The 72,089-nt window shown below is 40.4% G+C and overlaps 2 protein-coding genes and 1 long non-coding RNA gene across 10 annotated transcripts in view; all 3 read right to left on the minus strand.

Moving 5' to 3' along the window:
• Window positions 1-25,631, minus strand: part of tle2b (TLE family member 2, transcriptional corepressor b) — a 67,540-nt gene extending 41,909 nt beyond the window's left edge. For 2 of the 7 annotated variants that reach the window (XM_017042498.2, XM_017042469.2), the window contains exons 1-6: window positions 25,476-25,631; window positions 25,333-25,398; window positions 23,744-23,820; window positions 18,198-18,690; window positions 10,362-10,459; window positions 8,953-9,016 (exon numbers count right to left, since the gene is read on the minus strand). In XM_017042498.2, coding sequence (XP_016897987.1) covers window positions 8,953-9,016; window positions 10,362-10,459; window positions 18,198-18,221 — 186 coding nt within the window. In that variant the 5' untranslated portion in view covers window positions 18,222-18,690; window positions 23,744-23,820; window positions 25,333-25,398; window positions 25,476-25,631. Of the gene's footprint in view, window positions 1-8,952; window positions 9,017-10,361; window positions 10,460-18,197; window positions 18,691-19,646; window positions 19,741-23,743; window positions 23,821-23,889; window positions 24,311-25,332; window positions 25,399-25,475 lie in introns of those variants that run through there. The other 5 variants (XM_017042479.2, XM_025054262.1, XM_025054263.1 and 2 more) reach the window with 5 other exon arrangements.
• Window positions 25,632-27,421: 1,790 nt separating this feature from the next.
• Window positions 27,422-44,559, minus strand: LOC103398142 (uncharacterized). Of its 2 annotated transcripts, XR_003049272.1 has the most exons (6): window positions 44,003-44,559; window positions 42,836-42,985; window positions 31,833-31,921; window positions 31,497-31,703; window positions 29,299-29,361; window positions 27,422-29,149 (listed from the first exon to the last, which is right to left on the minus strand). It is a non-coding gene; the product is annotated as an uncharacterized LOC103398142 (long non-coding RNA). The 2 variants fall into 2 exon arrangements; XR_523478.3 differs by having other exon boundaries at window positions 31,497-31,921.
• Window positions 44,560-44,834: 275 nt separating this feature from the next.
• tle5 (TLE family member 5, transcriptional modulator) lies at window positions 44,835-60,061 on the minus strand. The gene is made up of 6 exons (XM_025053258.1): window positions 59,954-60,061; window positions 56,540-56,603; window positions 54,086-54,130; window positions 49,716-49,778; window positions 48,837-48,911; window positions 44,835-48,042 (listed from the first exon to the last, which is right to left on the minus strand). Exons 2-6 carry the CDS (start codon window positions 56,558-56,560, stop codon window positions 47,815-47,817), a joined length of 432 nt encoding a protein of 143 aa, XP_024909026.1. The 5' UTR covers window positions 56,561-56,603; window positions 59,954-60,061; the 3' UTR covers window positions 44,835-47,814.
• Between the last annotated feature and the right edge of the window lie 12,028 nt (window positions 60,062-72,089).

The following is a 72,089-nucleotide window of genomic DNA, read 5'->3' on the forward strand; positions in this document are numbered from 1 at the left end:
AAAAATCCCTCCCGTTCTCTACACAACTTTTTAATTTGTCTCTTTGGTTCCAGCAGGACTTACTTGGAGGATTTGTCTCCTCAGTCTCACTACAATCACTTATATCATTCATCCTCTGTCGGGATCAGATATAATTGTACTGTGAGTTTTCAGTAATGTAGTACACAATTATAATGCACAGATAAATATAGGTAAAAAAAACATGTTTGCTTGTGAAGTTCACATTTACGTCTCTTCCTTGATTACGGTCAAACAAAAATGTTTGTGACAATTAGTTCTATTCAAATACTTGTTTTTTGGGTTATAAATTCAAATGGAGTTCACACAAGCTCACACACACCTAAATTGCACAGATGCAAGCGCACATACATATACAAATACACACACATATATACATACATATAAACACACACACACATTATTAGAAGCACACATCCACAAACAAGCTAAAGCTGGCTCTTTGTGTTACCATGTCTGCCTCTCAACATGAAAGACCTGGCTCTTTGTTCTCCACCTTTCTCCCCTCCTGGGTCCATCCCTCAGCAGCCCCTCTCTTCACCTTTCCATCATTATTACCCTCCTCGGCCCTCCCCTACTTTTCTACTCTATTCCTGTGTGCCTCTCTTTATTAATTCTCCCTCCATCTCTCCCATCAACTGCTCCATCTCTCGGTCCTTATTCCATTTTGCTTATTCACTACCTCCTCTTACACTTCCCTTTTTCCAACATGTCCTTTTCAGTTAGTGCCACACACTTTTCCCCACCACAGTAGTAGCACGGTGCTCTGACATTTGAATAGAGACTTTGCGAGAACATATTTCACTTTAGCTGCAGCTCACTCTAAAGCAAAATGAAGCCGCTGACTGCATTTTACCACGAAGACAGGAATTTAATAAAGAAATGATGGGATGGGTCAGGGGGAATCAGGGGGCTGCTGTGGGTTCACGTGGACAACGCTAAAGTTAAACAGACTCATTTCTGCCACTAATGCATTACTGAGAGTCAGTGGACTGAGTGCAGGGTCGGATGGTCGACTTCCATCAAGTCCCATTGACTGTTTAATTAAAAATTCCATTCATGGCAGTGCCTTCAACAATCCTGTGGTAGAACGGGTTTTTTTTAACTCTGCTACACGTTTTTTTCAAGTCGAAATTTAAATGATATTTAAAAAATAAAAGATGCTGCACAATCAAACATGACATGTTATTCACCTGTTCTTTTTAAAAAAAAAAAAAAAAAAGGGCCAGTGGTGTCTTAGTGGTTAAGGAAGTGGACTTGGGTCCAGAAGGCTTCACGTTTGAGTCCACCAGCTGCCAAGTTACCACTGAGGTGCTCTGAGCAGGGCACTTAAAGCTGCCCACTGTTCACTTTGTTCACTAATACCAGGCTAATTAGCTGTGTATTATGTGTAAATGTGTTTCAGTTACCTGACACCTATAGCACAGCTGCCGAGAAGTTGCTACATTTTCTGTTCATTGGATTCTTATCTATTGTCTCTGAGTATTTCTATCCAAACATGCAGTTTTAATTTGAACAGACTGTAATTACAGTATTTAAACCAACTCACTCAGGCAGAGCGTTTCAACAGTTGTCCTGTGGGTGTAGGCCAGACATCACTGTAGAAGAGACTGTACTGAGTCGCAGTCTGTACAGTATGTAGCCACAAGAGTCTGTTGATAACAATTGTATGTGATTGTGTAACTACTGCAGAGTGAGGTAGCAGATCCTGCTAATGAATTCCAATGAGTCAGAGTTCACAGTGAAAACCATTTTCTGTCGTAAATACAATGAAAGGACCCTTAAGTTGAGTTGAGTTCAGTTATGTATAAGTTGTTGGCACGTCGCAAGCCCTGCCCAGTACTGTGTGTCATGCCAAGTCTGAAACACATCCTAGGACATACACAGACGTCATCCAAGGTTCCAAGATGGTATTTTCTAACATAACTCTATAACATTGACGCTTAATTTTGTCTTGAACTTTAGGAACAGACTCATGCTTTTTCATTCCATTAAACAGCTGTTTTTGAGCAGCAAACCATTCCCTCTTCTGTCTTCTGTACATTCATTTAATAGGAGAGATGTAAGAAATTAATGTAGCCATCTGGATGCAAACTACGGTTACAAAGTCCCTCAACACACGCTGGTTTCTTGGTCCCTGCACTTTATTTTTGATACATTCACACCCTCATACATCTGCGGTTTTGCCCTAAACCCTTGGTGTCCACCATGCAGTTTTATTCAGTGTCGTCAGTAGGGCTTCCAGTAAGGGAGTTGCTCTGCCTGTGTGAGTAACAGTTTGCAAATCATGTGCCGTATGAGTGTGTCAGAGTGTGTTGTGTGTTATGCCTGATTTTCCCAACAACACACTGTGGCTTTAGAGTTGGGTCCAGAAGGCTTCACGTTTGAGTCCACCAGCTGCCAAGTTACCACTGAGGTGCTCTGAGCAGGGCACTTAAAGCTGCCCACTGTTCACTTTGTTCACTAATACCAGGCTAATTAGCTGTGTATTATGTGTAAATGTGTTTCAGTTACCTGACACCTATAGCACAGCTGCCGAGAAGTTGCTACATTTTCTGTTCATTGGATTCTTATCTATTGTCTCTGAGTATTTCTATCCAAACATGCAGTTTTAATTTGAACAGACTGTAATTACAGTATTTAAACCAACTCACTCAGGCAGAGCGTTTCAACAGTTGTCCTGTGGGTGTAGGCCAGACATCACTGTAGAAGAGACTGTACTGAGTCGCAGTCTGTACAGTATGTAGCCACAAGAGTCTGTTGATAACAATTGTATGTGATTGTGTAACTACTGCAGAGTGAGGTAGCAGATCCTGCTAATGAATTCCAATGAGTCAGAGTTCACAGTGAAAACCATTTTCTGTCGTAAATACAATGAAAGGACCCTTAAGTTGAGTTGAGTTCAGTTATGTATAAGTTGTTGGCACGTCGCAAGCCCTGCCCAGTACTGTGTGTCATGCCAAGTCTGAAACACATCCTAGGACATACACAGACGTCATCCAAGGTTCCAAGATGGTATTTTCTAACATAACTCTATAACATTGACGCTTAATTTTGTCTTGAACTTTAGGAACAGACTCATGCTTTTTCATTCCATTAAACAGCTGTTTTTGAGCAGCAAACCATTCCCTCTTCTGTCTTCTGTACATTCATTTAATAGGAGAGATGTAAGAAATTAATGTAGCCATCTGGATGCAAACTACGGTTACAAAGTCCCTCAACACACGCTGGTTTCTTGGTCCCTGCACTTTATTTTTGATACATTCACACCCTCATACATCTGCGGTTTTGCCCTAAACCCTTGGTGTCCACCATGCAGTTTTATTCAGTGTCGTCAGTAGGGCTTCCAGTAAGGGAGTTGCTCTGCCTGTGTGAGTAACAGTTTGCAAATCATGTGCCGTATGAGTGTGTCAGAGTGTGTTGTGTGTTATGCCTGATTTTCCCAACAACACACTGTGGCTTTAGAGTTACAGCTGATAGTTGTAGTGTAACAACAGTAATTCACTGTCTTTATTCTTTTCTTAGTCTTCTGTCTATTAAATAAAATTGTTGTTGGACTGTGTGAGTTCACACATACTGTATGTACAGTTAGTAAGTCAACTGATTAGCGGACTATAGAAGGTGAATATGTCATGCATGTCATCTAATTGACTGTATGGTAATTCATTCATTAGCCTGCTTTATTCTGTTAAAACAAAGCAGCTTTATTTTATTAAACAAACAAAGGTTAAAAAACAGAATAATCTTATCTTTTGGAGAAGAGAAAATGTGTTAACTACGAAACATTCAGTAACAAATTGTGTTAAATTGCTGAATCATTTAACAGGTTTTATGTCCTCAGTGCAAAAACAAAAAACAAACACCCTGATGGATGCCTTCATAATTTTAAATTGTTACCTTTTCAACATACAGTTACTTTAAATGTTTATCTTACTGCAGTACCATCCACACTGTCGTCTTCAGGACAGGAGAGACAAATAAATTCCTGCATTTCTCTCATCAAGCTGCTTGGCCTCTCTTCCTCTGTCTCTGTCCTCCAACCTAACTCCCTCACTGCACCCCCTGGTGCTGGGAGAGTGCGAGATGATAGTGCTACACAATGTGGCTCTCTCTCTCTCTCTCTCTCTCTCGCTCTCTCTCCTTGCCTATAAATTGCATTCTGTGAAATCTGCTGGCAGACTTTTAAATGAGCTTTAGAAAGTAGGTCTAATCATGTGTATCAATCTGGGACAGTCGTGTGTGTGTGTGTGTGTGCGTGTGTGTGTTTCTGTAGAAGTGGATGAAAGCCTGTGTGTCTTTCTAGGATGTCTGAGCGTCTTTCTTGTTGCAACCACGGCCCGTATGTGTGTGAGTGTTGTCTGTGTGTGTGTGAAAACACACGCACAACAATGTGTGTGTCTAGGTGTGGATGTAAAAACCACGGTCGAAGCCGTGTTCATCAGTGTCTCCTGGGTGAGCTTGTCTCTTTCTTTCTCCCCTGCCCACACACTTAAAGACACACATCTCTGATGTTGAAACATTTATTAGCGCGCCGTTCTAGCCCACATCAGAGCTCGGGTTCAAAGGCACTGACTTCTCCATTGTGTCCAGTCAGTAAGAGACGACTAAATCAGTCACGGCAGACAGTCAGCCTTTCTGCAGTTTCTCTTGCACTCTGTTTCATCAGAGGCGGAGACAACAGGAAAGAACCAACCTTGAACTGAAGGCGTTCACATCTATAAACGCACGAGTTCAGTCTGAATATCCGAGCAGACCCACCACTATCCTCGTGGCTAACATAGCTCTCTGCTTTGTTTGTTCAGATAGAATTAAGAGTCTTAAAACGAACTCATCCTTCCCTGCATCTGGCCTGGATTAAATCCCTTGACTGACTGCCACCATCAGGGGAAAAAACATTTAGTTTAGTGAGGAGTGTCCAATGAAATTGTACAATCTTTCCTCCCAAACCTCTCCTTCTCTTATTCCCAAACTTCCAAAAAAATGTTCTTCTTCTTCTTCCTTGTCCCTCTTCCTAATGTCTCATACCTACATCTCTCCCTCTTTTTGTCAATTCACTGCCTTTCATCCTTTATTCTCTGTCAGCAGCCTGGTTCTCTTCTCCCTTTTAAACACTTTTCTGGTCTGCAGTGTCCTTGTAACACCACCCAGTGTACTCTGTCTCTTTCCTCACCTGCCTTATTACTCTCACTCCCTCTTTAATTTTTTTTTTGCCTTCCCTTCCCGTCTTTTCCCTAACCTTCTCGCCTCTCTCCTCTTTCTGAGGCGATCTGTGACTATAATGTTGCTAAAGAGAACACAGTGTGTCAGCCTGAATCAGACAGATGAGCTTGCGATGAAATAAGAGGCTGAGCGCACAACATTAATCTACACACACACACACACTAACACACACACAGAGCATGCACATATCTGTGCCTGAGGGTATCTACTGAGCAGACACAGATGTATTCAAAAACACACGCATGCACAAAGGTGCAGTATTTTATACATGACCACACAACAGACATGAGACAACACAGTGAAACTGGGAAGCACAGTCTGAACTACGTATTTTTTCACCCACATTTATTTACGTCCTCATCAATAATATTCTCATCTGATTTCTCAGCCACCAGGCAGTAATCTCAAATAAAGTGATAAGATAGAAAAATAATGGATGAACAAATTGATTTGTCATAAGGCACGAGCATTAAAATGGCTTCAAAGTCAGCTGAAGTTGTGGAGTTTCATACGTTTAACACGTAGACAAAGATCTGCAGGTGCTGACAGCAAGCTGTGCAAACACTGAATATCCAGTACACACAGTAAGGGTAAGCAAGTCTGTCTCTGTTAAATACCCAAATCTCCGAATCACAGCTCAAATGTCTGATTTATTCTACGCCTTACTGTGAAATTCAGTCTGATTACTAGTTTCCAAATGGGAGACTTCCGATTTTCTTTTCTATAGCAGCTCTCACTGAAGGTAAAAGTGTTTTCAAAAAGCAGGGCAGCGTAGGTGAACGGAGCTCTGCAAATGGTATTCATACTTGTACTTTGTGCAAGGAGATGACCGACATGTCTACACCCTCTGATTAGCTGGGCTACAATGCAACCTTATTTAAAAATACACAGAGGGATTCTAGAAGGAGGAGAGGAGTGAAACCTGAGAGCCATGAATTATAAATGCAAAAGCAGGAGCAAACGTGACGCCCACAGACACTCTCTTACGTATTTGACTCGATGTTTGTGTTTGCACCTAAAGTACTACCGGCATCATACATATCAAGTCCTCTTGGTAACAAAGATATCAGGTTAGCCAATTCAAAACATGTATTCTATCCAAAATGGTCAAAACCCTTTGCCAGCCACCTACATCAAAACATATCAATACCAATTAACCAAACTACAAAAGTGACTGGGCAGGAGTGAAGAAATATTACGAAGTTGGGTTTTGTTATCGTTTTCAGAAAATGGAAAACTGACTCATGACCAGCTTCAAGATTCAGCTTGTATATGTGAGGACAATGTTCAAAGTTAGTCGGTATTTTTCTGTTCAAACACAAAGACCTTTAGAAAGGACAGCTATTAGCTCACTTCAGGAAAGACTTTTAGAGCCTGAGTACTGATAGAGAATGACAAAGACTAAAGATCACAGCAAGGTCGAAAAAGAACACAAACAACAAAGGCATTGCTGAGTCCTTTCTTCTTCTTCTTACAAAACAATCCTATTTGGAACGTCTAAACATCGGTGAAAGTCAATACGCTTTAGAAAGAAAAGAGAACTATGTTAAAACTACAGCTGTTTAAAACTACTACACTCTTAGTGATGTATATTATCAGTTTATTCAAATGTTCTAGATATGGTATTGTCTAAGGATGAAATAAGCTATACTAAATATTTTTCCTTGGTTCAGTGTAACTGGGATCTAATGTTGTTTATAAAGGTTCCTAAAGTGAGATCAGAACTTGGGTTAAGATTTACATACATATCGTTAGCCACATGGTGCCATTTCCTTATTTTTAATAACTTTTAACACGGCTCATTCACTGTTCCTTTAAAAAAAAACATATCTGGTGTTTGAACTTTTCAGAAAAAAATGTGCCAAATATTTTTCTGAAAACCTTAAGCTAAAGAAATGCTAAATAGATTATTCAACAATAATTGTCGTTAATAATAATAAACAATAATCTTTTTTTCAGATACGTGTTGTGTATGCTGGCGGTTGAACTTTATTTACGTGTTGCTGTGCTGCCTTCTTGGCCCGTTCACTCTTGGGAAATAGATTTTAATCTCAATGAGGTTGTTACCTGGTTAAATAAATAAAGGACGTTCAACTGATGAACAGCAGTAAAGGCAGGAGCAGTGCAGCGTGATGAGCAGAGCCCCAGCCTGTGGAAACAGGCCTCAGTGTGGATGACAGGACTAACCAGCTAAATATAGCCTTCTGGGTTATCTCCTCTGTGGGCACAGCCAGTCCGTTGTTGCTTCACATTATTTACGTGTCTGTGCATGCACCCTCTCTCTCCCTCTCTCCTTCTTTTCCTACACCTTCCTCTCTTTTCACACATAAACACATCTTTTCCTCACTAATCCTTTCACATCATCCCTTTTTCCAAACCACAACCCTTCCTCACTGCATTTCTGTCCCCCTGGAACCTCCTTCTTGTTCCTCTTCATCATTTTTCTCACTCTCTCTCTCTCTCCCTCTGTACTTCGCTGCTGCCTCCATCACACACTGTCTCTCGTTCCTCTTTTATTCACTTTATCTCTGCCTCCCTTTTTATCCTTCCCTCCCTCCCTTCAGCAGCTCCCTGTTATTTTTCTGTATGACACAGTCTGAGCTCTTTTCCTCTAAAGCCATTTTTCCCTTTGAGCCTCTCTTTCTCTTCCCTCCCTCTCATTTTTTTTCCCGATCTGTGCCTGTGAAGTAGCACAGCACTGTGCATGCATCACTACTCACCATGCTCTACACCGCAGCGTGTGCCATTTCAGATGATAAAGCCGAGGGAGATAACCATCTGCAATGCTAACGTGTGTGCGCATGTCATCTGCATGTGACATCCTGCCATAGAGATCAGTTAAGGCTGAACCTAAATGTAATGCGGACAGTTTTTGGAGCTTTCACTGCCACTTTAGTCTGACAACAATAGAGCTGTAATCAACTAAACAACGTCTTGGTCCACTCAAGCTGTGAAATCAATACATAGAATGTATTAATGTATATTTAGAAACAAACAACAAAAATTGACCAATCAGAATTTTGGTCGTCTGGGAGATTTCAGCCCTAAACAACAATTTAAAGATCAAAAATCTATCCGGAATAAAATAGAAAGTTCTATCTATTGACACCCAGTAGTCTATGGACAGACACGGCAGTGTATCCCCTGCTGTCAAAGGACCACTTCTGTTGTATCAGCTTGATTGCTGGAGAAGGTGGATGATTGCTTTGACTACTTGCACACAGTAATTCTGTGAAACCACAGCTAAAACCAGAAGCGCCAAAGATGAAGGAAGCATTTTTGAGGAGCTCTGTGATTTTCTTTGTGTGTGTCCTGCCCTGCACAATATTTACTGTATACCAGCGTATATCATTTGATGTTCTTCCACCCAGGAGAACTTTATGAAAAGAAAAGGCTCTTTTTTTTTTAAATAAAAGAGAATAGTGAATGGCTTCTTCAGCTGAGGAAAACACCAAGGCTTTAAAGTAGCTTGAAATAATAAAAGAAAAAAGGTCAGAAAAAAAAGCCTAGAGGAGCTCTTTACTGTTAGATTTCTAACTGGTGAATGAATATTTCAGTTTTTAGATTAGAGTACATTAAGAAAATCAATGTGGCTGATCTAAGGCATGGATTCTACTTTCAGGCAACAACACAGATAATTCTTTCAAAGTGTAAGTGGATCAGTCAGGGTAACATTTGGCATTGCGGCACTGGTAAAGGTCTGATTGGACTCACCATGATGTAGTGCCTTTGCATCTCAGTCTTCTCACTGGCCAGCTTCTCACACTCCAGCTTCAGACTGGAAGGGACACACAAAAACAACATTAATAGAATGCTAAAGAAAACTAATATGAGAGGTACCATGGTGAGCATGTGACTGCTCACCAACACCTACTGCAGGTGTGTGATGTAGTTCAACAACACTGTTAACCAGCTCAAAGGGTCTTTAAAATGTACAGTTTGACCAGGTCTTCTTCTTGTTTGTTTTTTTAAGAGGCACTATTTTGACCTCACATAAGTTGACACTGAATGAAATTATGCAAACTCAATTTGGATACTTACAAAATGCCTTTCGTTTTTTATACTAATATGTATGTATTTTAAAAGTTGACTGTGTAATATCCAAGAAAGCAGAGCTAATGAATGCCTGCCCCCCCTCCTTTCTTTCCTTTGTTCATCAGGGGAAGATTGATGATATGATTGTACCAGTGGAAATTAGCCACAATCACAAGACATTTCTTCCCTCTCATAGTCATTGTTTCATGTATTGGGTATTCTCTAGACAAATGATCAAAATCTGCTTTGTCCCTTTTGTACAGACATGGCATCATGCCTTTGCAGCCTCCATGTCATCATGCAACTGCAAAGTTCCACAAGTCAAAGGTCAATAGTTAGGTTGAGTTCTTGTGGAAGAGCAGGTAGCCAACCATAGCTGCTCAATATTATAAACTACGGAGGCTAATCAAGTATGGTTATCCATATAATGGCCAGATCATTCATGGTCTCTGGTTGTAAATGTATAAAAAAAAGTATGTTTCTTAAAACATATTCTGTAGGTGAAAGAAATGGTGAAATGTTGATCAGTACTGGCTTGGATGTTGTTTCCCTGAAATCTCCAGCTCCAGACGATGGATAAAGATGTTTTAAATTGATTGCAAATTCCAACTAACAAAAATGTTATATTTGCTTAACATTTTATAAATCTATAAGTCATCGTAATAAACTTGAGATGAAATATACAAAGGTAAGTGCTGTATCATTTCCCCTTTTACTGTAAATTTATACCTGTTAAAAATGTGATGTATTGATTTTGGCAAAGATGTTGAATCAGTGTGTAAAGCTTTGAGGGAGGATTTTATGTGAAGGGCTGCAACTCGCTATCAATCTTCGATATTTTGTACACTCTGGATAGCCATAAAGAATAGAGAACAGCAGTAACATGCTGCCATGTTATCTTTATTGGTCCTCTTCTTCAAGAATTCAACAGCTTTTACGACTCTACTATGTTACACTGTGTTTCTTTAATTATTACATTTACAGTTAAGAATAAATTAGACAAAGATTGTAGATGACACTGTGATTTTTTTAATGCCAGTGTACCAGTATATTTTGTTTTTAAGAAGCAGAGTACTTCTGTTGTGTACCTGTGATACTGAGCTTGGAGGAACTGGAATTCTTCTTTGATGCGGTCCAGTGTTTCCAGAACTGTGAACTTAAAAGACTGGCCCGGCTGCAAAGGGACCTAAAAAAGAAAAGTGGAGAGAATGAGAGCATGAAAAACTGAGAGCGGTGTGTGTATGTGTATGTGTGTGTTGGTGTGTGTCCAAGAGCAAGTTAAGGGGAGAAAAAAGCCAAGATGAAAGAAAGAGGGAAGGTCAGTTTTCTTCCTTCACATCATAAAGCCTCATGTCTGTCTCTCTCTAATGACTCGGCCTCCCTTATTTTACCTCTCGTTCTCTTCCCCACCTCTCCTCCTCTTACACATAAGCATCCTTTCTACTCTGCCAGTTTGCTAATGTATTCCAGCCTACAAAGAGCCGAGAAGGGAGGAAACGTCAAATGAATAACTTATAGGGAATCCCAACATTGTCTCTCACCTGCTAAAAGCTAAAGGCGGCTCGACAAAACAAGCAGACCCTAAGGGCCCCCCAGATCTCCTCATCTCTTTAGAGTGCTTTTGACAGCCTTCCTTGGGATTTTCATTAAATTTGCGAAACAAGGACAGTGTGGATATTTTTGTAGCACTTTCAAAGAAAGAAGAAAAGATGCCACTTTTATTTTACATCCTTTCACCGTCGTCTACATTTGTAGTTTGTGTTTATTCCTGCGCTGTGGGGCTCCAAAATGCCAGCCTGGGGACCCGGTGTCATCACCACTCGTTCTTTATAGATATCACATCATCACATCCCTTTCTTATCAGTCAGTGTCAGTGAGAGGTCACACTGACAGAAGCACATTAAGGCTCAGACTGCTAAGTCTGGGCACTGTTGTAAAGATGCCTTATGGCTTTGACAAGTCATGTGACCATAGTATTCTCCATTGTGATCAGGTTATTCATATGATTTTGAAATAATTATTTGACCAGTTTAACAAGTCATCTGTAGCTGTGGTCAGATGTAAGGAGCAAAGTTTTATTCGAACAATTTTCAGAAAAATATTTTTTTTCTGAATTGCTCTATTGGCCAATATGGCTCATCTGTATCATCCCATGTATCAGCTGTATTTATGGACCAGGGACAAACATCAGACAGAAAACACAACAGAAATTAGTTTGAAGGTTTGTTTTTCTACATTCTGTGGGGGTGCTTCTGTTGACATTTACCCATTGCCCTTGTTTTTAGACATAGTCTATGTATTTACAGGTAATTTAAAATTATAATAACTTAGATCAGATGTGCTGATCCAGTCTATTTTGAGTACAATGGAAGTCCACTGTAAATATTTGTAAGCAAAAATGACAAGCAGTAACCAACAGAACAGTTGCAAGTCAAAGTAGCTTCCAAACTCAGCACAGCTGTTGGTGACTGCAGGGTTTGAGTCAGGTTCATATAAATACATCTAAATGCCAGCCAGAGTCAGTTTGTGCTCATCTGGTGTTTTCTTGGGGAACTAGACAGAATTAGATCAGTGAAAACGTAAGACAAATCCATCAACTTGAATGAGGACGTCCGTAACATTTGTCCTCTGGGTCGTTGAGGCCTTCTTTAAAGAGGATCAGATATGTGTTTGACAATAAAGGATTCTTCCATTCTAGGTTATAAACCTCGCTTTAAATTAAAAAGTTCTACAACCAGTCTACCAACTTTATGATCACCACTATACAGGGAAGTCATTCCTCTATTTCCAAAATTTGCCCTTGGCATCACCTAAAGACACATCGTTTTTTAACCATGGCATAATAATGTTAGGACCAAACCCACAGTACAGCACCAAAGAAAGGCCAAAAAAGTATATAAAATGGCATATAATAATGTTTAGTTAAACACACACCTTATAGACTCATTGGAATTGAAGAAAGACACACACAAAGAACAGAGTCTCTTTATTTGTATGTTTCTATAACCATGTGCTGCCACTTAGAAGTGTACTTGTTGTTGTAATTGTTCTGCCTCTTATTGTAACATTAACAAACAAAGACCAATAATTTACTGTAAATAAGTAGTGGTTTCAATTAGCTGAAATTTGATGCAGCTCACCGACTGATCGCTACTACACACTAATGTGCCACAGCATAATGGTTGGGAAACGCTGCTCTATTTACAAGACACAATTCTGTATGCTGCGGTTTTAGGTACTGATGTTTTTTCATATTGTTGATTTTATTTAATACAAACATTTACCATTTACCACATTTTTTGAGCATCATAATACCAACAGCTAAGGTATCACAACAAACCTAACTCTAAATGTGTTTGTTTCATTTAATAGAAATTACTTTAACACTATTTGAGCTGAGAACACCGTACTAAATAAAAAATAAAATTGTGTGTGATTTTTAAAAAAAGCTTAACTTTGTTAAGTCCAGATTAAATTAATTCTAATTACAGAGAAATCTCTTTTACCTGTGATTATGATGACACATTTAAAATTGTTACACCCCAGAGACAGCTCCACAATTTCATAGATTATCTTCTTTTAACCCACCCACCCCATATATACCAATCTACTTATTTATCAAAAGAGAGTATCATAGTGCAGCAAAAAGACTTGCGGTTGCAGTGGCAGAGCTTCATTAGTCTAGACAAGCACTATTCAATTAGATTTCAATTAGTCCGACAGTGGAGGTCAAAGACGTGGTGGCTTCTCCAGTAATTAATCCGGAACCGCATTGAGCTGAGCTAAACTGAGTTGAGGCAGGCGTAGCAGGGACATCTAGATGGCTGGATGGGCACAAACACACACACACACACACACACACACACACCCTCAGGGTGTATGTGAGGGAGTGGCAAAGGGGGAGGTTGGCATGGGAATGCACGTCTGCCAACAGATCTCCCCTGACCTTGATTTACGCCACACAGTGAGTGGGGGAAGGAAGGAGGAGAGCTGAAGGAGGAGTGAGGCGTGGATAGCGATCTGCTCTGGAACACTAATGACAAACACACACACATGCACACACATGAAATTATGCATACAAAACAGTTCTTGGAAGTATCATTTAAAGCTTGTTACGTCACCTGAACTGGGCTGCAGTAACAGATTATTACTATGAGGGAGACTCGTCAGTGACACTGTCATTATTGTGGTCACTCTTTACTCTGTGACACTGTCATTATTGTGGTCACTCTTTACTCTGTTGTTAGGAATTATTTTTGACAAATAATTTGTGTCGCGGGTGTGAATGAGTTAAGAAAATTAAGTAGGACACATGTTGGGCCCTGTCAGTTGGTGAGGACAAACAGAGCTGCTGTCAAATAATTCACACTTACTACAGGTCGTAATAGAAGACTTTGTTTTGCTCAAGGACACTTCAGTAGGGATAACTCGATAGGATGAATGATCATCTGTCAACAATGTCTACAGAGACAGAGCCATCAGCAAGTCATACCCTATGAACAAAATAACAAACATTCGCTGTGTGTGTGTGTGTGTGTCTTGTTTCCTGTACTGTGACAGATGGCAGTCCAGACTCTATGGGGTCTAACATCACGTCACAAAGGGCCAAAAACAGCCTACCGTCTCCTGTGTTTTCATGTGTGTTTATATTACTGTGTGTGTGAGGTCAGTGTAGGGGATCTTGAAACCCAAAACTGATCCTGTTAATCTGGGAGGTGGGAATAGCGGAGGGTATTTAAGCCTGTTTCGAAAACCCATACACACTTACGCACAAATACACACTTACACACACCATGTGGGACGGCAATCAATCACAAATTGAGGAGCTGGCACAAGTAAGCAGAGAATTAGAAAGGATTACCTATGGGGAGAGGAGGGGAGGGAGGAGGGAGAGAAGGAGCGGCGTAGTGTGCGAAGACTATTTGACTGTATCACATAACAGAGTGGAGACTGGACACTATGGTCTGAAACGACACGGCTGTCAGTGTATGGCTAACAGTGAAGCCTGCCAGTCTGTAAGTCGTAGTTAGATTCTTCATTTGACTGTGAGTGACTCTTCCCCTGATAGTGTTAACATGTAAACATAAATAATGACACCTGACAGTACACACTTAATACAACAGAGAAGCAGCTGAAAAAGTCTATGTTAACACTGCAGAACTTAACGCTCAATTCAAATTTCTTTTGATTCCTACACAAGTGCCTTTAACGAAACAAAAATGAAGCTTCCACTGTATGTCAGTCCTTTTATAATTCTCATTTTATTTTTTCCAGTCGCTGATTTCATTTATTTGGGTTTTTTTTTTCTTTTGCATCTGATGGAGGAAGCTAATAAAATTCTTATTGGCTTGTGGAATTCAAAAGTCATTAATCAATAAGTAATAAAAAAACATGGCTGTGTGTGTTCAAGCAAACTCCAATCAAACACACAGCCCTTTAGTCTGCCAATCATTAAAGAAAATACCCTCAAATGGTCCGTCAGCTGGTCCACCCACTTGACAGTCAGTCAGTCAGTCAGTCAGTCAGTCAGTCAGTCAACTGTTCAGTTACCACTGCAGCTCACTAGTCACTGGGGTGCATTACAAATCAGTGAAAGATTGGCAGCTTAAAGGGTCCCTGGACTCCATCCAAACCTCAGTTTGATTTAATGACAAAGAAAAGACGTAACATTTATAGAAATATCCTGTATGTTAATAAGAGTGCAGACCTGATCTTGACATCTGCTGATGTGTAAAAGTTGTTGGCTGCTGGTACAGCGTTCTGCTTTTTGTCATGGTTCGACTCGATGCAGCTGTACAGCTGTCGTTTGACTTTTTACCATTTTACTGGGTTGCATTGAAATGCAGAAGGGAATTAAATGTAAACAAGTACAGGACGAAGAAAGTCGGTGGAGAATGTCATCGACCGAAGGTGACAGAGATCCACTTGGCATGTTTACAGTACGTGGCTTTCATTACTCCCACAAATGTTGGGGGACAAACAAACCGGCCGAGCCGAATGCCAAAAGCATAACAGGTTCGCTTTGAGCACAACCAAACAAAAGTACGCAGTGTAAAAATTTAAAAAAGGAGCACCAAACAAAAGTACGCAGTGTAAAAATTTTAAAAAAATCACAGTGTTGGCAGCTAGATATATTATGACTACATTAAAATACATACCTGTTCTGTGCCCACCTTTTAGAACCTGAATCAGACATGTTTGATTTCTATGCCTGACTGTAACAACAACAACTATGCAAATGAGTAAAAAAGAAAATCATTAGAAAAAGTTCACCCTGATAATTGCATAATTCATTGCAATGTTTTTTTCTTCACTCTTTTTTCAAATTGTCCTTCATTATGTCGTCATGTGGGAAAATGTCATAGACAGATTTTAATGAGGGCAGCAACAACAGAGCCTGTTTCTCCTCAGTTTCTCCGCGTTGACTTTTTCTCCTTTTATTGTAGGATTGTTTAATAAACTCCATCTGATCTTTATCCTGCAGACTACTGCCGCCACAACTTGTACAGAGAAGGAAATATTTGTAGTACACATACACACACCCACAGCACTTCATGTGGACAGGCACAAATCTTTCCTTCTTCTCTGCAGCTTCAAATGAATGTGCAGAGAGAACAACCTGGCATGAGCAAGAGATGTGTGTGCGCGTGTGTATACAGAGGAAAGGATATGTGTGTTTGCATGGTCAAATCTAATCAGAGGTCAGTGTCCAGTTATTGACATCTTTCCTTACCCTGAGAAAATAGTAAATCTTCTCCCCCTCTCCCTCCCTCCGTCTGCCCCCCTGTGTGTGTGTGTGTGTTTGCCAATCAAGGACTTGTACGTCTACAGCAACTGTGGAGGTCAGAGTGGGGACATTATTTACTGTTATTGTTGTTGGCTCAGTCTGTCGACTCACACAAACACACAACACTCCTTTTTCCACTATTTTCGGAACCACACATACACAGGCACGCTTTGGCAGCACAAGTTCTTTTACAGCAGGACAAGGACAAACATGGTCGCCTGCAAGACACGCACACATCAATGTTTACACCTGCACATAAAGTCATTTAACACTGAAACCAAACCTGCACAAACAGCTCTGATAGAAGAGAACACACACCCACACGTGACTCAATAAACAACAAACAATGTCCATACAAATGTACACAGTACTGTCCATGCTGTTAGAGACAGTATAATTTGATGAATGAACATCTTAGATTTTTACTTTATCCATTTATGCAAAGGCAGTTTTGTTTTTTTTCAAAACCACCCACAGAAAATTAAAGTCACAGCATCTAAAGCAGCTGTCCAAACTGGCATCACTCAAGTGATGCTGTGGGCAGTCATACATTCACTGTAGACAGTACTGTTTGTCAGTTTGCATGATAAGCCTATATTTTATGTGATAATTTACCAACAAAAGAAATGCACCGTCTTAGTGCTAGTTGTAGATCATGTCCTGTATGACAGCTGAGGTGGAACCAGTCCAGTCCAGCTCCACTATATCTATAATCAACCCATTTCTGATCCATGGTCTGCTTCATATAACACGTTCAGCATCTTCAGTGGTGATTAATAATTTAAAATATGTCACATTTGCTTGTCTTGGGCATGCATATTTAATCAACACACTTTTAAACCTGATTTAAAGCCCAATTAAAAATGCTAATGTTTACATTCCGGTCAGTTAGTAATAAAAATATTTAACAAAAATTACGATAGTGTCAATTAGACAAATGTAAATGTGTGCTTTATGAAGCACCTTGACAAAGGTGCATAGTTAAAGGCTCATACTTCACAGAGACATTTAAACATCATGTTGTGTTGGTGTCATGCATCATGGCACGTCTTACAGATGAAAAAAGAAAGAAAGAAAGAACATACCACAAACACAGAGCATCGCAGCAGCAACTCTCTAACAGACTTCTAAAGAATTTTTTTTCCTTTGCATTTCTTTTACTGGTCTTTCACTTCCTCCCTTTGTTTTTCATTTCTCCTTTGCTTCTCTCTGCACTGCTTTTTCTCCAGCGGCTGACTTGTTAGCATTCTCTCTGTACACATAATTGATTCCTTATGCCTTCCGCTTGTGAAAATGTCATTCATAATTCTGTGTGATAGCGAGCTAGCAGGCTCGCCGGCCAGTTGTCAGTTGTGGTACATGACCAATTTATAGCAGAAACACACCCTCACACCCAAACATGATGTTACCAACCAGGCATGGGTTGCTGCGTGCGGCCAGAGGCAAACATTAGCCAAACTGTTAGTCATTTTTATTGATTTATATTTTAATCAAGAATATTGAGGGTTGGATTAGGCATTTTAGAGGTACGTTTAGGAGTAATACTTTTTAAAAAATGTGATGCAACAAGTAGTATTTAAAACCAAAATATGCCTATAATTTATAATTTCCTCTGTGACTGTGTCAGAGACACACACACTGTGTATCTGTGCCTGTATAAAAGCTACATCTACACACCTGCACACAGATAAATGCACATACACACAGGCACATGCATCAACACTTACACATAAGGACACAAGGTACGTATGTAACCAAGTCCTCAACAAGATCTTTGACACACTTCACTTCAGTTGACTGAGCCAAAGGTAGTCACTGTGTATGTGTGTGTGCTTCAAATCACACAGTCCAAACACTAACACTTTTTCACCTGAATTCATCCTATTAAAGTATGTTCTCTTTATCTTACCGAGAGAGAGTGAAGAGCAGAGAAAAAGAAGCAGGACAGACAGAGGAAGTAGAAGACCAATCACAGGAAACATAAAGAGGAGGAAAAGAGAAAAATTATATTTGGGAATAGATGTAAATCTAAGAGGAACAGTGTCAGAGAGATATTTGGAGGAAGAAGGTGAGATGGAATAAAAATAGAAGAAGAAGAAAAAAAAGAAGAGTAAAACAAACATCAGGAGTCTCTTACCGGATGTCTGCCCTGAGGGTACATGATCCCAGGAGAGGAGACGCTGCCAGTCCGTTTGATGGCCAGGTTAGTCCCCTGGCCCTCCAGTCTTTTGCCCTCCACCGGGTATGCACTCAACACACACACAAACTCACACTAACACTAAGTCCACTCGCTGCCCTGGAGCTGGGCTGAGGACAGTAGTCTTCCTAGATTGCTTTCTCCTCGTCTTGTTAGGTGAACTCCAGCCAACAAAACTCTGCAGTTCTGTGTTCGTTAGTTCATCTGTCCAAAGTCATAATTAAACACAGCACCAGACTTCACCTCCTTCTTCTCCTCTCTGTTACAGCTCTGTTCTTCTCTATGTCTGAGTCTTTCTATCTCTCTGGTCTTCTTCCTCTGATCAGTCAAGGTCCACACTGTAGTGACATGACAGAGGATTTCATCAAGGCAGTCACCCCTTTTCCTCTCCTCCTCTTCTTCCTCCTCTTCAGCTGATGGCTCCTTCACCTGGCTGTCCAAAAACAAAACATAAACATACTCTTAGCCCCTTTTAAATATTCGTCCTCTCTGCTTTTTACTCCTGTCCAACCTCTCTGTTACACTAAAGCCTCTCCGCTGACTACTGCCGCAGAAAAGGGAAAGAAGGAGAGAGCAGGGGAAGGAGGGAGGGGAGTAGAGACAGGGAGAGGAAGAGAGGGTGAGCTTTGTTTTTAATCTAAATGTGGAAAAAATGCAAGAGGAAAGCAGGAAAGAACAGCAGGTCAGTGGAGGATCCAGCGGGCTTTTCAGCAGCAAGCCCTAGACTGTAATATATTGTGCCTGTTGGCTTCAACACAAACATGACAGGCTGCTAAAGCTCCTCTTAAGGTGGAACTGAGCAGATAGAGACACCCAGTAACAGTGAGAGAGAGAGCGAGAGAATGAACCTAGGAGAGAGATGGATCCCTTTCAATTGTGGTCAGACAGAGAAAGCAATCAGTCATGCACAAAGACTTCCACTCAGGCTGATATGAATCAGAGTCCACACAGAAATGTTACAATACTTATATACATGGTGATTACAGTCATGCCAGAGACACGTGTTGTCATAGGCTACTTTTGTACACATCACTGAGATATACTGTAAGTCAATTGCAAGTCGAGAAGTGCTCAGACACACAGAGAGTAATTTCAAAACTTGTTTGATTTTAATGTAACTGAAAAATATGTGTACTAAAACAGCTGTGACAAGTTTCATTGTTGTAGCTTTCTAAGGAAATAAGCCATGTTGAAGTGAAGCTGATCATTTTTAACCCTTTAAATGCGCCAAAATGTAGCTTAACCCAAACTTTAATGAAAAACTTCATCCCATTATATTTTTCTGTTTCCTAAAACTGAATTATAACAATACACATTAATTCCCCATCATATATTTGAGAATAAAATGTTCACATATTGTAAGGCATGGCAGATGAATAATACACACACTGCGGGAGAAGGTTTTTCAATGAAGCGCCTCCAGTGTGAAATACCATCTGAACGTCCAGTATTTGTTTTTCAAGGCTTCAAATTCAGGTCCGACACCCAGCCTGTGTCCAGACCAGCTTGTCTCTCAGTTCCAGAAATATGAAAAGGAAAACAAAACACTCATATTTAAAGAATGTTGACTTATCTCAATTAATCATGATTTTTCCACAGCGCCCCTGTGAGTAATGGGACAGTCTTAGACAGTCTAAAAACATTAAGGAGAAGCCCAACAGCCCTCGAACAAGGCAATGAAAACACAACCTGCGTGAGACCCAGTGAGTAAGACATCAGGAAGAAGAAATCCTCTGATGTAAACACTGCGTGCAGAAAGTTTTAGTCCTAATTACAGGATGTGTAGAGAAATATGGATTTTCCATATTATTTTTTTGGCCTGTATTATGAACACTCACTGTACGTAACCATCTATCCTCCAACATCAACGTAATGTATACCCAGAGGAATAACAGTTGTGTAAAGTGAGATGTATTTAGTCAAATAAAACCTCGGGAAATCTTAAAATCACTGTAAGAATCAAGGACCAAAAACCTCCCTGAGAAGGGGTCACCAAGAAGCCAAATATACTGTATGTCCACTGCACCGACCAGTACAATACCTGGTACTGACTACTATGTTATTCTTTCACAAGAAGACACTGTCCTTGCCAGACACAGCTTTCCTCTCTGTCCAGCAGCTTCCAGCTCCAGGCATCAGGGATGTCTGTTATCAAGTGTTAAAGCCAGACAAACTTGTGACTATTGGGTAACACAGGATTAGTAACAGTTACTCCAGGTTTAGCAGATGAAATCAGGCCAACGCTGACAGAACACATAACACAGAGCAAACTGAGACACTTAGGTTCTGTTACACTTTTTTGTTACATATAAAGCATAAAGTATTACTATTTTTTATGTGATCAACTACTAAAAATCCCAATACAATTGATGGCCACACAAGAGCAATCCAGATCAACTTATATCTGATAAAAAGCAAAAAAAAAATAAAATAAAATAAAAAAAATCTCATTATACAATTCTACAGAGGTTGTGGATTGTCTCTAAGATCTGAATTTACTTAAGTTAATTTTAGCTAACTAACACTGCTCCTTCTCTACCAAGGAATAAGTAAGGTTATATGATTTTTGGTTTGGTTCCAACACTTACAGGTTCACCTGACGGGTGTGCATAAAGGTTCAAAAGGTTATATTCACACTTGCCATTTTCAACATGGTTTTGGTTCATAACAATATTTGAAAATGACAGCAGTAAGAAAATATGCTTTTACTAGACTAAAATAGGTTTTAAAAAAATCTTATCTTAAGAAAGAAAATTCTTGTTGACAAGTTTGGGAATGACAAAAGATGGTGAATGGGAGATGGTGAAAAAAAAGTACACAAGCATTACCAAACTAATGTAATGTAGTCCATTTAAGCTATAATTAATGATGTTGGGCAGTGGAAGTTTGATTTTACCCTACAGGTAGGTGCATAAGCTAAGAAATATCAAGATTAAAATAGAACTGCTGCAGGATTGATTCACAAAAACTATTTATTTATACAAAGAGAACAATCTGCATCTGTTTCATGATTTCTGCTTAAATTGTGACCAGACTTCAACCAGTACAGAGATATTCAACCACTCAGTGGCATCTATACTTTGGTCTCATTGGAGTCAAGTATGTAGCATCCATAACAGTTATCTTTCCAGATATATAGACATGGACCTTTAAATATACATCTATATGCATTGCCTGTTGTTAATCCATTTACATTTGCCCACAGGTCACATGTTGTAATGATGTCTGTCTTTGATGTTTTCAATTTTCCAGTGAATCACAGTGTTTGGTTCCATCTAATCACACCGATCTAAAATTGTTTAGTTGGCAGACATGTTTAAATGCCCTACAACCAACAGATCCGTGTAGATGGAAATCAAAACTTCAACATGAACTGGCTCTCAACCAAAGACTTTTCTTAATTTAACCGAGACCTTGAGAAAGAACATGTTGTACAGGTTTAAAAAAAAAAAACCTAAGATGTGTACAACATAAAATTAACCAGTAAGAGTACAGAGAAAAGGAACCCCAGGCCCACACTGCGATACCTGGCAAAAGAACAAAACAGAAACACCACTTAATGCCCAAGATGTCATCAAAATCAATACGTGGAATATCTGAGGGATTACCAGTGTAACACCCGACACGTATCCCTGCTACGGGGAGATAAAAATGTCTACCTCCCTACCTTGGCTCCAGAGCCAGAGTTTTTTTTCAGGTTGCCCAGAATACACCAGGATCAAATAAGACCTGGCATTCACAGCTCTTCTACATACGGTGCACTAGTTTGACCAGGCGGTGTTTTGGCACTCCCTTTAATGAGTTTAACCGAGGACTCGCTGCCTTTGAACTGAATCAAACAGCCAATAATCTGACACTGTGGAATCTGACACACTCTGTCCTCCTGGCATCTGTGGACAGTTTCCAGTAGGACAAACTGTTTGTTAACAAGCAAGTTAGCCAGAGGACAGCTCCAAAGACTCACTGAAGTTCATGCTCAGACACCTTATTTACTTAAAACTTTCTCATTTGTCACACACACAATTTCGATAATAAGCCAACACAACTTTATTTCTTCTAAATACATTTTACACCCTTTAACTCCATTTGTTCCACACTTCACTATTTTCAATAAATACAGTTCAAATGAAAAGTTGCCAAATCACAGCATCTATTATGTCACAGCTCCTCAAAGAGAAAGGTCAACTTCTCACTATTTTAAATTGGGAAACCCAACAGAGCAACAACAGCAGCTTTGAGTATTATTTTTAGTATCTAAACCTGCGGGTAATCTCCTACTATGAATGCTCCACAACTTTAGCTTGGCAACCTTTCTACACTTGAAAATGGAGTATGGAGTCAAAAGGTAACAGCTGCCAGAAACTGTGCAAAATCAACTACCACCATCTGACTGAGGTTTCCAGTAGTACTTTTCAGCAATCCAAATTATTTTTCACCTAAGGCCTTTTCAACTAAGACTAACTGGACTCCACAGGACAACAGATACACATCAAGAAACACATTTTAAATCTCTTTGTTGTCATGTTATCCCTTTTCAAAACAGTATTGATTGATCATAGTCATAGACTGTATAGTGAAACAGCCATCACATTAGAGCTAATAGAACAACAGTACGAGTCAGTTTACAGCTCTGTGTCCTTCGTTTTTCCTACTTGGAAAAAAAATTGAAGTCCCTTGTTCGTTCCACAATGGGGAAATTCATTTTGAGTCTTTGCAACCCACACAGGCTGCCACGGGAGGCACCATTACATATATGGTTCCTCTTGAATCCCACTACCGTGCTCTGTGTGATTTTCTCTTAGCACTAGTCAACTTTTTATCTCTATTTCAGTGTATAAAAAAAGAGACAAAATAAATAGCAGAAGGTGAAACAATCACAAGTCGACATCTGCAAAGACTGCGAGCAGGAAGACTTTCCACTGAACAACATCCTTTCCATATCCAACTCTCTAAAAGCATTCTGAATGTACCTCTCCACCTTCACTTCTTAACCACTCAAAATCACTCCAATGGCCTTTTCCTATTTCTTTGCACTTTCTCTTTCCCGCTCAGAGACATAAAGTTCACAGAAACATCCGACACAAACATTCTCATCAAATCCAGCACCACGTTTCCCCATGTAGCCCATCGGACTAATCAGCATTATCTAATTGTCTAGAATGGATTATGCAGGTAATTATTCCCACAACTCCTCACACTAGGTTTCAGTGAGACAGATGGGCAAACAGACATAGGAACACAGTCAGGGCCCAGGCATCGCAGTTCAGACATGACAAGAAATCATTGATAAACCCGTGGCCTAAGGAAGAAAGAGATGAGTTTGGGATGTGAGTGTGATTTATTGCAATTGCTTTCTAAGCAGTGCTGTAGGATAAGCAGCTACCACAGTACAGTACCCTCCCTCCCCCCGTTGCTGAAAACCAGCAAACAGACTGGAAATAGTACATATACATTCTGCAAGAATAGTAAAAACTACTTTGCCTTACCTCAGCGTTGGCTGGGTGAAAAAAGCAGGGCATGAATGCAAGCTAGTGCCGTGTCAGCACCTACAAAGAGATGGTCACTGTTTAAAAGACAGAGGTGCAGTGTGGGTAAATAGTGCTGTACAGTAAACATGGCTCCAGTTACCTACTTTAAAGATAACACTGAGAATAAAGCCAGTGTTACTCCTCACTGACTTAAAATCCAGAGAGTGGAGAACTTCAAATACAGGAGTATGGATGTGAGGTCTGCCCTGTCTCCCTTTCCTTCTGTGTGTGTATGTGTGTATGTGTATGTGTGTGTGTGTGGCCTAATCAGTGTCATCATACTCACCTGTCTCTGTCAGTAGTCACGTCACCTGGTGCCCTCTCTCCCTCACTCTGTCTTTGTGGGATTGTTGTGTTCAGTGGCCATGTTAGTAGTGTTCTGTTCAAGCTGCCTGCTCTTTGTTCCTTGTTCTTGCAGCCTACTGAGTTTTGTGACTTGGCACTTTAGAAATACATTACCTACACCTGAAGAGAGTCCTCCTACTGCTTTTAGGTCCTGCCTGCTTCCTGCCATGGCTTAACCTAATAAGGGAGGGTTTTTGTGGCACTGTACCTAGCTGCCTGCTTCCTGCCATGGCTTAACCTGATTGAGGGTTTTTGTGGCACTGTACCTATGTTTGATTTAGTTTATCTGTTAAAGACACTGTAAAATGTAGTCTTTCGCTGCACTGTAATCAGATTAATTTAACTAAGTCATTAGAAATTACTTTGACACAGACATTTTTTGTATATAAAGATATATTTATTTCATCCTATTAGCTGCATTTATGGTATTATTATTAACATAAATCATAATAACATGATTATCAGAGTCTCAATTTATATATCTAATCCCACACAGATTTATCCAATAGTAGTGAGATTACTTTTACAGAATAGTACTATAAACAAGTCACTTGTTTATACTGTAGTTGAAAAGGAATGAACTACCACCTTAATTAGAAAGTCTTGTGCCACAGTTGGGTCAATAAGTGACACCCAGCCTTGGCTTGATGACAGCATATTTGTGCCACTGCTTTTAACTGACCAGTGCGGAAACACAAATGAAGATCCTGGACTGGAAGTGCCAACCCAGTGTCATGTCAACACCTCAATCAGACACCACCGACTTGTAGCCAAGATAAGTGAGGTCACTTTAAGTTCACACTTTAACTCCTTCGCCTACAGTAACTGCCCCAGCTCTTACTAATGCTTGGATATACAATATCTGGTTTCCAAATGACATTTATTTTTGTTATTATTAGAAACACTGTTCTTTAATCTGGCGACTGTGGCAATGTTCTACAGGTCCACTATAATGTACGTAATGTCAAAGTCCTCATACCTGTGGGAATACTTCAGTGTGAGGATTGGCAAGCATGAAACCCTGTGCTAATGATACATCTTAGGGCACATATCCCTGTAGAACAGGCTAAACTAAACGGGTACACCATGATTAAGACAAGACAAAACTGTTCTACAGTCCACCTGCACAGTATACATCCCTACCAACAAAAAATAAACATAAAATACATGAAAAAGCGTATTTTATAGTACAGTGTACGTACCTGTGGGGGTTAGTTCTTTATGAGTCTTTTGAGTCTTGTTTGGTAAGAAGTTCCAGAATGTTCCACCTGTAAACAGCACAAAAAGCTGTTAGTTAATTACTCAATCATTAGAGTAGACGTCACTATGATTAAATCCACCTCACCCATCATTTAAGTAACGACGAGTCTCTCGTGTTCTGGGTTCTTGCATCAATAACGGACTGTAACGACGAGCCAAGCTCGGGTTTCACGATAACACGTCTCAATTTAGATTGGACTAAATGTCAGACTTAAATCCACAGTTCCACCTTAAAAGCTCGTCCTCGTCTTAGGGCTTCCATACCTTCTAATTGGACAAAAATACCCCGCTTAGCCAATCCTCGTTAAGATGACCCACGTGGGGATCATGTTGTCGCACAGTAGTCAGACCAATCATGAGCAGACGAGGCTGATAAATGGGCGTGTCTACTGGCGATGGTAGATATTGTGGCGGGGCTGAAGGGGGAAACGACGGAGTCTGTGGGGATTATGGGCATTGGAGTTCCAATTATTCCGCGCGACCGCGCTGTGCACACGCACAAACACAGACGCACGCTGTCAGTCATGCTACATAAAGGCTCAGTGAATTCCACCGTTAATTTCAAACCTGTTAATCTATTTTTTTTTAAACAAAGACATACTCACACGTACATACACTATTGAGTCAAATTGGGTAAAAAAAGGATTTCTGTCCTTTTTCTCTGCGTTAAAACAATAGACTCAAATGATGATTCTTTCTTCTTTCCTTTCTTTATTTCCCTTTTTTCTTTCTTGTCCATCTGCATCTCACAGGTGTTAAATCAAGTTGTATTTTTGAAATTTAAGCATTGATTTATTTATTTGGAATCCATACAGTTATCAGTCAATTTCAATCCAAGACTCAATGAATCAAGTGTGCACTGATACTCAACGACTGGATGGATGGATTTATATTGATTGAATTTACAGTAATAGTACATTGCACTTTTTTTAATGTACACAGATTGATCATTTTAATTAAAATGCACAGATAAATACAGATTAAAAACAAAATTAACAATTTCTGTTCAATAATCATGCGTATGTCTTTTAATTGATTCAGTTATGAACCATTTAATTGAAAATCATAGCTTGTTGGTCAGATATTGTTATTTGCAATAAATTGCCATCAATTACTTTTAAATCACCACACTATTAATTTCCACACATATTGCCCTCATCTATACAATTATGAGGGCAATATAATTTAAGGAGATATAATTACATACGCACATATCATGTTATTATACACATTTTTCCATGTTCTATGCATAAAGTAAAGTAAACATATACCACACAAACACATGAATAATTGCTCTGTTTATTCTGTTGTACCTTTTCAATGGTCCCTGAAGTGAGTGTTTCCTTTTCAAGCATCTTATTGTCTTTCTGTGCTCGCTACATTTTCTAACATTCCTACAGAAGACATAAAAAAAAAACTCTGCTGACCCTCACTTTACTCACTGTCAGGTCTTCATCAGTGCAGAAGGCCGATCTGAGGCTTTATGGATATGGTACATGCTTCTCCTCCCAGAGGATACTCTCATATTTATGAACGTACGCATGTCTGTGGAATTCAATATGCATAGTTTAGATAGAGGTCTGTGACTGTGCTAGCTGTTATAGAAGGAAGCCTCCAGTCTGTGTTCAGACTATGATGCCCAACATACACATTAACAGGTATTCTGCAGTACACGCTTGTCTTCTTATTCTGTTGATCCATGTTGACCTGATCCATATAGTGTTTTTTCTAGTGATTTCTATTTTTCTGTAGGCCCACGTGTGATTTTTGTCTTTATGACATTTGAAAAAAACAGCAGTAATATATTGAGGACACTTCCAAAGAAACATGACGATCAGATACAAACCTTTTTTGACTGAACAGACCCAATTAGATTTGGAAATACATATTTCCAAAGAATAAACAGAGCAATATATATATATACATATATATATACACAGTATATGACAAAAAAGACTATTCTATATATTTTTTAATTACTTTTCTTAATTAATTCTTCATATGAATTAATTCACTTTTATTGTTGGAGGGGCTTGATTTGTGGTGGCTGCCATATGTGTGTGCAAAAGCCTCCATAATTCTACTGCCATGAAGGGTGAGCCAGACAGGTCTTTTTTACTAATTGGACTTTACAGTCACACAATTAGATGCCACTAATTCTTGTCAATTTATATTCTGTTAAACACTGAAACATCACCAATTATAATATATTATATATTATAATTCCTAAAAATTTATTTTTCTAAAAATAAATTAATGATTTTTCAAATGTGACAAAAACATCTTTAAAAGTAACATAATTCATCACCTGCGTTACTCCTCCACATCCCCCAAGGGTTCCCGCCCCCTCTTTGGGTACCACTGACCTCACAATGTGACCATAAAACACCAGTCTCTTTCCTCATTTGTAAACAAAAATATGTTGCTGATTGGAGACTCTGCCTCCCTGTGATGTTGGAGTTTTACTGGATAAATACATTTACTCAAACATCAGCAAACACACGAGACACAGAAAGAAAGTCGAACAAAGGGAAAGTGAAACCAATATGTGTACAGAACAAGGTGTGTTTCAGGTTTCCCGCACCAGCAAACATGAGATTTCTTGACCCTGCAGAGCAAACATTTGGATATGTGTGTGTGTGTATTTGTGTACTCATGCACTGACCTGTTTGGGTGTGACGGTGTATGTGTTTAAGGGATCAGTGTGACTTCCTGGCTGGATGTACTATATGTCAAGCTTGTCTGTAAATGTGAAACATGTGCAGTAACACTTTTTGCCACAATTAGCTTAAACTAACGTATTTCCTGTTCCTGTCGGCCGGAAACAACTGGTCCATTGGTATTTGCTGTGTGCGCCTGTAAGTCTGTGTTTATGTGCTGCTGGAAATGAGTTAGTTAACATTTTTGAAGGCAAAAAAAACATTTTACCAAAAGGTTGGTAATGGAAAAAAATAAACACACTACATGCCATCCATCAGTCTTTTGGTCTGTCTATCCATCCATCCATCCATCCATATAAAAAATAAAACATGTTCAGATTAAGCCCTAATCTCCTCTGGTAAAATCAGTGTGATGTAACCATTAGTTCACAGCATTAAAACCAGACAGTATCACACTTCTTCATTTAAAATTCAAGATTAAACGATTCAAGAGTTCATTGGTCACATGATTACTTATCCTCAGAGCCAGGATTAGGTTTCAATGTAGTTATCAGTGAGATATAATCCTGATTGACTCCATATACTGAGCATATTCAACTTATTCAACATTGAAGTATTAGTAAATGCACATGAAAAAGTCCAACAGGAATGAATGTAAAAAAACACAACAAACACACCATGACATATATAACCAGGGAGCTCTGAACGTTAGAAACGTAGCTATTAACAGATTTTACAATAACAAAATGACAATAAATTGAAAAACAAATGCCCAAAATGTACACTGCTTCACATTGGAGCTGGGAAATATTGACAAAAAAACAAACAACAGACCACTGTGGCATTCTAAATACATGTCTGTTTAACTAAAGAACATTTACTGAAATAAACTAAAAAGGAAAGAGAAATGCATACAGAAATGTGCGATGACAAGATGGAGAATAGACCAGAATATCTCTGCAGTAGATGGTGAAGCACTGGCTGGTTGAGAAATCTCCTGCCAAGATAAAAAAAAAAAAAAAAAAAAAAATGAAAAAAACCTTCTGAGCGTCTCAGTCCTTGTGGTCAGGTTGAGGAAACATTTGCTTGAGTACAGCAGCTGAAACAGACAGTTAAAACAGACGGTAACCTGGGTGAGCTTTTCATCAGACCATTATGTAGAATATTAACATGTTGACAATATTATTTGGGTCATGACCCTTCAGGTCAACAACTACAAATCATGACATACAGAACTGCACAGATCACCTCTAGGAAACTGGCACGTGTGCTGGTGTAAATGGATCACCTTGGACTTGAACGGGTAAAAGACTGCAAAACAAAATTAGGTGTGATCACCTTGGAGAAGAAAAGGAAAAGAAAACAGATTGGAGGAATCATAATGAGATCAAAATCATACTGTCAGGAATCGAGGCAGGTTTCCAGCTAAGTATAATGAAGTCAACGTCAGCCATGGTCTTGTTCTGACATAGCCTACACCAATGATATAAATTAAGACAGGCACCACAGAGGAAGGGAGGGCGGTAGAGAGAGAGACAGGGAGGGGGGGAGGAGGGAGGGAAGCCAATTCCATATTTGCTTCATGTCATGTCCATCCTAGTGCACTTTCTCTATAAATCAATGTTGCCAAATGGCATTCTTATGTACTCTGTGTGTGTGTGTTTATGTGTGAGTGTGTGTTATAGGTGCATATGGCACATGAGGAGAATTTGGACAAGACTCCATTACTTTATGTGATTGTATTTTAAGGATTCGGTCCATATAGAACATATGCTGGTACCATAAAACAGCAGAGCAGTTTCTGCCTGGCTGTCGCTTCAAATGGAGCCTGCTTGTTGTTCCACTCTCTACACACGTTTGTCTGAGTGCATCAGCTTCTTTATCCCATCCAAAGATGTGTAGTTTGTTGAGTGGATTCTTGATCTGGTAAGAACGGTAAAACAACCCTCATGTCAGATGAAACTGCCTCAACTGTAGCTCTTTAAAAACAGGCAGATGAAGAGGGATGGATGGGTGGATGGATGAATGGTTGGACAGATAATAGATTAATTTGTAAATAGATGGACATGTTTGTGGGAATGTTCCTTAAACAAAGCAGTTCTATATTTAACTTAAGGCACATTTCTCTATTTTCACAGTACATACAAGTATTACAGTAGTACACGTGTACCTGTGTCGTTTTGTGTTTTTTAAAAAGCAAACATACAGAAACACTACTGTATATCAACAAAGACATTCAGTTTGACTTTCAATATTACAGCATTGCTATGCAGAGAAGTATGTTGTTGTTATTGCTGCTGGTTTACCCACCCAGGCCTAGTGGGTGTATTTATCTGGCTCCAGTGATACACACTGCTACAATCAGCTCACTTGGCAAAAGCATTTTTCTGTGACTAATTGTGACTGAGACAAGCTGAGGCAGAGTTTATAAAATACCTTTTCCCTTTCCATCACTGGCACCCCGCTCTATCTTTCTCTTGAGATGCATTAAACTTTTTTTTTCATTATGCAATCATCATATAATCACGATTGACTAAATTTTCCCATTATGTTCTCTCATATTATTATTTTTAGGATAAATCCCAATTTGATTCCAGTTTTGACTGTGAATTCAGGTCATTTTGACACATCAACACCTGACGTGTTGAGTTCAAGGTCACTTGGGTTTGTGAGTAGGAAACGAGTCAAGATCATTTGGTCAAACATAGTAAACATCTCAGTGTCACAGAGAAAGTCTAAGTTTTGGGGAGTGAAGCCCTGCAGTTACAAAGATGACCTCTGGGGGCTGACTGCTACATTATCCTTGACTTGTTCTAAATTCCACAGAAAGGTGACCACAGTGGGTTACAGTGAAAAAGCAGTATAAGAACAGTGATGGAAGTGCAGTGAATTTCAGCCACTTACAAATGGGGAAGAAATATTTGCAATATATACATATATCTTCGAAAAAATATGAATATCAATAGCTTTTCCACTCCTCTGGTACTTCTCAGCACCTCTTTCTCCACCTGGCTTTCCTCTGAAATATAAGTAAAATGTCATTCGTAAGTGTAAAACATACTGGCAGGAATTCCAGTGACCAGATGCAGGGTATTCAAAAAACACATGGTGGAAAAAAGAGAAAGGTGAGACAGACTCAGAGAGAGCAGATGCACGTATACGTGGGAAGCATGCTGGCTTTCTAAATGTGTGTGTTTGTGTGTGTGTGAGTGTGTGTTGGCCAAGGTGCAGATGGTAGATGTCAATGTTGGAAAAATTCATAATGGCATGTTTGGAGGATCCTCAGGGAGATCTTTGTGTATAACAGGCCGTAAAGAGAAGACACACACACACAGACAAACAAAGTCAGAGACAAGCAGAGGGTCTTTCTTTTGTGTTTAAGATTCAGCAACAAAGTCTAAGTTAAGGCCATTACATTCTTTCCGTGTCTGCAGAAATCCACTGACCTCACTGCAGTGACTGTCCTCTTCTCAGCCTGTCTGTGTGGCTGTCTGTAGTTAAACCTTCAGTGGACTCACGGACAGCACGGACTCAGACTCCACAGGACGACGACACACAATATATTGTTATTTATTATTCCAATCCAACAGGGGGCACCCTTGTTTGATTAGGTCACAGGTTATAACAAATGGAAGACAATAATGGAGTCTCACCTAAAAACAATGATGTTGGTCAAGAAACGTTTTAGCAGAAAGTCTTCGGGTATTTCACCAAAACCCCATCACAGCTTTTTATTTGTGTTGGGGGCCACAGGACGGCAGGATCACAGCTACACTACTCACTTCCTGCTTCAAGACGACTGATTTTTCTTTCTTGGAAAAAGACCAAACGTCCGTCCCATGAAGACTGGACAGTCGACGTGGTGGGGCACCTTAGGGTAGAACAGTACAGACGTATGAGTCAAGGCACAGAGCAAAAACGTTTTATTACACTTTTTTTTAAATTTATTTACTTATTTTTATTGATTGATTGATTTTTTCCTTCTCTTCTATATTTGTGGATTCTGTGTGTGTTAAATGTTATCCTAAAAGTAAATGTTAAGTTTGTTTACATGTGACTTCTTCGTGCTACAAAGACAAATAATACTACAGTAGATGTACTTCTGCCACCTACTGATGTATAAGACAGATACATTATATCAAAGTTAATATTACAAATGGGAAATTGAACACATTCTGTACATGTATACGATTGTTCAGCTTCAGTACCAAGAAAATGTTCTCTTAAATCTTCTATTTTCAAAATGTAGAAACACACACAGAAATCCTTACAGAGGAGAAGGACTTTTGTAGTTCTGATAAGTCCTGTCTGAGCTGATATTTTTTTCCACAGCCTCTCTCACATTGCATATGGAAGCATCAGCATTTTGAAACCTCCTGACACCTGAATAAGTTACTGTTCCCCTCTGGGCATTTCCCTGCAGGCACTGTTCCCTGTTGATTTGTGTATTTATGCCCAGGCTGTCGTTTTCCTGAAAAATCAAGTTTGAAGGAGTGTTGGTTGACACACTGTAGCTTTATAGATGGCCGGATTTGCCATAATGTAGATCAGAATGTTGACAGTCTGTACCAATATTAACCTGGCCTAGCCTGACGATGAAGATGGAGGAATATTCAAAAAGTGAAGATTCTGCTTTAAAGGCCAAAGGTCACAATGATGACACGATTAGCTGTGGAATATAATATAGATGTATGGTTGTTGATGTCAGGTGTTTGCTGAAACAACGTGTCAAATAGTTTGACAGCTGGTATGTGGGCCCCATACATCATTAACATACTTAAATACATGTGGTGAACTGACAACCAGATATTTGGTAACAGCTTTTCACTACAACCAGCCGACCACTGTCTCACTGGTTATTTTTTAAGCAGGTCAACAAAGTAAGGGGCGAAAAAGGGGCAAGTAAAGTTTGATACAAGGAATTTAATAAACACCTGACACGTGTAAGGGCACAGTTGATAGACAGTAACTATGCAGAAAGGTTATTATACTTTTTAAGTAATTGTATCCTTGGGTTATAGATAGATAGATAGGTAGATAGATGGATGGATAAATAGATAGACAGAACTTTTTTTTCCTTCGGGAAATTAAGGCTCAAATTCATAGTCTTTGCAACCCACATAGGCTGCATTAAGTATAGGGAGGCACCATTAAGTATGTGGTTGCAGCTCACAGGCTGCCACATGGGAGGCACCATTAAGAATATGGTTCCTCCGGGGCTTAAACCCAGAACCTTCTGTACATAAGGCAGATGTGTAAGGCAAGCGTGATTTGAATTGCTACACTATAGAATCACTATGGAATGCAAAAGTATTTGTGGTTTTTTTCAAACTCAAATATTCTTCTGATAGAAAAGAAAAGAAACCTGACTGTGGGAATATTCCTGCCGGTTGTTCAGAACTCTTAAATACAAAATATTATGCTTTTTTAAAAAAAAAAATTCAGTATCACATTTATCTGCTCACGATGACAAACAGCAAAACAAGACTAACACCAGTTTTCAACACCAAGCAAGTGACCTAAGATTGAACATCCCCTGCAAACCGATGGTGTGATGTATACTAAATATTAAAATTTGTAACCTTTGTATTTAATCTCCTATCAACAGAGACAGAGCATCACTGTCAGGGATAGCTCCGTGTCACTAGCGTGGCTAAAGTAACTATTTTGAGGCTCCCTGCCATAAGGATGAGCCTCAAGGGCCTTCAGTGAGTCTGTTACTCACAGCAGTCAAGGTCTTACTACATGTGCCCGTGTTACATATTAGTCAGTAAGGTGATCCTAATTAACCAACACAAACAGTGGTCAAAGTCTGTTTCCCAGATACAGTTCTAGAGCGAGGTGTTCTACACAGAAGTGTGCCAGGATCACTGGAGCAAACACAGTGTTCAGAGGCCAAGTGGAGTGAGTTCAGTCTCTCCACTCGGTAATGGAACCTGGCAGAGACCAGCATGATAAACCCAAGGCATCACACTGAGCTGAATATAAATACATGTTGTCACTGCAGCCGCAATTTTGACTTTATTCCTAGTTTGTTAGTCTTCCCCTGCAGCTGTGGGTGTTTATACAGAGTTGTTTACAACAGTGGGGCTCAGCAATACTTTATGAAAGTCAATGCGATATTACTTGTTTCAAAACTATTTGTCTGCTTCTTTTTGTATCTGTGAGGGAAATAGACAAGCATTGTAAAATTAAAATTAAAAATGCGCTTTTAGAGTCTTTGGGTCCCAAAAGAATACCCTGGCTGATACAGAGGTCCAGCAGAAGAATCAAAAAATAAGTAATGGCGGGTCAAATTTTTCATCCATCCATATCTCTAACATCTTTCCATCTCTCTGACCATATCTCTAACATCTATCCATCTCTCTGACATCTATCCCTCCATCTCTTATCTAAGCTATGTACAGAAATTTAGAAATGTTTGTTTACATAATTTAAATTCTATTTTTTTTAAATTTTCTTTCGTAATCAAACTTTTTTCTTTAAAAGTCACTATTTGCCTTCAGTAATTTCACTGGCAAAATGTCCCTCTACCACGAGCCACCACCACCACTCTGCCATATTGCTGGTCTCTCAGTGTTTAGTCTGCATCTGCTGTAAATTAATGTTTGGCTGCTGTAGTTGGAGTTGAGTAAGGCAGATATTGTACAACATACACAAACAAACTGGCTGTTAACTGATTCTCAAACATATTACAGCTAATGAGAGCAGTATTTTCAGCTCTCAGAGCTGTGTTGATCCTCGTCTTTTTGGGCAGCAGGCAGCAGCACGAGTGACAGTGGTGGCCAAACCTCACTCACACTCATTTCCAAGTGGATCTCAGAGTAGCTGAAAGTTAAAAAAACGACAGCTCCAACCTGGAATTCTGGGTAAAGGAGGGTCAACTGGGTAAATGCAAGGCTTCACATTTATGAATGTATAAAAAAGAGTTACTGCAGTAACATAAGTGAAGCCGTGGACACGCCAACACAAACCAGACCAAGGTAAAACACAGGATAGAAGAAATCTTCAAATCCTCCATTTAAATGTTCTCCACCTCCAAGCTGCAGATTGCGTGGGGGGGTGGAGGTGTGAGGTGTCTTTTTGTACAGGGAGGAGAGCACAGAAGTATGTTGTGTTATTGTGGTTTTTGTTGTTATTTTTGGTTTGGTTTTCTTTCTGGGGGAAAATAATTGGGTGTTGAGCAGAATGTAGAACGTGGATCCAGCCAAGTTTTACTGGAGTCCATATTGATTTTTCTCTGTCAATATTTCACATTGGAGGTGGCTCCTAAAACTGAAACCAAACCAGTCTGGACTGGAACTGGAACAGCGGGTGAACTTAGTGAATACATTACAGCAAATGTAACACACACACACACACACACACAGACACACTAAACAAAGCTACAGCCAAACACAAACTGACCAATTGATGAAAATATATAAAATAAATAATAAAATAAATATGTTATTTTAGGAAGATTTCAACATAGAAATAGAAAAATGAAGAATAAAGGGTATTGAAGGTCTATACACATATTGCTACTATATTACATATATAGCTATATATGTATATAAATATATATCCATATATATAAATTTATATATATGGATATACAGTAGCAACATGTACCCTACATTTTTCTTATCTTTTTGTACGTTTTTTAATAACATATAAATTAGCTCACAAACAAATGTGTGCTGTGGTTTTTTCTGGACGTACATCTGTCCTGACAGGAGGTAAATGTTTGGTCTCACTCAGCTCTGTTGTAGCTGTAGTTTCTCCCGTGGTTTTTACATGTCACCGTGTGTTGCTGGGTGAATTTACTTTCCTCATGGTCCAAACAGTTTATTATTTTTAAAGGTGTATTACTGGTACGCGCAGGTTAGCGTTTGGTCACAGCACAGAGGTCGCCCCGGGGACGGTGGGGTAATTTAAGTAACAAAGCTGTGGATAAATCGAGAAACTGACAAATTAGACTAATATTTCCTCAAACGGTTGGGTCTACCACTTTAAAACTCATATTTCAGAGAATAATCCCAGGCCTCCCATTCTCCTGGAGATTTGTGTGTGTGTGTGTGTTGTTGTTGTTAAAACTCAGCAGACAGTGCTGTACAAATATAGCCGAGAAAGTCGGCCTCCTGCAAATAGAACAGAACCGAATTTAATCAAATCAACACAGCATGCTTTATGTTCCAACACTCCCCCTCTGGCAACACCACCCTTTCTCCTCCTCCTCCTCCCTCTTCCTCTGTGCTCCCTGTCTGACTTAGTTTCTGTCTTGCCTCCTAACCCACAGTGAAACACAGATGATCACACACACATTCAGCCTCACGAGCGTCACCGTTTTACTACCACTCCTCCTACAAAGTCATTTCTCTCCTTCCATGTTCTCTCCCTCTTCTCTCCCACTTTTGGTTCTCTTAACACTGTATAAGTGCAGATATTATACCTGTGTCTACACACACACACACACACACACACACACACACGGACACAGAAAATCACCTCTGCCTCTCACAAAAACCTGTATCTAACAGTTCCCATCAGCTGAAGCACCATGAGTCATCGTGTTAATCACTTTCAACTTTATGAGCGACTGGCTTTCTGCAGGTTGTAATTATCTCATGACAAATTGTTGTCTGGCGGCGTTGTTAGAGTATTTAGACTACAGGGAGCAACGGGTCCAGGAACAGAGCAACAGAGGGACACTGGGTGCGTGTGTGTGTGTGTGTGTGTGTGGAGACAGTCAGTCAATCAGGACGTCAGTCCGTCGACCGCTGATTTAGCCAGCCAGGCAGCCAGCTGGGAGCAGACGGCTGAACCACAGTGGTGATGCAAACTGACCACAGTCTAACCACATCACCACCACACAGCACTGTGTCATTTACTGAGCTCCGTATGACTGTGTGCAGACAGAGGCAAGGAGAGGATGGAAGGACTGGAGAAAGGATGAAGAAGGGGAGGAGGAAGAGGGGGAGGAGGAAGCTGATTGAATGGCAAAGGTGATGACTGAGGAGGTATGACAAAGGAAAGAAAGGAGGGAAATGCCAGCCAGAAAAGACAGCAGCGACATCGACAAGAGGGATGAAGAGGTGGAGAGGTGGTCGGTGACTGATGGGGACAGAGGGAGTGAGGAAGAAGGAGCAGAATGACTGTGGACGGAGGAGGATATTTACACAGACCAATGCTTTGTCCCATCTGTCCAGAGCTGCTGCTGTTTCTGACTGACACCTGAGTAATCCAGCTGACTGTTAGCCACAGGCTGCCGTTAATGGTACACAGCACACGTGAGCGGTCCAGGCTGACACTGATAAACTATGGGTTTAAAACTGTTCTCCTAAAAGGACAACTACATTTGGCTGTTGAGATACGACTGTGTTGTGTGTTTTTTTTCCATAGTTTGCCTACATTAAGTTAGCATCTAGTTTATGGGTGTCATGACTGCTCATTTTTAATAGCTATATTGTAGGTAATACAGTATTTACTATGTGAAGAAAATGTTGAAAATGTTCACCAATTCTCCTGTCCACCAAGGGGGCGCTATGGAAATAATTTTGTTTACTATTTCATCTCCATACTTTAATTTCCGTCATCTTTCCATGTGATTTTCAATTGCAAATTATATAAACTTATAGTCACTTCCTGTAACTATAACTAACTATACTTGCTAATGATAATATACTCTACATTATTTTAAATTTAAGTTTTTTTATTGTTGTTACCTATTACATCTTATAAAATGAAGGGAAAAGGCAAAACTCACACTTCACTATCATCCAACAAATGCTCTTTTCCAATTCTATTTTTGCACAATTTTTAAAAATTATTTTTGCAGCTGCGTCTATTAATTTACTCTGAGTAAAGGCTTCAAAGGCTGAAAGGAATAGAAAAAATGTTCATATTTTTCAAACCAATAATATCTATATCGATGCAGAGTTTATGTTACTTATGGATCCAGATGAAACAGATGAACCGGTCGAACACAGAAGAAACCACTTCCATTCATTGCCACACTTAAATATACGTACATACATGATCCACTCATAAATCACAGAAACATGTGGCAGGAATTCTTCAAAACTACTCATTGGTTGAACTTTACCTGCAGGTCATTCATTTCTCTCATTATCAGACTCACAGAGACACTCATGACTCTGCACAACCTGCAGTCCCTAAAGATGAAATAACAGTTGATGTAAGGAAAGGTCAAGCCATCACCAGGACCATTAACATTCATCCTCTGTGCAACATCATCGTCTGTAGAGAATTTTCATAGCGCTGCTTTGCAAAAGTCCGTGAAAACTGATGGATCGAGCAGCCGTCAGACAGACGTCCCAGCGGACCCAGAGTTAACTTGGATAAAAACCAGTGTGGACAGACAAATAAAAGGGTTGAAATGCAGACTGGCGAGCAGCGCTACAGCAGCACATGGCAGATGACAGGTGAAAACACCTGTATCAACAAGGAATCAGCATTCCAGCAAGTGAGCAGAGCTGAGCTGGTTCCATCTTGACAACGCCGTGTATATGAAGTCACACAAGCGCCTATGAATGAGGCCCGAAAAACTATCACTGGAAAAGGAAATAGATTTCTTTTCAAAAATCCAAAAGATAAAGGTCGGTAAATCCTGAACAAAACCAAATGCCCTCCAGTACGTGGGCAGCAGCTTAGACTTTAGGCTCGATTCTTTGTAAAGCAGGCGGTGAAGCCGGGGAATCCAAAAGCAGACCATGTTATAATCACTGGTTCTTAAATGTTGGTTTTTAGCAGTGAGCTGGAGAAAAAGACAGCGATAACGAGTCAGGGAGAATAGAACAACAACAACAAAAAAGTAAAAATAGCTGAACGAGGCATTACAGAAAAATATAAGAGGCATAAACAAACATGTAAAAAAAGAAAAGAAAATAAAGAGAGATTTTTTTTAAGGAAGCCAAAAAAAGGAAAATAAACCGAGTGGATTTGACGAGAGGAAGCCGCTGCACTAATGTGAGATAGCCTGAGGTGTTTTCATACTTGATCTGGTGTTGATGGATTGAAGTCGTAAGCAGATGAATAAGTGATGAGAAGCGGGATGAAAGTGCTTTCCAGAAACAACAGTGCCGACTACAAAGAGCAGGGGCACATGGGAAATCCAGGCCTGTCTGTAGGCATAGACTGAGAGACAGGAGTGATAGACACAAGTCCGTGAACTGTTGACACTCAACAAACACGCCAACAGTACCTGCTCATGAGGTGTAGACCTGTCAGGGTGAATAGCAGGTTTTTTTGTGTAATCTATATTTAACCGGCAATCTCCTACATGACCCCTCACTTTCCCTTTTTTCCTATTTTATTTAATTTTTCCGAGTTTACCGCCTAATAATGAAAATGTTGTTCTGCTGCTGCTGGAGTCGAAAGTCATAAGAAAAAGAAAATGGAAACAGAAGGGATAAATAAATGACAGGAAAGATGAAGCTACAAATAGATACAATTCTTAAGTGAAACCTTGTTGTATTAGGAAATGACAATTTTTCCTTGATTAGTCATGATTGTGATGATTATATGAGAAATGATGATGGTGATTAATCCACAGCTATCCAATGATTAATCTGATAAAAATAAATATGTAATTGATTGACAGGCCTTGTCATTTGGACACTATGAAGAAAATAATAATAAAAGAAAAAAAATCTTAAAGATGTCAGATATTGTTAATATTTTCACAATGTTTGTTGCTATTTGGCTGTGAATGGTTTCCAACAGCTGAGCCTCAGCCTCATATTTGGCTTCTGTGTCTGCAAAAATGAAACAGAAGTCACGAAGGAAAGACAAAGCCCACTCAGGTTTAGTCATGATTACTAGCCTCTAAAAACCAACAACAACAACAACACTAAGATTCTGAGGTGAAAACATGTGCATACTGTGCATTCACTGTCACTGATATAATGACTCTGAATGTTCTATGAAACTGAAAAACACAGAAGTAGCACCAGACGAGGAGATTGTTCCAGAAATGTCAGGAGGAGGAAGATGGGGAAATGGTGGAGAGAAAAGGAAGAGCTGAGCATAGACAAAAATGAAAAGGCAGTGGGGAGGTGAGAAGAAGGGGCGACGAGGGGGAGGGGGGTAAGGTCATGTTAAACCACTTTGGCTTTTAGCGATGGGGAGTCCACTCCACTGCTGTGACCACTGCTGTGTGTGTGTGTGTGTGTGTGTGTGTGTGCAGTTGTTCCTGTTATGTCATATTCTGCGAGTTTTTCCCATCCATCTGTGTATTTATGTGATACACAAAAAGTTGTGGAAGAGTGATGAAAAGATCAGCACGTGTTGATGCACGTCTGTGGAACAGGCACCTAAACAGTCCTCCTAATAGTCTACATGTGTCTGTGCGCATGTGTGTGTGTGTGCGCGCATGTGTGTGTGTGTGTTTTTGTCACCAGGATTGGAAGTGACAGGCAGGAAGTATCAGTCGCAGCTGGGTAACAACGCAGTAATCACACAGGGGAGGGCTCTACATTGAACAACATTACCAGTGGGGATAGAGAGACTTTGGAGGAAAAAGAGAGACGACTGAGGGAGGGAGAAAGGGAGGAAGGGCAGGAGAGAGAGAGAGAGAGAGAGAACATCAAATAGAAATTATGAGCACACTGAGGTTTCAGGGGAAAAAATATAACCGTTTCTGAAATGAAAAAAAAAATAGCCAGCGACCATCTGCACCTTGTCATTGTACAAAATATACACGATCTGTAGGTGAGCAGTAAATCACCTGGTCCATGGAGTCGTACAGTAGAACTACAGTAGAAGAGGTGACTGCACTGGTTGGATTAGGATCACAGGAGGTTCACTCTTTACCACGGTGCTGCTGTGGTTCTACATTTCAGTCTGATTTGAAATAATTTAGGTGATGAAGCAAGACTGATGAGAGACTCTAATCATACTGTACGAATGGAGAGCTGGTACTATCAAGAGAGTACACTGAAACTTCATTGTACTCTCCACATTCATTTATATAAATACTGTACTTGAGTCTGTCTATCATCCATCCATCCATCCATCCATCCATCCATCCATCCATCTTGTATGTGTAATGTTATATAGTAATATTATTAATACTACACAGCTATGACCTTAGGACTTACATACAGTAATATATATATATATATGTATATATATATATATATTTAATTTCTTATAAATGTGTTTTTCCTGCTTTGCTCAGTCATTCTTGTACAACTATGGTTGAGAATAGTTAAAGCAGGCGACAACAGGACAGTTGTGGGCTCGGCTAATGTCTAATAGATAGTGAAGACAGAGGGTGGGGGGTGGCGGGTGGGGGGTGTTAGGAGAAGCCTGAAATAAACCCTGAAATATCAGAGAAGATGAGGAAGGAGGGGGAGAGAAGGAAGGTCAGGGAAGGAATGAGGACAGATGACGCCATTAAAGTTTGAATACTTCCTATTCCCTTTGCTGTTTTCTGCAACACACACACACACACACGCAGACGTGTACACATGCACACGGCCGTCGCCGCTGTCTCACTATCGCTTTAAGCCAAATTCATTTAGAATGAGGATTTACCCTGTGTCTCTTTCCTTCTCATCAGCTCTATTTGTAGCATCGCTGCTCTTCCTGCTCCAAACATTTAGACTACACACAATGTGCGTGTGTGTGTGTGTGTGTGTGTGTATGTATTGGGGAACTGTACAGAGAGAAGATTAGAAAAGCAGGCCAAGAGACAGTTTCCCATGGTGCATCTGTGGAAGTGTCTGCTGCATTAGACACTGCTCCAGCTGAGGCCGAGAAAGAAAGAGAGAGAGAATATAATTTTTCCTGAGAGTGGCTGACAGTCATGTAGGGAGCGACAGATCATTCTGGATGCAGAGGAGGACAACAACAGCAACAACAAAAGAGGGGATGAAGATAAATGGAGGAGGCCTCTGAGGAGAGCGAGAATGAAAAATGATATGTAAAATCCCCAAAGCAGCAGAAAGGAGAAAAAACACAGAGAGAAAGAGGGGGAGAGAGGGAAGATGAAGCAGAGATGAGGAAGAGTGACAGTGATTGATAAGAAAAGGTGGGCAGATGAAGGGATGGATGAAGGGACAAGAGGCGGGTTAGAGGATGGAGAGGAGGCAGGGGGAGATTGACAGTCTCCTTTCTCAGGGACGGATGAATAAACTGGCGCAGTGGAAGGGGTTGAGGAAGGGAGGGAGGGAAGGAGGGAGGGAGAGATGGAGGGGCTGAAGGATGGAGGAGCGGTGGTAATGAGGGACAGAGTACATGTCTCCGTAATAGATGGAGGAAGAAAAGAGCGAGGGAGTGAGGGAGAGGGAGAGAGAGAGAGAGAGAAGACAAGTGGGCTCTGAATGAGTCAATCATGATTAACAAGATGCTTCTCACTGACGACCCCGCCCTCTGTCTCACAGTCATCACACACACACACACACGTGCACACAAACACATGTACACACACCCTAAAGGCTTTCCAGTGTGAACATCCAGGTCGGATATCGTCAACATTTTCACAGAGTACAGCAGCAGGTTCACAAATGCATGACTGCAAACCAGATGCTGTCACAGGTTTGAGCCGAAGACACAGTGGACACAGTGGACAGAGTGTAAATAAAGTCCATCTACACACAGCTCATTGCGTCCATTAGAAGAAGAATAAAAAAAAAACTCACACTGTCGTCTACCAAACTAATCAATGATGACATTTTACAAACATCGATGAGGAAACTGTTGACATGAAAACAAATTACAGCTAACTGTCATTTTACCCTAAGAGTTCCTGGTGTTTTTAGTGGCCTTTTATACAAACCTTCTTCTTCTTCTTTCTGCTGTTTCCTTCAGGGGTGACCTCAGCAGGTCATCTGCCTCCACTCCACCCTGACACCAACCATGTCCATGGATTCTTTCACAACATCCATATCTCTTTTCTGTGGTCTTCCTCTTCTCCTCTTCCCTGACACTGGAAGATTAAAGTTATGAGATTGTTAAGAAAGGTTGTTTTTGTCCTTAAAAATAAAACTAATGATCAACCAGGGGCTGACGAAAGGAAAACTGTTTGAGACAAAAATGTCTAAAAAAAAAAAATCACCAAATGTAAAACAGCTGAATTCCTTTTGGGTTCAGTTGAAAGAACAAGACTTTAGTTTGTGCAAACTGCCCTCGTCAAAACGAATCACAAACAAAAAAGGAACCTTGCAGGGCTGACTTTTTAGGGACAAAAATAAAAGCATGATTTATTTCACTCTGGAGAAGATCCAAGAGTGTTGGTGCACGTCTGAAGAATGTTCATCCAAGAGAGAGACAAATGAGGTGAAAGGAAAACAGAACCCAGTGTTTTGGTCAATGATTGTTGTGTTAAAAACGTAATTAAACGCTGTGGGAATGTCTTTAACGCAGCCCATGTGTGACGGAGGCTCGGTGTGATGAGTTTAGTGAGAAAGAGGGAGGAAAAACAAAGTGTAGGATTCAGAGCTGTGAACGGGAGAGACACGGGAGAACGCTGCGGCCACAGGAACTCAGGGGGTTTCACAATCCTCGCCTAAACACACACAAACACACGGGTATGTGTTTTGTAAGAATTTCATAGAGAACACATGCCCTAGTTCAGGCGTGGTCAAACTCTAATTGTAACTCCAAACTAAATTTCAAACCTGACGACCCCTAAATACCCCCTCAGTATGCAGGGACCAACAGACTGCCCCCATGAGAACAAACCCACCCCACAGCAATATTAATATTCCAAACATGTCTTTACTAGTACTGTATATTACTGTCTTATGTGTTTTGTGAGTACTACGCATAGACATAATGCATTCCCTCGCTAATCCTAATCCTTTCACCCACTCGAATCCTAACTCCTCAATCTTGAACCATAACACACTCTCTAAGAAGGAACCTACAAAATGGACCAGACTGACCCCACAACAGTTGTACTTTGCCAAAACATGTCATTACAAGTACTATATGTTGTACTTACAGACGAGGTGGAGTCAAAGAATCGAACACACACCCACGTGACTGCATATGTCCGTTCATGTCAACACTAACAAGAGACTTCTTCTGCTTAATTAACACTTGTTGATTCAACACGCGAACCCTGGTCTGTCACGTGACTTCCGACATGTTGTGGATAAGAAAAGCCTAAAAACTAAACCTCGGGTGTGACAGCAGAGCCAGAAGCTCCGGCTCCCCGTGGAAACACTCTGAGGCACAAAGGAGAATATCTGAAAAGGATCACCTGCTGCTGATAACACCTTCAAACGAACACCAACACCTCCTCCTAGTGGAGAGGCCGTGAACTGCACAGTCTTCAGGCGGTCCAGTGTTTCCTCCTTGAGTTTATTAGAACCAGTCAGCTCAAGGATCTGGAAACACTTTGATGTTTGACTTATAAATAAGAGTCAGGCCTGCCGAGCCTGTTTTGTAATTTATGGAATAAATCAAGATCACATGCTTTAAAGAGTCTATGCCAACACTCGGAAGCAGAGTTTTAGTTAAATTTAAGATCTTAAGATCTTGAAAGTAAAGCTCACAGTTTTTATTTCCTCAGTGTTGGGAAGTTGAAGAAAAATCTCTACAGACTTGAAAAAAGGACTGATTAAAAAAAAAAAAGACTGACATCTCTACAGACTTGAAAAAAGGACTGAAAAAAAGAGAGATTAAACATTAAACATATTTGTAACATGGAGAACAAACAGGGTTAAGTCCCTGTAAAGGTACAGTCTGTAGAATATAGTGACGTGGAGGTCAGTTAAAGGTCGAGGTTATAATAATATAAGTTATAATAAAACAAACAAACATGAGACCAGTTTGATTTGATTGACTTTATTTGTAAGGCACAATTAAGTCCTTTACTGCAGAACATTTCATATTATTTATAGTAAATGTTTGTTGCACTGTTTTTAAAGATTCTTTTTTTAAAGTGAAGCTATGTTTTTTGACACAAATCTTTTCTTTTTTTCTCTCTCTTTTTTTCCCCCAAAGTACGCACCTTCAAGTTTTACATTATACACAAAATAAGTATTAAAAAAAAGACCTTTTACGAAGCGCAAAATGCTGAGAAGTGTAAGGGAGGGGTGAGATGAAATGTGTGGGTGGAGGAGGAGAGGAGAGGAATCGTCCCTCACCCTCCCACCTCGGTGTCTGATCATGTTTGTAACACGACAGCACAAGAATTATCCAGGACAGACAAGAGGATGCAGCCATAGACACATAAAGCTTTCTATGTAGAACTGTACACAGAGGTCAGAGCCTTCAACTACTGTCACAAATACATCAAGTTTTAATTTGTATGGTTGTAACGTCAGCTTTGAGTTTTAGCTTGTAATTATTACCATGAATGTCCAAAATAAAAATCAAATAAAGGAAAAAGAATGCAGCGATGACAGAAAAATTAAACCAAAACAAAAAGAATTCTTCACTAAAACAAATCAATCCCAGTTCCCCTGCAGACATGCACTTTGAGTGTGTTTGGTCTTCATGCTCTGCATATCAACACAGGCAGAGCGTGGAGCAGGATGAATACAGTCTGCGACAGGAGGGAGGTTAATGTGCTCTGAGTAGAATGCACAAGCAGAATGGCACATTAGTAAAAGCAAAGCACGTCATCCCCGTGGTTCATCGCCAACGTTCACACCTGTACAACAGTTTATACACTTATCGTGCACATGCGCACACACTGATCTCAGAGGGAGTCTCCTGTTTCATACGAAGCCTTCAGACACAAAGGGCTTCAGTCTGCGATGGTTTCACCTGTGACTGTACGTTTTCCTGCCGAGTTCCCACACCTAGAAACTGAGTCGAGACGTCAACAATAAAATGCGCTTTATTTTAGAATCATTTTCCTTCAAAACATTTGTCACTGTTTATGCTAAATGGAAACTCAGGTGACTAGATGAAGTAATCAGAAGGATTTTTTATCGATTCTTAAAATACTGTACAAGTACTGCTGAGTTCATCAGCAGGTACACAACCCTCTGTTTGCATTTTCTAATTCTTGTTTTATTTCTTTTGCAATTGGTCCTGATGTTCTTGGGTGTCCACTAGGTGGTGGTAATGGAACCTAATGGATGAAGAGCTACAGCGGTGTGTTGTGGACTTCTGTATGGTAAAAGACTGTAGGGGGAACTTTTCGGACAGAACATGTTTGAGAGCCTTCGGTTTATCTTCACACTGAAATAGACTAAAATAGTTTTTTTTTTCTGAAGGTTTCACTTTTAACATAAACAAATGACCACGATGTGAGTTGTGATTAGAAGGTAAGAAGAAACCCTTAAAATAGACACTGTATGTACTGTATAGCAAACACATTGAGCTTCATACGGTTTGGATAGGAGAAGAATCATTGGTCAGACGAACAGTTTTGAACGCCGGCAAAATTTGATACAAAAGGTTGTTTTCTGCGTTTAGCACATCATGAGTGAAGGAAAACTACAGTGATGAATGTAGGACTGGAGGGGTTTCTAACCGTCACACCTTCACTGCGTTACAATCACAATCCAATCACCCCATCACACTGGGCTGGTTATATGTGTGGTTAGAATGAACAGGTTGTTCCACCATAAGGAACTGCGTCTTCTCTGAACACTGCCTGCTTTTCTCTGGTCTCATTTTTATCAAGGACAATTCTGCAAAGACACACGCTGCCCTCTGCTGTCAAACATATAACATGCACACTCTCCCTGTTGCTGGTCAGAATGATCTGCTGTTCCTCCTGAGGTCAGAGCAGGAGCTGCGGTGTGTGACTGAAGTTGGATTCACTTTAAAGGCCGACAGCAAACATTAAGTTGTTCTGTTTTCTCCAAATAAACTACTCACAGAATCATAGACAGTCTGTGGTCAGGGTGTGAAGAACCCTCCTCTCTCTCTCTCTCCCTCTCTCTCTCTCAATGAGCATTAAGTATTTTAACAATTATTAAACATATTTAACAATTAACTATTTCAGCATTAAAGAGGTCAAAACTGTTCAAAAAGATTTTACTGCCCCTTAAGGCAGTTAAAAGTTTTTTATGGACATCCACAGAACTGTGTCCTGTTTCAATGACAGTTCTGTCCAGAGTCCAGGTCCCACCACAGGGTCTGAACGTTATTTAGAACAGACAGGAAGACAATAATGTCTTCTATGACCTGACCATCCTGGACATTTGATCAAATTGAACGATGACTTCATCTTAACACCCAATCAAAGTCTTGGGGCGGGTGATCACACCAAACCCTGGACCATTAACCAATGGTTCATCAGATTGGAGTAGAAACTAAAGAGCTAAGGGACAAATACAGCCTGTAAAAAGTGGTGACAGAGCTCACAGACAGAAACAGCTAAAGCTAATGTTTAGCATGTAAGCTACAAAACATTCAAATGCCTAATCTTTTAAATGGGATTTTAGATAGAGACAGCACATTGTGTTGTATGAAACACATCGACATCAGGGTCATTGAGGTTTGCGGTATGTACAGAGCCGGAACCACCTTAGAAGATAAAGACAAAGAAGAGTGAAAAAAAGAAAAAACTAAAAAAGACTAAAGACTGATCAACAGGGCGAGAAAGAAGTGCTAATTAAAAAGACAATAAACTAAAAGTACTGTTTAACTGTATACACACAAGGTGAGTTGTAAAGATAAGAAGAAATACTTGAGAGAGGCATACACTTGTTGTGTAACTGTGTCACGATTAAAGCCTGTATAAACTGAAGTCAGACAGAGGGAAGCTGTCAGTGTGACTGGAGACCAGGAGTCAGATCTCAGGATTCACGTCCCTGGATGGAAACACAAACCAAAAGTAAAACCCAGCTAATCAGACTTGTCTCCGTCCTCCTCGCGGTGGCTGTCGACTCCGTCACGTGACGCTTTCTCCTCCTTGGCCAGCTGGGCTTGGGAGGCCAGCAGGGAGGAGAGGGAGAAGAGACCGGAGGAGGTGGTGACAGCAGGGAGTGTTGGCTGGCTCAGGCCCAGAGGCAGAGAGGTCATGGGCAGGGCCAGGCCCTGGAGCTGGGACAGCTGGTGAGCCTGGAGCTGCTGCTGCATGGAACACAAACACACACACGGACACACAGGGACACACAGACACATAGACCCATGCATTAGCCACAGCAGGACAGATACAGTATACAAATCACTGCAGACCTCTGGTACTGTAGGAAATAATAAATCTTACAAACGCACCTCTCACACACCTCATACACTACACAACTGCTGTTATAGATATGTCAACTGTGCTGCTGTGAGCAATGGTGGCTTGCTTCATAGATGAAGTACATGCCGAGTAAAATACAGGGAATATGAAGTACATATATATATAAAAGTATATATATATATATATATGCCATATATATATATATAGTTTCCCAAAGACTGGGCCATGACCCTCAGGTGGGTCCCAAGAGTTTTTTTTTGGGTTGTCTTGCATCATGTTCATCATCCAACCTCAAAATAGCTGCCAGTTTAAAAGCTCCACCTGATGTTTCTGATTTTTTTTTTTTTTTGTAATATTTTTGTAATTATTTTATTTTTTTCCGATATTGCTGTTTCAATTGAATGTTGAAAAGAAACAGAAATGGGCTACATTTAATGTCCAAATAGGCTGCTTATGGATACCTTTGTTGCTGGTCAAGTACACTGTTATTTTGTGATGTATATTTGTATGTATATTTACTCCTGAGAATTTGCAGACATTAAAAGCCCAGCAGGTTCTAAAGTCAACACAGTTCAAATAATCCACACAATGATCAATAAGCATGTAACTATTCTGCCCCTAATAACCCCCCCCCCCACCCCACCCCCCTGGCGCTCAGACTGGGGGCTGAACATCTTACCCTAATGATGGAGTTCATCTCCGGAGGTGTGACCTGCTTGGCCCTCTCTATGGCCGCCAGGACCTGCTGCTGGTGCTGGACACGGTGGTTGGGGAAGATGGAAGAGAGATTGGAAACAAGAGGAGGAAAGTGAGAAAGACAATAGAAGTGAGGCAGAAACAAGGGGGGAGGAGGGTGTGCAGGGAGAGAGGGAGGTCATATAGGTTAGATCAATATCAATGGTCTTCGCAGAGACCCAACATACTCCCTGATGACGCTCACATGGACACGAATGTTCTGACAAAAATAGTAATACTACATCAGGAACACACACACACACACACACATACACACACACCCCCACACACACAGAGAGATTTATGTGGCAGTGGTGAATAGATGGTCGGCTGGTGTGCTGTAATAGGTGGAGGTCAACCCCCTGTTGGGCAGATAAAAGCATGGCTTATCTGAATCACACAACCATTTATTACACTGACAGACCCACACACACACACACAGCCAGACGGGCTCACGCACACACACACTCACACACAGAGAGGAAGGAAAAATGAAAGACGTGGTCAAAATAGAATATGGCAGATAGTCACAGTGGGGGAGGGAGAGTGAAGACTAAAAGAAAAGGCACACAGGAAGTGAGTGATGATGAGTGATGAGAGAGGAGGAGAAGGGAGGGGGGGAGAGGGAGGAAGGAGAAGGAGGGAAGCTGTGTGAAGAGGTCACAGAGGTGTAAAGGTAATGAGGCGGGAATGAGGGTGATCTCATTCCACGCAGTAAAAGAATAGGACTGAGGGTCAAAAGGTCAGTGATGTCTTTGCGTTAGTGTGAGGGGCACTGTGTCCGACGGTGTGTGTCCATCTGTGTGTGTGTGAGCGGACTCACCTCCTGAGACAGGTAGGGGAGGATTTGTGCGCAGATCCCGTTCAATCTCTTGACTATCTCGGCCTGCAGAGAGAAAAGACGCTGCATTAGTTATGGTTATGGTGAATATGACAGCAACGCCATTAAAACCTAGAACTAGTCAATGTAGAGAGCGTTTGTTTGCTATTCTGCAACAATACTCTGAACACATTTAAACTGTTTTTATATTCAGGAAACAGGAAAACACAGTGCAGCAGGTCAGCAAGAAACTGTGGCAACTTGTCTGGGTGAAAGATGTAAACAGTGGATGAATGTATTCACTCCACACAGGTTCTAAATGTTTCTACACCAGTGACATCTGTCACCACCTGCAGTCAGACAGTTGTACTGTGTAAATGTAAAATAGTAGTATGAATGAACTTATTCTGCAGCGTTATTTTCCTTTCTTCATTTAATTAAGATTATAATTAAGAACGCCATTGGTCACTGGCTGCACGCAGCACAGGAAAAGTGTTTTACAATGATGTCAGCAAATGTGTTTCAATATTATTTGCCAGATGGAACTTTGTCAGAGGGATTAGAGCAGTCTGCTAGAACTGGTGTCCACTAATGCTAACAGGACGTACACAACCTCAGGAAGCCTGAGCGCCACAGCACAGATTAATCACTACTGCAGCTTTGGTAAAAACACTGACAGGAGCAGAGTGGAAGTAAACAACATTATACTACAGTGGCAGCTGTCCAACTGTCTTCTTGTTTCCATGACTGTAAAATTGGTCATTCTTTAGTCATTCTTTAGTTTAGCAGCAAGAATGGACAAAGCTCGCTGTGATTTATCAAATACCACAGGACGCCTAAGAGTGAGTAAACATACAGAGCCTTCTGTCTGTCCCTGGCCTTCGTTACCCAGTACATAAGACTGAGCAGTAGCACTCAAATACGTAAAGGCGATTTTGTGCAGTATAGCTTGTGCATATACACATAGATATGCTGTATATATACATATTTATGTTTATATATATACATATAGATGTATATATATATATACATATATATACACACACATATACACGCAAGTATGCAAGACTATTACATTTTGAGCAGAAAACCTCTTTTTACTCGACTGTTAATTGTTATATATTTTTTTCTCCTACACAGGACAGAATACTACATATTGTGACACATATTCTTCTGCATGTAATGTAGCAAATATGGTTCAAATACTGTGTACGATGCACAGTGTGCTGATAAAGAGCAGTTCTGTTTTTCCTCGTTCCTTTTAATACTTAACTTTGACATTTTTGTCACAGTACACAAGCAGTATTTGCAGTATGTCCACATGAACACTAATTATTACAATGAATAAACAGTGGGTTGCAGCATTTACTAACTACACCAACATATTTCCAGCCTTGTTCGTTCACTTAGTAAATATATTGCTATGACTTTGCTGAACATATCCCTAACACATCACTTACACATATTAGCAGTGTGAGAAAGTCTCTACTCTGCCATTAATTAACATGCTGACACTAGATACATTTTCTTTCGCCAGAACTCCTGGATGTACTGTATATATTCACACATGCACATGCGTTTCCCTCCGTCTTATCATACACACTCCCCGTCTTTCACACGTGTAGGTCTATTATCACATTTGGTTGGTAATCATCCAATCCATCTGAGATATGCAAAGCGGCAGTAATTGTGTTACAGCCTAATTTGTGGCAGGAAGCGGAGAGAGGGGCCCTCCTAACAGTCATTAGGCATGCAGAGCACAGCTCCCCATCAGACGCTTCACTTCTATCCACTCATCATTACACATACACGCTCCCTGATATCTCTAAAATGTCTCAGTGGGACCCACGCTCTGCTGTGACTCCCCATCTCTCTTTACTGCCTTTTATGCTGTCAATATCCCCGCTCCACGCTTCACTTTTTTAGTCACACTTTGTTTCAACATCTTCCTCTCTGTACGACATTCTCTGTATCTGTCCCTTCACTTTCTCTCCTTATGGGATGAAGAGCAAACACGTCGACCAAAACACGATCAGTTGAGTACAACACGTTTGCCTTAAACTGTGAAGCTCAGAAGCAGGAAACGGCGTAAATTTATAAGTGAGAAACAAAGTCTCTAAAATTTCCAATAGTTCCATTTTAATTGAATCTGACTTAAGAAAATAAACACTGTTTGAATCATTTATGTAAAAAAAAAACATTTTTTACAGCTAATAAACCATGCAATTCATTACTATTTCCCAGACCTAAAAACTGACTTCAATGTGTTGGTCAGGTTGAATGTTTGACTGGAGTGTAATTTTAGACACTACCAGTCTAATGCTGTGCAGAAGGCTCATTGGCTCCCATTTTGACACAGATGTCCTGGCTGCATTATCATCTCCACTGCTGGCGTGAAAACAAAACAACAACAGCCTGTTTATGTTAAACAATCTGGCAAAATACACATTTCTGCCACGGAAAATCAGTGTAAATGAGGCCATAGCGTTGGGAACGAGCTGTATATACGTAAACGAAGCAGGTGTGTAGGAAACAATGTGTAAGGTAAAAAAAATAGTTCAGAATTTATGTGGCAAAGGAACAGAAGGACAAACTGAGAATAAGGCAATAAACAACTCATTCAACATAATCTGGGTCCAATGAACAGAGAATGAGAGAGAGAGAGAAAGAGAGAGAGAGAGGGAGGAAGAGAGAGGGGGGGTGGGGACACAGAGTAGAAGGGTTCTTTTTAAATTGAGTAGGACAGCGTGATCAAGAGGGAGCAATTGAATGTGTGAGCTTGTGAGAGAGGAAGAAAGAGGAAAATAGAGACAAAGGTGGAAAACAGAGGAGGAGGCGGGGCGGAGGGGAGGGTGAGGGAGGGGCGGGTGAGGGAGGGGGCGCTCTGCACAATGGGCCCAGATATGAACGCTCTTCAACACTCATTTCCACACATCCCCTTCAATTTCAACTCACTAATCGAACTGGCAACTCTCAGCACCCACTCACCTTTGTGCATGCCAAGGCACACACACACACAGAGGGGTAACATGTTGGCATGTGTGTCACAAACGTAGCACATATTACATGTTCACTGGAATAGACAATGTTGCTGGTCAAATGAAACACATGGGCCTTTTGTGTGCAATTCATCACACCAATTTAATTCTGTCTGACAACGTCATACTTTACATATGCGTGTCTCTGCGTGTGTGTATGTGTGTGTTGTGTTTTTTCTCCATGTATCCCAGTGTCATGTTTGTGTCTCAGGGCTTGTGTCGGTGCATTAGTGTGATGGTCTTTGAATCGTGGAGGCTGCAACATCTCTCCGTGTGCGTGCGTGCCGGCATGTGTGTTTCCATTTGTCAAAGCCCACTCGCTTCTTGCAATATGGCTGTCAGCATGCACAGTCAATGTGGTGTGGGGGTGGGGGGGGGGGGGGGGGGGGGGGGTTTGAGCCTGTGTGTGGATGGAAGAAGCAGACGAGGTCAGCGATAAGGGCTGGCCCTTTGGAGGCCCATCGTTCTCCCCCTCCTACGGTGTGAGCATAAATTACTCCCCCTGCTGCAGCCGCACAGACTGATGTATGTGCTCCTGTCTGAGCAGAGGATACTTTATTCTTTTCAAGTTCAAGCAGTATCGCAGAACGCTGGTGCTTTCACCAAAGTAGAAGCTTTAATCTTTTATTTTTAAAATCAAAATATCAGTGGACGTTCAAGGAAGTGACAGGAGCCACTGTAGGATTTACATGAAGTCCATTTTGGGCTAACTGAAAATGTAAGCATTTCCCTGGTGTCCTCACTGTGGTTTGGGTTGAGCTCCCACAGCCACTACGACCAGCAAGTCGTCAAGAAACATCAAGTTTAAAAATAAAGGACATCAACTCTGCCACATAATGGGTTTAAGACAGGAAATAATAATAAAGCACCAAGTAGCACAGTGACTCAAAACAGCATCTTGTCCTTTCAGTTCAGCCACCAATTGTTCGCAGAAGGTTAATGAAAAATGCCCTAAATAAAACACAGGCCTGATACTCAGATTATACAGGGACTTGACAGCAGAACAGGTAGTAACAGTGGTTCTATAACAGTGGTTCTATAACAGTGGTTCTATAACAGTTCATCATTTCTCATCAGAAGTCAAATACATTCCTACTTCCTTCTTTAAAGCTGTGACACAGGTCATAGCTTTTATAGGTTATAGCTATTATCTCAGTCATAGCATTTTTCTTTTGTTATGTAAAATGACTGCCCTCCTAATAGCAACACAATGAAAAGCTACTGCGTCTGTTAACCTTAAAAATGTAAAAATAAAAAAAAATAGAAAATAATTAATTGCAATTAGTATTTCCTGTAACACAAATGGTAAATGTAAAATGTAATTAAAACTCTTACCTGTTTGTGCATCTCAATATTGAGACCGTAGGACATCTCATAGTACTGGGGAGAAAAAAAAAACAAAAAAACACAGTTACATGATATAAAATAGTGTTTTCAGGCATTAATTAAATGATTTCTAGATAAACACTTTTTTCTTATAAAATCTACTGTATTTCTTTGAATGTACTTCCCATAAAAACCCCCCATAAAATTTCAAACATAGTTCTCTTTACTAGGTACACTGACTAGAAGTATGTACAAATAAAATGGACAGAATCATTCCTAACATCCCAACAACAGGAAAACTACGATAGTGTTTCCTTTATTCTGGAATTAAGGAAGAGTGCATAGTATTTACCTTTTTCCCCAACAAAATAAACATTCACTGAGGACTTTTTTAGAAACTAGTTGGAGGTCAGGTTTAACTCAGTAATTCTGTTTGGTCGTTTCCTTTACGTTTGCAATGACAGGCAGGAAAAACAAAAACACATTGTTTTAACACAATATATGATTTTTTTTTTTACATCAGATATTTTCTCATTACATTTACAGGAACCAAACAGTGTGTGTGTGTGAGAGTGTGTGTTCATCGTTAATGAGTGGATCAAGCTGTAGGCCATAACCCTGTTAATCAACCACTCTGTCTGCAGAGGGTCGGCCATGACACAGGCAAACATACAGCACACAGATCACCTACAAACACACACACACACACACACACACACCATTACCACTCTCCCACTGTCTGTCTGCAACTGTTTGAGTCCTGGTGGAAGCTCCCTAAAGTAATTACAGCACTGGAGAAATGGTGCTGCTGCTGCTGCTGCTGCTGCTGCTGCTGCTGGCGGAGGGGGAGGGGCAGATCTGATAGGCTATTAGAGGACAAATAGCAGGAGGGGTCTGTGTTGAAGATACCAGAGTGAGCTGGCTACTAATGGAGTAGAAGAACAATTAACAGTGTGTGTGTGTGTGTGTGTGTGTGTGTGTGTGTGTTCCAGGGAGCGAGTTCACTTAGACCATGTGATTTAAAATTACTCCAAATTAATAGTAACAACTAGTGTAAAAATCCTCTTGAAGTTTTTTAATTACTTCACTTACAAAGTACACACTTTGTTCACATCCAGACTGAAGCACGTGCTGCACCACCGTGTGTGTGTGAGGAATCACAAAAGCTTCTGCTTTCAAATTCTTACACAATCACATGAAGCAAATGGAATTTTCCAGATGGAAAACCCAAATATGTTTTGTCCTCATTTAATCTGGTAATGTGAAATATTTTCATACATTTTTGGTTCTTCTGTTGCTTCGGAAATTTTGTAGTGGTAACGTTGCTGCAATTCAGGATCACCGTCTTTGTACCTGTGGTTTGTTTTAAATTAAAGTTGATTCGCAAGATCTTAGGTTAATTGTTCGTAGGTGTGTGTGTGTGTGTGTGTTTGTCTTCATGTGTTCCTCTGTGATGGGCTGGGGAAATGTTCCACGACCCCCAGTCTCAGAGCCTAAAAAAGGATTAAGCTGTAAATGAATGAATAATAAGAAGAATAAAAACCCCGACCCGTGCCCTGACCGTGATTTGCATGTTACTGTTTTAATGTTAAATACAAAGTGACAGCCCTGGGCTGTGTGTCAGCGGGTAGCACTGCTATCAGTGTGACAGTGACAGTGAGAGTGCTGTGGAGACACACAGACACACAGTCGTGTATCTGTGTATCTGTGTGTGTGTGTGTGTGTGTGTGTGTGCTGAATGGCTGATGGTGGAAAGAGCACTGCAGATTAAATGAGATTACAGCCAGTCAGAGGATCAATTAGAGGCAAAACATCAGATGGCTACACTGCCACGGCCAGTTACAATGAGATTAGCCCTAAAATGGAGCAGAGAGCAGGAGAGCACGTGTGTGTGTGTGGGTGTGGGTGTGTGTGTGTCGGGTTGGGGGGGGGGGGGGGGGGTGTTTCAGCAGACGACTCCGCAGCACTGCCTGTGTACACATTTCACAGCACAACACGAATGCAGCCGTACAATCGTGTTTGTTCATCTGCAACACTTTACCCCCTTGTTTCTAGCGTCTTCCTCTAGGCTCCAGGGTGTTTCAGATGTTTATTAATTATTCCTCATGCTGTGTTTCATGCATGTAATCCTTAGGCAGTGACGGAACTAGACTCGAGGCGCTAAGATGAAATGTTCTAAACCTGCTCCCTACATCAAATATGAATCTACAAGAAACACTCTCGCATTTGTTAGTCGACTACGATGTTGGTCACAGAAGACATTTACATGAAGATTATTAGAAGAGACTATTAGAAGAGAAGACTGACATTTCCAAAAACTATGATTATTATTGTTATTATTAATAATATTATTTATTATTACAGGGGGGTTTGCTTGAATTTTATTTTTTAAAACCGTATTGTCTGTACAATTAAATAACAAATGGACGTCAGCACACACTCAACACTCATCCATCTACTTACCATGATATAATGGCGCTGCATCTCTGACTTCTCACTGGCCAACTTGTCACACTCGAGCTTCAAACTGGTGAGAGAGGAAGAGGAGCATGAAGTCAGATCCTATTAGACAGTTTGACAGTCACTCCCCTCCCCCCACCTCCGCCTCCCACCTCTCCATCTTCATCACTTTCACTAAAAGCCCAGTCATCATTTTCATCATCACTTCTTGAACTGTCACCCATTGTCTCTGCGTAGAGCATCATCACCGTCCTACTTCACCATTACCATCTCTATCATCAAAATCTCCTGCATCACCTTTATGACCCTCATCATTCTCATCCGCTTTCCTGGTCACCATCATTGTTTAACTATGTTCAGTATGCTGAAGGTCTCACCTGAGAATAGGCCAGTGTTATTGAAATGACAGCGCTGTGTCCAAAAGGTAGATTCAAGGATACAGAAATGATACAACACTGATTATGATTTTCATTACAACAGCTGTGAGTTCAGAGGTGATGACAACAAAAACATGAACACAACCACCTGTCTGCTATTTAGTCAAGAAACAAAATCCCTTTGACGCCTTTGACTGAAGGTGACAGTTTGAGCACATCAGTGTCAGACAAACATCTGTTGTAAACACAGGATGAGAATCAGATCATTAAAACCACACAGACGTGCTGTGGACAGGTTTGTATTCAGTGTTACTCTGACAAAGCTGTTTATTAGTGTTTATTTTTGTTCTTCTCAACTGTAAACATGACAACAGTAAGTGCTGCTGGAATCGTTATGGCCATTAGTCTGAGTGTGGTCCTATCCTAATCTGAGCCCTCTCAATCTCACTGAAGTCTGTACTGCACAAGGTCTGTAGTTAATCCCTGTGTGGAATCCCACAGAGTGAGCACAGAGCTTTAGAATGCAACGTCCAGAATCTGATGAAAACAAAAGAATTCTGTTACCGTATGTTTTTGTGTTAGGTTTGATGGAACAATTAATTTAAAGAATAAAAATGACATATAATAAACAGATTCAGAGGGACTCAAGGGAAAAAATAGAGAGAGTAGAAAAGCAGGATGTGAGATGGTGAAAGTAGTTCGGTAAAGGCATTATTTATGAGAAACGGATGAAACCTTTTGGAAGAAAACAGCTTATCATTTTGAAGCTGCGCTTTTTCACCACAGTCATGGAGGGTTTGAAAGAAAAGGTCAGACAATTCACATAAAACCAAACAAAACTGAGAAACTATTCACTAATGGGATTAAAAGTATAAAAACAAAATCATGTTTTTTTTCTTACAAAAAAATTCAATCCATTGATTTAAATTTTACAGCGGACATAGTATGCTACTTTTATGAAAATAAATTTGGTTCCCTGTTATGTAAATGAAATTTGAAGGTTTCGTTCTTTTTTGGCAAAAAACCTAAAGGTTCTTCACACAGCCACGGCCAGTTTCTGTACCTTTATCTTTAAATGGTACGAGCCACTGCATGCTCCGCCTTCGGGAGCACCCGAGAACAGCTTTATATAACCATGGCAACGGCTGTGCAGTGAAGAGCAACGGCTGCGAGTAAATCGACTTTGTACCAAAATCTTGACAGAGTCGATTCTACGTAGTATTTCCCAGAAGTCATTAGATAAATGCATACATTTCAGTACTGAAAATGCCCATCTACACAGCTGACTGTGCAATCTCTTTCTGTAATCTGGGTGTCATCCTTAGCCCCACACCTCCACAAAAATAATAATACTATATACATTAATCACATGTTGATTAATGTATATAGTATTATTATTTTTTCATAATAAAAATTGTAAAACACAATTTGCATATTTAATGGTAACTTAATGTTAGCAAACATGACTACATTAACGCTTTAATCCCAAGAAAGTGAGAGATGAAGACAACTGCACAGTGCAGTGTTACGTCCAGTGGAGGAGCAGCCTCCTTCTCCATAGACTTACATAGGGAGCTGTGTTTACATTATGAGAATCTTGGGTGTTGTTTCAGCCTAAACAAGGCCTAGACATGGATATGTCCGCCTGTTAAATGCACTGAATGAGGAGAAGAACCTGATAAGCTGACTGGGCTGTCCGAACCCTGACCATATGCATGGGTAACAGCCTCCAGTTATCTAAGACATGCCCCTTCCCTCTGACACAAACACTCACTGCAACCCTCGGGTTGATGCGTAGGCTGTGTGACGGGTTGTCATGACAACAGGCCTCCCTGCTGCCAGCATACCTGGGATTGGCTTTGTGCCTTCCCTGATTGGTGCTGAGCAGCCCCTGGGCCTGCACCGCAGCTCTAAAACGACACTTTGATGGAGTTTTATTGTCGAGTCTTCCGTCTCTAAATCGTTCCTCCTGTCATCTTTATTTTGATTTATGTATTCCCTGATCTATTTATGCATGTGAACTAGGGAAGGGGAGGAGAGAGGAGGTGGAGGAGAAGAGTAGGTGGGAGGAGGAGGACTATGACAGCTACGACGCTCGCAACTATACCCAGGGGAACGCCTGCGGTACATTTGCCTTTTAAAGGCTCCAGCAGCAGAAAGGCACAACACAGCGACAGAACGCTACAAAGCCTCATTTGTGTTTCCCAAGCGCCTCGCCTCATCCACCCCCACCTTCCTTCCTAATTCAATATGCACTACATGCATGTTCTGTAAGCTCAGACAAAAAAACCCCTCTCTGACTCTTTGAAGAGGGTTAAACAGCGTTGCCCTTCATTGTGAGAATTGCAAAAAACCCAGGCAAGGAGGGAGGCACACAGGGTTATTGCAACTTCAGAATACTTGGCAAACAAGCTCAACCCCACCAAAGCAGAGATTTTGCTGACAAAATGCTAAGCTTTCATCTGCCTCTGCCTGCCTCCAGAAGGTGCTCAGAAAACAGGTACAGATTAACATCCTGATCTCTGAGAGAAAAATGTTTCAAACAGAGAACGTGTCTCACAAAGACACGTTCTCTCACTGTGATTCAGAGCCTGTGGGTCCCTTCCAATAGGTTCTTTGGAAAGATCAGTAGAATCAGACTCTTTAATGATGTCTCAGACTCTCATAGGCTGCACAGAACCTATAAGCAGGGCTATAAAGTAGAATTGATTTCTATGGTTCAAAGAATTTCACAATGTACAAAATGGAAGGACGCAAAGACTGGAGGAAATAAAAAAGCAGACATAATTCTATTTCCATGTTCTCCTGGGTGTGGGCAGCATTTGTGATTGTAAGATTAATTTGTAAACACTGTGTCTTTAATGTAATCATGTACAACCTTAACGTTTAACAAGCCATGGCTTCTTTACTTGAGATCTGTTTGTTGATACAGTCACAACAAAGTGGTCATACTGGTTGAACAGTTGACCAATATATGTTTCAAAATACTAATACAAAAACTCTATATTTGAACACATATGTACAGTATTTCTAGTCCCACCTGTGGTATTGTGCTTGAAGGAACTGGAACTCATCCTTGATCCTGTCACATGAGTCTGAGGTTGTGAATTTCAGCTGCTGCGATGAAGCCTGCAGAGAAAAAACAAACAAACAGGTAAACCCAAGAACTCAGTGAACTGTGACGTGAAGAGAAACATTCAAATATCGACTAAATAGTTTCGAAGAAATCCAATAATGATACATTTAAAAAAAGTACTTAAAAATACTAAAATATCTCATAATAAAATAGCATGTTTTATTAAATTAGTCTGCATTCAGATAAGCCATCATCTCATATACAGTAAAAAAAAAAATCTAGCGTGAATGGAGAAATTGACCCGGAATCCTAGTTTAGATTAGGGTAAGTAACGAAAACATTGTTCAAACATATAATTTAGCTTTAAAATGTTATTTCTAATGATTCATTTTCAATTCTGTTGCATTTATTAACATTTATCTGCTGAATTTTTGAACCAAACAGCTACATCATTAAAACAGTTTGTGAAAAATGTCACTAACAACATTAGAATGAAACAAAAGTGCTGGGTAATTGATGCAACTTTTGTAGAAATTGCTGAAAAGTAAACAGAGCCAACCTGTTTCAGGTGTACTTAGACTTGCATGGCTTAATCTTTGAGACAAGCATATGCTACTGGCAGGATCAACCAGGTAGCCTCCCCAGAGCGAAGCTGGCCGCTGCTGCTGGCCTACAACAAAGTCCACAGTAGGATCGTACTGGGATAGTATTTGTAAACAGTATAAAGCCCTATATGCTTTTAGAGTTTTTCGTGTCATGTAGGGCAGGAATTTATTTTTTGCCTAACCTGAATTTAACAAGTAGACCTTATTGTTATTCTGTTCACACACCATTCTCCAGACGTTGGTAGAGGGCTTGACTTTGTGTTAAGAGCACAGCAGGCATCTAACCCAAATAAGGACAAAATCACATTATTTCTCAGCAGGGTATGGAAGGGGCCAGGTGGGAAGGAGAAAAAAAACCTGACATTTCCTCTTTCCACTTGATTGAAAAAGGAATATAAAAAAATGACAAATAACTAGACTGTTGCTGTTGGGAACGACCTGTCACTTTGTACCTCGCCTGCATGTCACTCAGCTTCATTTTTACTACAAAATGCTTGTTTTTTTTTTTACACAGGCTTGGTCACAGTGTATGCTAATCAACAGGATTGCCTTAGGTTGTAGTAATACACCTCCCTACCTCCAAGCTTCAATTTTTCTGTTATGTTTTCAACTCAGTATGTCAGACTACAGTGCTTAGAAGCTGGAAAAATACCAAATACTCTTTTCACTAGGAAAAATAAATTGTTGGAGAAATTATGACAATCAGTGATGACAATGAAGGAAAGGCAAAAGGTTGGAGAACCAATAAAAACACACAAACAACCTCAGCTGTGCACATTTAAATGTCATGGAAGTAGTGACATCATTATAGTGTTACCACACACACACACACACATTCACAAGCTGGGCTACTGCTCAGAGACAGAGACTGAGCTGTAAACCAGAATAACCTTTTCAATTATCTCTCCAACCAGTGTTGTAAAGTCCAAACTCAGTAAACGACAGCCTGACTTCAAGCCTCTGTGCCACACCAATAAAAAAGCAACTGGATTGAGCCCATCCACCAGCTAACGCTTAAGACTCAATTAAAGAAATGTAATTGCATCTCAAAGAAAGGAGAAAATAAATGATAAAAACCTGTCTGTCTAGTAAAAATAGAAAATCCAAATGGGTAATGACCAACAGGAATAGCAGATGTGGCGCTGAGCGGCCTGTAGTGAGAGGATCACAGATTTAAATCCCACCCTCGCTGTGGTGTTTTAAGAACGCACCCTTGTTAATTGGGTGAATAAAACGCACTTTGGCCGAAGTAAGTAAAGTTAACAGTTTGTTTTAGGAGTTCGACCAGACACAGTGATGAAATAAAAATGAAAAGGTTCACATTTTGCACAATGAAATGTCAGTAGTTTCGGCAATAAATAGCCTTCACCTCATGTCGTCCACTGTGGCTGTATTGTATTGTTGGTATTTTTAATCATATCATAATTATTAGAGTAAAGTCAAAGTTTCAAATAAACCTTCTTCTCTTTAGTGATGGTTGGTCTAACAGCAGTTCCAAACCACCTTGTTTTTTTCATCTCCATTCCACCATCAAGCAGTAAAGAAGTGGCACAGTAGTGCGTAGGCCTGTTCCCAGATCAGTGTTAAGTGTACAGCTAACAATGTTTATTATTTCCCACTGTCTTTCAGTGTCCAAAACAAGATGCTCTGTGGGGAGTGCATGACAGATGGATGCCCATAATGTTAATGAAATACTGTTATAATATTGTGACACATGCCATCTGCTGTGACAGAAAAGGTGCCTACATGCTGCCTGTGTGAAAATGTGTTTGTGCAAGAGGTGGGCTTGGCCTTATATGTTGGTTTATTTGTGTGTGCCTGTGTGTGTTTGACACAGTAGTAACTTAGAATGTGTGAATATAATGTAGAAATTATATTTTGGAACAGTCACAAAGGTGTGTGTGTGGGTGTGTGTGTGTGTAGAGAGAGAGTGATAAGCCACAGAGTGGTTGGCTGCCAGAGAAACAGATATTCACTGCTATGAATCATACAGAAGGACACAACCGCCCACACACTTTCTCAAATGCTCACTTTTTTAGTGCATGTACGTGTGTGCGCTCTCTCGTTCGCTCTCTCTCTCTCACTCACACACAAACACAGAGAGCATCTAAATGTAGGACAACCTCTAATTTGATTCTGCCCTACTCCTTTGAGACATAATTAAAGCATTAAAAAGCTTTGTGCGCTGCTGAGGCAATTGAGACAGTCTTCACCGAATAAATGGGATTCATCGTTTCAGGAAATTGTCGCCCCACCCCCATCCACCCACCCTCCTGTACGTGTGTGCGCTTGTGCACCCACACGTGTGCACACACGCATACACACAAACACTCTTCCCCTTCCTGGCCTCATCATCCGGTCCAATCCATGTGAAATGTACTGTGAACCATAATGTCTTTTTTAAATAAGAATCAGGCTTAGGCTGTTTCTGTACTAAGAATCCGCTAAAGGGGAGGTGGGGAGGGGGGCAGCCTTACACACTCGCTCACTTACACACATACACATGCAGCAGGATACATCCAAAGACATGGTTCTTAGTATGAATTCAGCTTGAGGGTCGCTGCAGTCTGGGTGTTTCCTGGAGCACAGATTAACTGCTCTACATGTTAAACCACACCTATGGTAGCACTACTATCACTACTGCACATACAGCTACTGGCACTAAGAACACCAACCACTCTTCAACCACGTTGCTCCTCACCTACATTGTCATTGAAAACCCCAGATAAAGATGATCTGTGTCCACTTGAGTATTAACCCCAACCTATTCAGTTTTGAACTGATCAGGGTCACTGGCTGCTCCAGTTCCATGGTGTAAGAGTTACCATGTCTATTCTACACGCAGAAGGTTGTAGGTTCTAGTCCCAGTGAAACTACTAAATCCTCCTCATGTAAGTCACTCTGGATAAAGGCCTCGGCTAAATGCATGAATATAAATGGCTGCTGACTGTCCAGTGACAGACAACAACAAAAATAGAAAAACACAGGTTTTTCTTTAGCTGAGACTAATTGAGATAATGTAAGAATTAACTCCCAAAATATTACCTTCAAGTGTAAATATGTGGTCCTCCCTGTTTCATTTTAGATTGACCCTCAGTGTGTGTCTGTGTGTGTGTGTGTGTACATGCCCTCTTAGAACTTTGTTAAAGCCAGTCATAAATTAGGTAAGCAATTAGGTAACGATGATTAAAGTAAGTAATTAGGATTTGTTCCACATATGAACAAGAGTCACAGCTAAGTCCTAAGAAGAATAGCTGCACAAACCTGTGTGTGTTTGGACGGAGCCTGAGCCTTGGCTTTGTAATGACTCACTAATGACTGCATGTTGTCTCCATCCAACTTTTAAATGAATGGAGAAGATCTACACTGATGAACAGTTGGCCGGTTTTCAACGCCAACCTGTCTGACTGCTCCGTAGTAACAGCCCCAGGGATGCCGTTTAAGCCCTCCGCCTCCTGCATCCAACAGACTACTACTGTGCAGTTTATGTGCTGAATGAAGATGGAGATACAGACAGTGCCCAACTTACGAACACAATAGGTTCCGAGAGGCTGTTCGTAAGCTGAATTGTCGTCTTTTTTTAATCACTTTTCTAATACACCAGCACAAAGACAACAACACACACATTCCTCAAAAAAATCTAACCAAACATTTCTCTCTAAATAGTCCAGAATAATGTTTGTTCAAAGTCAGTGTGCACAGAGATTTGAAAGCAAAACAATTCAACATGGCTTCACTCCAAGCTAACCTTTGCCAACTTAGTCTGGGCCAACTGTATGTGTGTGTCTGTTTGTGTGTGTGTTTGAAGAGAGGCTAAGGAATAGGACTGTGTCTTCAGCCCCACAGATCATAATCCTGTTTGGGCCAAGAATTTGATTTTGATTATTATCTCTCATGAACCATGCCAAGGCTTAGCCCCATTCCTGCAACCCAACAACACACACCTGCAATCACACATACACACACACACAAGCATGCTCTTACATTCAGCAGTCCAACACTTTGACCTTGTTAAGATGCTTTAAATAGGATAAGAGTTCTTCTATCACTTTAAATGGCCTGACCTTCGCTCACCTTCTCTCCCTACTCTGCAGCTGTCGTTACTCCTGAACAGAGACAGTCAACAACACAGTAAAAACACACACTGGAATATGAGTTAGTCAACTCAGTAGCTCGTATTAACAGACATATACACAAACATAGTAACAGACACTAGGTGGAGGTGGGCACGCCAACATGTACATCTACTATGAGAAAAGGCATCATCATCGACCCAATCCTGTCATGAGTGTGTGCTGCTGGTGAACCTGAACTGAGAGTATTGACTGACAGTACTGACTTTTGCCCAACCAATTTGTTATACTGATACATTTTGATTTCCTCGCACATCAATCTATGTGTCGTATGATCTGTCAATAAACTGTGTATGATTTACTACTTTTGTTGCATAAACTGTTCATTCCTATTCAGATTCAGATGGACCCCACAGAGAGTGTACAGCAGCCATTGTTTTATGACCAGCCAGAATGCTTTTACCAAAGCTATGGTACTATTTCTGCAACTGAATTATTATTATATAATCCAAAACTGTTCCATATCACACATTTTAATTATATCCCATTGTATCACACCATTTCTTGTAGTCTTGCATTACCCTCTACTTACTGGCAGTCTATTGATTTTACTTTAAACGAAATGTGAGATTAGGTATCACAGATGAAAAATGGCCGAAGTCCTTTGTAAAGCAGCAGAAAAAGACCATAAGCACTTTACTGGTGACAAAAGTACCGTAGCTCCAAAGGAATCACAGTCGACAGTATGGTTTAAATTTACTAGTTCCAGTAACAAGACTTGGTAAAATATGATTGCGATCAGTAAACTATCTCATTTGGAGAACAATATTAGGGCTGTCCAATGACAGGATAGCTGTGGATTAATCACAATAATTCAACATTCTTTAACTGTTCTTCAAATCTGTTTTTATTGTGATATATCCAGATGATGGAATTATTCAAATAAAGAAATATAAACAAAATTATGTGAAATTTTGCTAGATAGAGTTGGTGAATTTTAGTCATTGCTGTGCAGTGACTTCTAGGTCATGTGGAGAGCTGCTTTCAAACATTGGTGAAACCACTGACCTCAACAATATTAATCAGTCTACAGTCCCTCACAATCCATTTGACATTTCATCAGTCTGTTTGTCAGGTGTTGACTTACCTACTGACTTGCATTTGGTGAGGCAGTCAGTTTGAAAATGGCAACTACAGGCTTGGCTTTGAGATTATATTTTAATAGAGAGGTGCTTTGGTGAAATTAAAACTTAATTATAAATTGTTGAGCACATATATGTGTAACAACAGACTTTCATGTAACATATTATTATTTAAAAAAAATTAAAAACTGCACAGAAAAAAACATTGTTGCTCTCCACAGATGTGGAATGAGCGAAGAGCTACCCGGGCTTACCCGCACAAGTCACAGTACAATGATTACAAAGTCAAGGGGAAAGGGCTATTTGTCAAAAGTGGGGAAAGTGGTGAGGCTGACACAGCTGTGGGTTTGAGACCACGGCCGAGATTAAAACCACCATTGCAGAAATGGAGGGGGCTATGAGATTACACCCAGTACGGTTGTAGAGATGATTGATGGTTACTTGTAAAAATCACGGATATTACAGCAACAAGCGAAAGCAGGTAGGCAGGGAGAGTAGAATCAAAGATTAGTCCCAGAGTTGCCAACATACAACTGAATAATGGAAGAGGAGAGCTGCAGTATTGGTATGTGGCTCACAACAGGTAACTTGGATTATTTTCCTCAATTAAGGTGATGGATATAAAGCTCTTGTCAGTGTGTGTTCATACCACACAAAATGAACTACTGGGTGATCTTCTACTCTTGATTATAATCTAAGTTATTTCATTTTCATTATCAGTAAATAGTCCCAATCTTATGACAAATGACCTTATAAATAAATTCCACATGTTTAGCATCACCTTGAAGAACTGTGTCTTTGTTGGTAAAAGCATATTACAAATAGTTAGTTGTGGCAGAAAACTAGGCAGCAGTGGGGCAGGACACCGGAACAACACAACAGTAGTGGTTGGAGTAGCAAAGTAAAATCAGCTCTGAGACAGTTTGACAGATGAGGTCACGCACAGACTCTGTGGACCATCACGTCTGCAGATCACATTATAATCTATGCTGAGATTCGGAAGCAGGTGGTACAGCACCTGCAGAAGTGGAGGTCTGACTGACCAAATCAAAGGCATTAGAAGATTGACCATGACCAGTTTAGATATAAAATTAACATGGTTAAGATATAATTGGGGGATAGATGGTGACATTGGACAGATGATGTTCAATGTCAGCTACATGAGTGCTACGTCCATTTCCCTTATCGCCTAGTGCAAAAAGATAAAGATACTCGGGGCTTATACCCTGTTGCACTTTGGTAAAAGTCCTGCACTACAGAAAAGAACGCCCTGTCACAACAGGTGTTCCTCACAGCAGACTGGTGCCAGTACCTGCCAACATGTATTAGAACTATCATGTGAGAGAAAGCACGCCTGTCTCTCAGCGGATGTTCTCCCCTCCCTTGAATAAACAGGCTAAGTGCAGGGAGGTTTTCATGGTCTTGGTTTGTGAATCCTCTGAATGGGATCTTGGTGAGGATGAGGTGACATATTGTTCCAGTAGAGGCCCCACTGCTTTAAGGCACAAACAGAGCAGCTAATTCTGCTGTCTGGACTGGTGCAGTGCCTCACAGGTTAAGGGGCCCTGGCCAGGCAGTCCCAATCAACCTACTCCCCCGTCAAGCTGCTTTGTTCCAGCCCATCACACAATTTGCCCAAGGGAAGCATGTACACCCCCCTCCTCCCACACACACTCCTCAGCATTGATGTTGCTTCTATACAATACACACACATTCTCAATCACACACACACATAAATCATCAGACATGATGCACTTAAAGAGAATAATGTATACACATAAATGAATAAGCCACCCACATTAACAGAGCTGTGAACAGCTCGTGATTTATCAAATAACAACCTATGAACCTCACAGAGGTCTGCAAACATCGCCTACAAATGTCCCTCACACACACACACTTGCACAAACACATAAAGCCACATAAATACATTCCATCTGTAGCTCATGTGGACGTCACTGCTGCAGTAAATCTGGTTCATATCACCTATAACTGTTATTTGAACTAGGTCTGGTTATGTCTTTAAATGTACATGACATGAGGAAGTAATATTAAAATACATTTTAAAACACGACTTCATAGGAGGCCATAGGAGTCCGTGTGAGTGAGAGATATTTATTTGTACACCTGATCAAACGAAAGCTCCCCACCGCCTCACTCATCTGACACCAACAATCAAGATGAGAATTTGACGTCCACTGAGGCACAAAGGTCTGGGGTCTGAGTGAGGCAGGAGTCATTTGAATTTGTATTCATGTATCTCCTTGTGGCACTCAGTGTGTGCCCATGTGTTCAACAAGAGAGGGGCCGCACCAGTCGACTCCCCCTCCTTTTCAACCAACTCCAAAGCGTTTTGACAATCGTCCACTGTGGCCCTTCACAAAAATCAACATCACCTGTGACCCATGGCCTCGGCGGCTCTGCCACTCAAGAGTTGGGCCTCTTTGGGGTGGGAGTGTTTTGGTGGTGGGGGCACTCTGTTTGTCATGCTAATCAGCTGGACTAACCTTAACGACCCAGACATCTGCTGGCCTGCGTGTGTCAAGCCCCACATTCAATTTGTTCTCCATATACAAAAAAGCAGATAAGACCCTTGAGGCCAGTGAGACTGTGTGTGTGTGTGTGTGTGAGTGTTAAAGAGTGTTAATGTATGGATAAAAATTCCTTTTATTTCTATGCATGAACAAAAGCAGTAATTACCAGCCATGTCACGGTTTCTTCTGTGTTTTTATATATGTGCACTAATCTCAAATGTACGTATGAACAAACCAGGCATTTTGTTTAAACACAAACACATGGCATTTGCACGTGTTTGTGTGTGTGTGTGTGTGTGTCTGTGGCGGGGAGAGTAGGGGTGGGAGAGTTGTTTAATGGGCGAGACAGGGGACCATGGGGATTAAGCTTCCCCCAGGTGGAGGCTTTAGAGGAAAGACTGGGGGCTGTTCTGTTAATTCAAGTGGGCTTAATAATGTCTGTGCACCCTGTGCCCCTGACCCTCCCACCACTACATCAGATCTGGGAGGAAACGCATGATAAAGGGAGACAAGTAGCGGAAGGAGGAGGAGGGTGTTTGTGAGCGATGTGTGTGTGTGCATGTGTATACATGTGTGTGTCTGTGCGTCTGTGTGTGTGTGTGTGTGTGTGCGTGCACGCAACTTATGCCTACCTCAAGCACGGGTCCAGAGGACTCGAGAGATTTTCCCTCCCTATTACTTATGGGCTCTTCTCTCTGGCTTTGGCAGCGGGCCTTACTGTTGCTCCAATTTCACGACACAGCCAGCTTTGTTGGGGCTGCATTGGGATTAATCAAGGCCCAAACAATATGGCAAATGCTATCAACTGGGTCAGGCACCGTGCCACTACCAATAAGGTTTTATTCTCCACAACCCAGTGTTCCGGTGCTCCTCAGCTCCAACAGTGGACTATAGTCTGCTCTTGCAGGAAACACACGCACCAACTTCTTTAACTTCAGTACACCACTATTAAATCTTTAAAAAAGTTATCAACTGCACAGTATTTTCTTTTAATAATATTTTCAACTAATTTTTTAACACATTTTTGTTTTTGTAGTTCAGGGATACATGAATACTGTTACTCAAGTTGTAAATAATAGTATTGGCAGCGTAATGACTTTACTTCAATTGTTCTATTTTATTCTTATTGAATTTGGGTGAAAATAAGAAATTAGTTTCTTTGTGAAGAAACTTTGAAGGAAAAATTTGATTTTTGATTTTGACAAACTGAGTGTCACAATTGTACCTTTGTTAACTGCAAAATGTAAGGCGGGCATCAAAAGACCCTAAATATTATGTCCCATCAGGTTTGACTGAGGATAAAACTATTTTCATCATCTGTTTTGAACTACTGCATTTTGCACTTTCCTCCTGTATTACATCTGCCTTTGTTCAGGTACGGCTTCATTAGCTTTTACTCTTAGTTCACAGAGATGAAACAGAAAGGCAGAACAAAAAACAAACAGAATGGCGTACTAGAAAACTCTCATTTAATAAACTACACTAATTGGAATGCTCTGTCATATATAGTACTTTTAAGCAATATCATTTATATCAAAATAATCCTTAAAACCCCCCAAGCACAGCTGAGATGATGTGTATCACACAGTGTTTAGTGGAGTTTGATGGCACCTCACACCCTTTTAATTTCCTCTACCGCTGTATAAACAGACGCATCACACGTGAGCAGATCCTCGACAGTGGCTATCCACTGTAAAAATATATTGCCTCTGTTCACTTCATATGTCGCTCTGGATGGCTGTTGATAATATTGCTGCAGCACAGACAAATGAAGGTGAATTCCGCTGTGACACAGTCTATTTAGGAGTTAATTCAGCTGTTACTATTATACTACACAGTTTGTTAGTACCTCAACCTCTAGCTTCTCATTTCTGACACTCACGCCTGTATGGGTGTCACACATTCTCCTCTTACGCTGGCCATAGTGGCAGAAGCGGCAGAAAAGCAACATTTGTAGAACAATCTATAAAGACTTTAGGTTAAAGGGTTAGGTTAAAGCAAAATCAATCGCAATTTATTGTTTTTTTTTCACAGAAGAAATATAATTCAATTCATCACAGTCTACTCAACAAGGATGGTCGTGCTCGTGCAGGTCCAGCGTGACAAACACAAGTTGAGTTTTCTTCACTGATGTTTGCAAGCTAGTTTGCATGGATGGTGTGTTCAAGGTGCTGCTATAAAAATTGGCTACACTCCAACAGATAAACAATAACCAAGACAACCGCTCACAATAAAAATCAAATCGTTTATTTATAAGGAATCAGATCTATTTGAGATATCCATAAACTTGCATTTTAAGGCATTTGTGGGACTTACATTTTTTTGGATGATATGATAGTAAGAATACAGTCTTACTTACACACCTGCACTTGAATGTAAGTGAGTTCTTCGCTGGCTAATTAAGAGCTTTCATCAAGAGAGAAAGCATGGTTTCCAACAATCAATAGCTGAACACCCAACAGTGACTGAGGGTGTAGTGACCAACCCCTTCTTTTTATCAGTCTGATACAACATCAACTCTTGACACTAGTAAAGAGTAAATAAAACTGCTCAAGGAAGTATGTTTTGAAAGAATTTCAACCCATTCCAAGAGTCCTTTACCAAACAAAGAGCTAACACCACCGTCGGCCGGGTGCCATTGTGGACATCAGTGTCTGTTACAGTCAATCCCAAAAAAGGAAGATCTACACAAAGAGTTGACTATATGTTACACGTAACATGGACTCTGTATGGACGTAGTCATCAAAATAACCCTTTCTAACAGGATCACCCAGAATGCTCACAAACTGCTAACTATTTATTTAGTTTCCTTGGCTGCCAACTAATGAGCATGGATGTTTGACCAATAGTCTTCATCACCAACACAAGCATGCCCTGAACTCTGAGTCTCTGTTACCATGGTAACTTGAACTGCAGGGAAACAGAGGACATACTGTACGCTCCATCTTCAAAACAGAGTTAAGAGACAACAACAACGCTCCAAACATTTTTATACCTTGTCACCACTTTACCATACACTAGTTTGGGAATTAACATTTTGTTTTATTTAACATGAATCCAGAATAAGGGGATTTTAGATGTGTGATGTCATGTCATGTATATGACAGATATGGACAGAAGTGTGCCACTTTTTTATCTTTCCAGCATTACAGCAATGCTGGAAAGATAAAAAAGCCTCCAGTCACTTGGTTAAAGCAAATCATACAGTGGTTTGGGGGTGTGTGAAAAACTTCTGTCCCCTAGTAGGGGGCATGACAAAATAGTTGAAAACAATTGAATTAGAGCAATTTGAATTTTTTTTAAATGTTATGAATTTTCCAAAAAATCCTAATGCATGTATTTTTCAGTCAGATGTTGCAAAATATGATATATATTTTCTTACAAAACTTTTTTTAAACATGATCTTGTCTGCATGTTTGTCATCAAATTAGCACATTTGAAAATGTTTTAGAAAAAAATCTCTGATTTTTATTAAAAAAAAATCATAATTTAGCATGTTGTTTTTGGTCCAATGTTGAGAAATACTGATGAACTTTTTTGGAAATGTATGTTTCAAAATGTTACCAATGCGCTTGTTTCTCATCAAATTACATATTTTGATACATTTTATAAAAAAAAAAAATTGTTGAATGGATTTTTGGAGAACCCTTAATTTAGCATATTATTTTTGACATTCTGGGACCTTTTATTGTTTAACATTTTTTCGTGATACTAAGACTATAGTCTTGCTTATTGGTTATTGGTGA

The sequence above is a fragment of the Cynoglossus semilaevis genome, chromosome 2, assembly GCF_000523025.1.
Source record: "Cynoglossus semilaevis isolate Cse_v1.0 chromosome 2, Cse_v1.0, whole genome shotgun sequence".
NCBI lineage: Eukaryota > Metazoa > Chordata > Actinopteri > Pleuronectiformes > Cynoglossidae > Cynoglossus > Cynoglossus semilaevis.

Coding starts and splice junctions, on each gene's coding strand:
- tle5 (XM_025053258.1), bottom strand. CDS start 56,560: ATGCAGCGCCATTATATCATG. Junction 48,912..49,715: donor TCCCCTACCTGTCTCAGGAG/GTGAGTCCGCTC, acceptor CACCGTGTCCAG/CACCAGCAGCAGGTCCTGGC. Junction 48,043..48,836: donor AGATGAACTCCATCATTAGG/GTAAGATGTTCA, acceptor TGTTCCATGCAG/CAGCAGCTCCAGGCTCACCA.